The sequence below is a fragment of the Benincasa hispida genome, chromosome 9 (assembly GCF_009727055.1).
Source record: "Benincasa hispida cultivar B227 chromosome 9, ASM972705v1, whole genome shotgun sequence".
Taxonomy (NCBI): domain Eukaryota; kingdom Viridiplantae; phylum Streptophyta; class Magnoliopsida; order Cucurbitales; family Cucurbitaceae; genus Benincasa; species Benincasa hispida.
Window position 1 is genome coordinate 9,151,396 of NC_052357.1, and position 52,556 is coordinate 9,203,951.

A 52,556-nucleotide genomic window follows, 5' to 3' on the forward strand; every position below is an offset into this window, starting at 1 on the left:
AAAAAATAATTATAAAATATTTCATGCGTCTCTTGCAGAGATGCATTTGCAGAAACGCATTCGGATAAGGACAAAAAAAAACAACCCCATTTACCTAAATAAGTTGAAAAGTACCCCTTTTAACTAATAAAAATAAAAATTAACCTTACAAACCTAATTAACCTAAAATTTGGAATATGATCAAATTTTAGTTAAAGATAAATTTGAGATTTTATCATCAATTTGATTTGCTTGATTTAAATGGAGAAAAAAATTAGAAGGGTTTGAATTTGAGATAAAATTTGGAATAGGATCAAATTTTAATTTAAGGTTTTATCCACAATTTAATTTGAAGACAAAATTCTCAATGGGAATAATTTGAACTTGGGATAGGATTTTGGATAAATTTTGGAACATAGTTAACAATTTTTTTTTATAATTTGAGGTAAATTGGACGCATATCTTTAATTTATCTCGAGCTAAGGATAAAAACGTGAATTTGAATGATTTGAATTTAAAATTTTAATACATATATATCCAAACATATTTGAAATTTAAACTAACTTGGATAGATCTTACATTTGATTTCGAACTAATCCATGTGAGTTTTCTTTAAATCTTTTCATTTTTAAATCAGATAAACCAATCTAAATCTAATTAGATTCTTTTATTTGAACAAAAATATCCTACTTGATTTAATTTGATTTCAAATCTCATTAGGATTGGAGATGCCGTCCTTGTAAATTAGATAAAAACTTCAATTTTTTTGCGGTCACAAAAGAGGAGGTAACTCCGCCATCAAGAACTTCAATTTGGACTGAAACGCCGTTTTTTTTTTTCTTTTTCTTCTCTTTTCCTTTCACCTTTTTTTTTTTTTTCTTTTCTCTCTTTTCTCTCTTTTCTTTCTTTTCTTTTCTCTTTTTTTTTTCTTTCCTTTTTCTTTTTCGTTTTTTTTTCTTCTCTCTCTTTTTTTTTCTTCTTCTTTTTGTTTCTATTTTTGGTTTCCTTTTTTTCTTTTTCCTTTTTCACAGACTTTTTGACATCTCTTGAAGAAATGGGGTAACAAATTTTGTATTTCTCTGTAACAAAAGAGATGTAAAAAAAATGGGGTAACAAAAGAGTTTTTTTTTTAAGGTTTCGACACAGTAACAAAAGTTGTTTCGACATATCAGATGCATCTTCCTCAAAAGAGTTTGGGTTTAGTGGAAACTCAAGTCATCAGATCTTGGTGACAATATACAAGAAGTTGTAGAAATAAGATGCATTCTCTATATTGTTTTGAATAGAAGTCTGTTGTATACTAATATTCGAATAAAGTGTTTGAGGATCACCTAGTGAGACTAGGACTGTGGGTTGTATAACATACGGTAAGTGGGAGAAAAACCCATGGGTATGTGATATCAGTTTAAAACCCATGGGTATGTGATATCAGTTTATTGTATTTCTCTGTAAAACTAAAAAACTGAATGTATTCATATGTATGTTACCACCAGCGTTTTAGTCCAATTGTTGGATTTATTTTAGAAATAAATCCAATAAACTAAAAGACCCCTATGAAGAAAATCTAAACAGAGCTCTCTATGAGCAGCAGAAATGGATCGTTCCAAATCCCATTCAGAATGAACACAAACATTTTACAAACTTAAACGGAAACAAATAGATTATGCATAAATTGAAATTACAACATGCTACTAGAAGATATAAGGGATAGAGTATGTGTACCTTTGAAGAACTCTTCTTCAAGTATCCTTCGATCAACGTCCAATGCATCTAACGATGCACTCGAATGCAACAAATGGAACAATCAACAACACGAACAACTGGATGCTCTTCGAACCCAATCGAGTCCAACTCGATCCACAAACGAATTTAGCACACCACCACAATGGTAACCTTGGTATTCTCAGTGTGAGAATCTAGGAGTTGTGGGCTCTGTATGATCTTGGATTGAGAAAGATAGGAGGTATACGATCGAGTAAGTGGGAGATATGAAGACTGTCTATCGTGTAGACGATGTACTTGATCGTTTAGAACATGAAGCCTATTGTATAGACTTTACTACTTGACCGTGTAACAATGATCAACGAGTAACTATCGTATAGTCAACTCGTAGCTCGATCGTGTAGACTCTCAATGCGATCACTTGGTAAAAACTCTTTTTACTTGATAGCTTTTTCCATGAGTTTTTCCCGAATGAATTAACTACTAATTTTGGAAAACAATTTTTCTTTTTATCTCACAGTTACCATAAAACTTTCAATAAGCTCCCACTCAATTCGGTTATTAGAGAAAAAGAGTTAATTATCATATAATTAATATATTATAAATAAATATGATAACCAACTTATCATATTATATTTATAACCTATAGTTTTAATATTTCATCATATGAAACATATAAACCATAGTTCTTTTTCTATTTTATAGTACTTAATATAAATCAATATTTATATTAATTCCTCCAATTAATGTATCTAATACATCACATCAATTATATCACATATAATTGAATTTTCTCTTTTTAATTTGAACATTTCAAACTAATCAAAATCTGATTCTCAACTTGAACCCATTGAGCTACCAAGGGAACCTCATGGACATGTAGCTTAAGCTCCAACAGTATATGAATAACTGACTAAACTCTTTAGTCACGAGATCCACCATTCGTTAACTGTTGGTCACTCCACTAAAGACCGACAGTTGCATTCTTCTCACTATAGATATATTTTTGTGTCCATATAACCAATCAACAGTGCGATGGCTCTTCACAAAACGATCGTAAGTACAACTGGGCCAATTTACCGTTTTTCCCCTGTAGTTACATCTAACTCCTTAAGTACCACTGATTCCTCTAATGAACAATAAGTCATAGTCCTACTATGACTGAGTCCTCTCTTCTAAAGAGATGGTATGGCCACTATGTTCAAGACCCAAAATCAACTCTTAAAGGAGCAATTTATCTATTTACCCCTACTTCGAGGAATGAGTGAATTCTGTCTTGTGTAGCTGAGTTCCCAGCTCCCCAATCAAACGAATCCTTAAAAAGGTAGGCTTGTTGAGTTGGCAATCTCGCCACTCTCACCTATACTAATCAAAGAACCGCCCTTATAGGCAGGAGTTTCCAACTCACTCAGGATTAAGGTCATGTCACCTATGGTCATTTTATTGAAATGTAAGTCTCAATTATCAACGACATTATATAAAAAGACTAATCATCTCATGGTCTGGTCTTATACAAACTCTTTATATAGGACACCCCTGCTCGCATGTCTCCACATGAATGGTCAGGATCATACCATTTGTAGCACTTTACAACACTTGTAACATCTACAATTTAAGTTATTGTAGTGTCACCAAGATAAGGTATCCCTCCATTATCCTTATACTACAGACCATTTAAGTTATTACTTAAGGCATGATCCACTTGTACATCTCACATACATGCTTAAGTTACATGAAATAACCACGTATCTTAGTTTAATGGATTTGAGTAAATGCATATAAAATAACATTTATTTTATTAATAACAATGTGTGTACAAAATGTTTACAAAGTACGAGACCATCGGGAGAATTAGGATACCAATTCCAACAATCTCCCACTTGTCCTAATGCCTTGGGAGACTAATGTACAATAAATAAAAATAGTATGATATACAATAAACTAGGGCATACTCTATACCCCAGTATCATCTCCCACTTTCCCTAGACAAGTGTCGTATGTCCTGTGGACCCAGACTCTCCAGATGACCCTCGAACACTTTAGCCGTGAGAGCCTTTGTAAACGGATCAACAATATTATTCTCCGACGCGATCTTCGTGACTATCATATCACCGCTATGCAGAATCTCCCTGCTCAAATGATACTTCTGTTCGATATGCTTGCCTCCTAGGTGACTCCGAGGTTCCTTAAAATTTGCCACAGCCCCGCTGTTATCACAATAGAGAGTGAACGACAAAGACATATTTAGAACAACTTCCAAATCTGTAAGGAACTTCCTAAGCTAATTAGCCTCTTTAGCAGCTTCATAAGCGGCTACGTATTTGGCTTCCATAATGGAATCTGCGATGCATACTTGCTTGATGCTTTTCCAAACTACAGCCTCTCCATTCAGAGTGAACACTGACCCTGTCTATCAGTCTGAAAGTCAGAGTCTATGTGAAACCCGGATTTCTATTTTTCTTACTTAAGCAAGTGATAAAAGGAATTAACTAAGTGAAAGTTAAATCCTATGTTAAAAGGAAGGAAATTTCTAAGTGTTAAATAGATTTTCCTTGAATAATTTAAGTTGAGCTTTAATTGGTAAAATTGTAATGAAATTTGTATAATAAATAGGTTGACGAGGAAGTTACTGTGGAATGGTGAAGAAGGAATGGGGATTTGAAAAGAGAAAATATGGAAATTGAGTTTAGGAAATTCCGAAAAAATTTGGCTAAAATATAGAGAAGTTATGTGAAATGCGTTATGTCTGAAGAAAGGATTGAAGAATTGAGAAAAATATGGGAAATTATTTTGGGGAAAATCTGGAAAAAACGTGTAGAAGTTGCACGGAGACAAACAATGTTCATAGTAGCTAACAACAAGATTAGCGAGATTTGAGAGAAAATGGGAGAGAGCGAGATTGGAGAGAGCAAGACCAGCGAGAAAGTGGGAGAGAGCGAGATTATGAGCAAGAAAGTGGGAGAGAGCGACACCAACGAGATTATGAGCAAGAAAGTAGGAGAGAGCGACACCAGCAAGATTAGAGAGAGCGAGATTATAGCAAGAAGGTTGGAGAGAGCGACACTAGCAAGAGTGGAGAGAGCGAGAGCAGCCTGTGTGTGCAACAACACCTCGTCCGGTGCTGCATTTGAACGCCTCGCCCACGCGGTCGAAGGGCCTCGCCTATGCATCGAACGGCCGGGCAAGCATCTATGCATTGAATTTGGCTGCGTTATTATGGATTATGCGTTGAAAACCCTAAGTTGAACACATATGGAGGGTGAGGTCACAAGGGCAAATTTCAGCTAAACCATGTGTCTTCTTGGGAGAAATTCTTAAGGCCTAAGGAATTGTGGTGGACGCATATGGAGAAAACACCTTAGGCCAAGATGATGCAAGCCTGCATTGATGAGGGTAGAAGTAAACACTTGGCCATGCAGCCAAGTAGGTGGTGTAAACACCAGGGAAAATTTGGACGCCTATACATAGAGCCTTTGGGACTTCATTCTCAAATCACAAAATCGGAGAGTAGAGCGCATTGGACAGTGAGGGTTGAGGAGAACGCATCAATTTGAGATGAGAAGATCTCCCAATATACTTGTGCGTTTTGAGTGATTCTAAAGCCATCTGAAAGCTCTGAAAGTCTAGTTTTCAGATTAGGGCTGCTGGAGGAAACAACTCAAAGGAACCGGGCTGGAGATTGAAAAGAAGGCAGAAGGGTCATACTGTCGGATCAGTCTGGGCTAGTCTTGAAGATCATGTGATTCCGGACAAACCATGAGGGGTTATGAGCTGAAAGTTTAGGATAAGCTTCCTGAGACATTTTAGAATAAGTTTGTAGAAGAAAGTATTTCAAAATAAGGTTCAGAACTATGAGTAATCTAAGCTGTAAATTGAATCTGAATTCTAGGGGTGAAAAGGAGCTCGAGGAGCCACTAGAGTGAAAAGCTCCTAAGAAATCAAGGTGAGTGGCTAAAATGTTTTGACTAAAAAATTTTGCTTAAACTGTTTGATTATAACGTGTCATAGAAATCATGTTTTCAAGAATATTCTCATGCCTACTAGTTTTATAAAGTGATTTCCAAGCAAGTTGTGAATTATGTTTTGAACGCATGCATGTGTGAGAAATTGTTGAAAAACTATTTGTATGTGTTGATTTGATCCAGCATACATTAACATCTTTAAAGTCATATTTTATATGTGTTATACTTTACATGCTTTAAAGAGAAAAGTCCTTTATGACTAGTTTTACTAAAATGTGATACCGAAGGACATTCGAGAAGGTATCCACCCAACTAGATACTAAAGGACATTTGAGAAGGTATCTATTGGTACTGAAGGACATTTGAGAAGGTACCAAGCCAACGGGTTACTGAAGGACGTTTGAGAAGGTATCCTAGTAGCCCGATACTGAAGGACATTGAGAAGGTATCTGAGCAGAAGTACCTAATGTGTGAGGGTACTTAGTGTGGCCACAGGTGAATAGAGTCAGAGATTGAGCAAAAGGGTTCTCTCTGGACTAGTAATTGGTGTTGGGATTGCTTTACCCACAGTAGGGTACGTTGGATTGAGAAATGATTTTACTGTTTTATGATTAAAACAACTTTAGATGTTTTATGCTTGGAAAATGTTTATGTTGTAGTACAAGTACTGTAAAATTTTATGTTTCAGTTAAAAACTCATTACTGAAATCATGCATGAGAATTTACTATGTTTTCTCGGTCACTCACTGGGCATAAGTTCACCCCATTTTCAAATGTTTTGTTTTCCTCCCCACAGGTAGCGGTCAAATCCTCTAAAGATAGCTCTACGTCTGCTCTGCCACTAAAGGACCAAAAGACTTGTAATCGTTTGCTAGGTGGTTACTGTTAATATTGTACACATGTTACTATTGTTCATATAGGGACTAGGGTTTGTGGGTTTTGAGACTTATAAATCTAGTGTTGTAATGACTCTAAACATATTATGTTTCTAAGTTAATAAATTGTGGGCCTAAAGACGTCCCGTTGCATATGATTTATATTTGGTATCAGAGTTATTCCACAAGAGTTATTAGGTAGTAAGTGTCAGCCCAAGGGTTGGTAACTGCTGCAGTCACGCCTTTCTCAAGGCTAAGAGGGTGGTCTGGGGCAAGGTGTGACAGTCTGTATATCCTGTAAGGATCAAATCCTTATCTCCATACATGAGCATATAGTCTCTCATTCGCCAAAGATACTTAAGAATCATTTTGACCGTTGTCTAGTGATCTAATCCTGGATTGGACTGATATCAACTGACAATCCTTACTGTATAGCAAATGTCAAGTCTAGTACATAACATTGCATACATGAGGCTTCCAACAGCCGAAGCATAGGGAATCCGTCTCATTTCCTCAACCTCCCGAGGTGTCTTAGGACATTGATCCTTAGAAAAAATAATTTCATATCTGAAGGGTAACCCCTCTTGGAATTCTGCATCGAGTACCCGATCAACATCTTGCCAATGTACGATGCCTAAAAACTTGATGAAGAAAAATTAATTATCAATTACTTGACTACTAAAATTAAGTGAAAGCATTATGAGAAGCATGTTCTTAATGTACGCGTTTATTATTATGCGTCGGTGGTCATGCGTTGGACTTGCAATATGCATTAACGAATGTATGCGATGACCATGCGCTTCTATCACAAAGTTTTCTTGCGCTCACGCCAAGTATAACGCGAACGCAAGTTTCTCGGGTGATCCGAGGTCGAACTCAGGGACTTGTAGCTAGATGTATGCAGTGATGTATATGCGGTGGTTGAATAAAAGAATGATGAAGGGGTTTTTATGCTAACACTACTCCTACTCCTAACTAACAGACAACGCAATGAGAATATGAATGAGAGGTAGAAATACGACAACTCTTGACGGGAAGTAATTGGATGGAAAAATAGATAAAATGTGGAGATGTCTTCATCGTAAACCTTAAGAGTGACTGCAAGGGCAACCTCAGCCAACGTAAGCTATGTGATCATGCTACACACACTAAAAGCCTAAATCTAGGACGTATCTGATGTGTATGCAAAACGATCGAAATGACTGCATACCGCCACCATATCCTACTTCTTGGATGCAACCATTGTTCTCTCCGTAGGGTGCATATGTTGTGTAAAAGAAAATGGAGCTTATTCCTAAGTTCCACATTCTTACTTATGCAAACCCAATCTAGCTCTCTCGAGCATCGTTTCTAACCTAGCTCTCTCGAGTCTTAGGTTCTTTCTTTAGATTCTCTCCCAAGTAGCTCTAAAGGTGTGATGAGCGCATACACAAGACAAGGTAACCACATAAACTTGGCTGACGCAAGATTATTCCTATCTCTAGTGAACAATAGCTTACATTTTTTAATGCGACCAACCATTTACCCTCCCGGGTAGTTAGTTGTTGCTAACTTTACTCATAGACAAGTGTTGCGTCCATCTATAGACAGTCGTTGCTACAGCTTTACACTAAGCAAATAAGGTTTTCTCACACACTCACGCAATGCACACCTCTCGGTGGTTTACTACATGCTTCATATCTCTAGTCCACATGACTAAGTATGCGATACTCTAGCAATCTCACTAAGTGATGCAATGAAAGTTAAGGATGCCAAGTAGAGAAGATGGAGATGGAATCGAAGGAAACACAAAAATGCATTGAACACATAATGTATTAATTCCTTAATCCCAAAATGTAATACAATACAATATAAGAAAAGAAGAGAAAATGAAACGACCAGCTGGAAGCAATGTCTTGCTTTCAGCAGATGTGTGTCAAGGCTGTCGGTGGTGCCATGAATGGGCGGTGGAGCTGACTCTCTCGAGATCTAGCTCCGGTGAAGGCTTCTGTCGTCACTCGGAATGGATGAAGGGGGTGAAGAACTCTCAAGCTTCTTACTCACGCGTTTATTTAGATCACAAGGATCTGCCCTAGGCGAACCTCAGTCGAAAACCTTGGATGATTTCAACTTCTGCTCATTGGCTTCTATATATAGAGCTTGGATCGACAACATTAATGGACTGCTCTGATTCTGACATTCGTGGCGCATTAGTCCTTTCTGAATCTTTGCTGCTAACGGCGTGGTAGGTGAAATGTCAACATCATCTTTTGATTTTCTCGAGATATGCATTGATGCGTTCATTCCACCAACCTTGCGTTGATCCCTCTATTATGCGTTATCGTGTAACCTCAATCGTGTAGTGACCGCATTCACTTATACCACAAATTCTACACGATGACCGAAATCGCTTGACGATCACAACTGATAACTTGTAGAAATACAAGTTATTTATGTTGCTTTATTTAGATATTGCGGCTAAAAGAGAGAAAAGTTGCGTCGATTGTATGAAAATTGGTAAGAAATGCAAGAAATATAAATTGTCGCCAATACACCCACTAACAGCATTGTGATGGTAGAAAAGGGTGTTTCCATTCTGTTTTGCGGGAAATCAAGTCACCGCTTGCATTCATGGCTCAAGACGAAACTGAACAACACATCTCCATCGCATTGCGCCCATCAATCAATAATAAAGAGACGATCAATGCAATGACGACATATGCGACAGTCGATCCAGAGCTTAACTTCAACCGCATGCAGTAATAAAAAACAACACCGCATGCGAGCACATGATCAAAGATGCAAAAGAGCAACACAATTGTGGAGGATTCAGATACGTGTACAGCTGACCATTGTGCATTTCTGACGGGATTGGTTGCATAATAGAAGGAATATTCATTCCACTATTTCCGGAATTTCCTTAACAATAAAGTGGGGTCCACACTGCAAAGAGTCAAAGTCGAGCCTATAAATAGCCTCTGGAATTCCACTGCAAAGATATACTTGATACGAGCATATTTTGATACTTGTATATTGAGAGAGAGATTGGTTTGAGTGCTGATCAGAGAAGATCCAGGAAGAATTAAGAGACAAGACCGAGAGGTGAGTCTCAGGGCAAATCCTTTCAAATCCCCGCCGTAGAAGCTCTGTATCAAGGTCACTTCTACTGGATGAGCAAGCCTGAGAGGGAAGTTCTTCCTTCCATTCATTCCATACGCTGGTAAACAAATCCATCGTTCAGATTTGTGTCAAGACGTTGGCACTCTTCTGTATTTTTTTCTATCTCTTTTCATCAATTGTATTTATCTTCTTAATCTCTATTATTCACACCATGTATCAGATGCTAAATATTAGTATTGAATGTCATGATCATTTCCATCTCCATCTTTCAGTCTATTTTCGTTCCTCCATGAATCGCTTTCTTCATGAAGTTTTCTTAATCCCTTGGTAATTAGTAAGAATAAAGCAAGTAATTTGATCTGTGCTAAAGAAATAAATATGTTTAGCTAAAGCATGCTAGACGGCATCTTCACCTGTGAGAGCAGAAGTGAAGATGCCATTCCTTCTGTCGAGAGAAGGTTGGAAGAATGCGTTAACTAAAGCGAGAAGTACTTCTAAAGATGGAAGCAACCTTGCGTTCATTACATTCATCCCTGTTTCACCACAGAGATGTGGGAACGCGGCCAATCACCGAGAGGTGTACGCCAAGGGAAAGCGAAACTGTAGTTATATCTTTAACGTAATTAATAACTTGTGATGTTTGTACTAATTATCCCTTCTATTTCTGATTCATACATAAGACCTTCCACTGCATAACACGATCCTTTGTATAATCTTCATAGTCCGTCTCAAACTCGGTATCATATATCAGCATCCTGTATCTTGTATCATAATAGCTTAGGTTTACTTTTATCACACTTTTACTTTATTATCGCATCTTTATTTTACCGCACAATTTACTTTATCGCATTTTAATTTCATGTACAAACCACTCTCTTTTATTAATTGAAAAACCCCCGGTCACATATATCACGAACATAACGCATTAACTAAGCAATCCTTGTGTTCGACCTCAGATCACTCCAAGAAACTTGCGGTGGAATTATACTTGGTTTCAACGCAAGGAAACTTGTGACAATGCACAACATACTACAAGCATATAGTTAACAACGCATATCTAGAAGTAGTGTCGCATAAAGTCTGAATAAGCATAACACAACATCCACATTCCATTTCCATCCCAAGTCATTAAGTTTATGGCAACATGAGTTTGTATGATGCATCATTCATCACTATCCATATGCCTATTTAGAGAAACACATCAATTCTTGATTTTACAGCAACTCTTATGCGATGGACGCATGCGACTGATTACCGTAACACCCATTCGTTGATCGAATGCATTCGCCTTTGCGATGGAGAGTTTCTCCGCATGCGGTCGTCTATGTGGTAGTCCGACTTCCGTGTTTGCGTCCACTTCCTGCATTAGCTACAAAAAATAGACAATTGAATGCATAATAACACATAATAATGGGTTAGCCGAGATTCTCAATGTTGAACGCCACAAGCTCATTTTCTTATGAATTTATAACATAATTGCCGCACATCCTGCTTAACAGCCTTCATAATTCTAAATAAAAGGCCTAAGATGACGTGCATTTCTGCATGTCATCAGTATCTGATCAACATCTTGTCAATGTACGATGCCTGAGATAAGGCCAACCTTTTGTTCTTACGATCCCGAATGATCTGGATCCCTAAAACATACTATACCTCTCCCAAATCTTTCATTTAGAATTGGGCGGATAGCCACTTCTTAATGTCAGCCAGAAAACCTACATCATTCCGAATGAGTAGGATATCATCCACATACAGCACGAAGAAAGCTATTGAGCTGTTGATGATTTTCTTATAAACACAAGGCTCATCAATATTTTGATCAAAGCTAAATGATTTGATCGCACTATCAAATCTAATGTTCCAAGATCTAGAAACTTGTTTCAGCCCATGAATGGACCTATTAAGCTTACAAACCTTTTGCTCTTGATCTGGAATAATGAATCCCTTTGGTTGAGCCATGTAGATGGTCTCCTCAAGATTACCATTCAGAAAGGCAGTCTTGACATCCATTTGCCATATCTCATAATCAAAATGTGGCTATGGACAGGAGAATCCTGATAGACTTCAACATGACAACAGGTGAGAAAGTTTCCTCATAGTTCACTCTCTCGACCTGGGTATAACCCTTTTCCACGAGTCTAGTCTTAAAGGTTTGTACCTTTCCATCTACACCTCGTTTTCTCTTGTAAATCCACTTACACCTTATAGGTTTTACCCCATCAGGCTGATCCACAAGTTCCCAGACAGAATTGAATTACTTAGACTCCATTTCCTAATTCATTGTCAACATCCTCCATTGCTTACTTATAAGACAATGGATCCTCAACTTCATCATCAGATATGATGTTTTGGGCTTCAGTCAAACTCATGTAGCGTTGAAAATGAGTAGAAATGCACATTATTATAGCGGAAATAAATAAAACAATGAGGGAATGCGACGGTAAAAATATATAAAATCATGTCCAAAAGCGCTAAACTGAGAAAATTGCGATCACATGCGCTTATCGCATAAAAACAGCTAATTTACTTATTTTGTGCGGGAAAATGCGTTGGCACAAGTAAAATTGAGATCCAAGGAATTAGGCGTCCGCGCGCATTGAAAGATTGGGATCGTAAAATCATGCGATCGTATGCGATCGCGAGAAGTTGCTCAAGAAGGTGGCCGCATGAAGACGACGCATTAAGGTGACAACATAATAAATCATGATGGGACAGAAAGCTGATGACGGTCGAATCTGAATTTAGTTGACAAGCCATTAAAGGCACATTGTAGCAAGTACACTCAACTTTCGATGATCTTTAATCGGCGCATCAGAGTAGGAGATTTAATGACCACCCATCACTACAATCATTGGAGATAAAGGCTGTTTCACCTTGAGTTCTATAAATACCGGAGGCCTGAAGGAACTCTTATTCAAGAGTACCTACGATCAGAAGCGGATCTTTCCAATTCATTGTGACAGAATTACCATATATACATTCAAACATACTTTCATAACGCTAAAGGGATCAAGAAATCATACCAGTTGAAGATTTCTTCTTCATAGCGAGTCTGAAGCCCAACCGTCTACCTCGAACTGTCACCACTCAGACAGAAGGAATCTGAGAAGACAACACCACTTAGAGCCCTCAGTATTCTTGGAGTGAGAATCCAAAGTGTGGACTTTGTTCGGATTTGGTCGAAGGAAGGAGGAAGAGCGACCGTACACAATGATCAAGCAAGTGGGAGATGTGATCGTCTATCGCATAGACAATATGCTTGATCGTTTAGGTAAAGTATACGATCGTGTAGTAAAAGTAAGCAATCTTCTATACGATCGTATAGGAAAAGGTAAACGATCATGTAGGAAAAGGGTGAGTGATCGTCAAAAAACGATCGCGTAGGAAAAAACTAAGCGATCGTCTATACGGTCGTTTAGTAAATATTGGGAGCTAAATGATCGCTTAGGAAAAAGGTGTGATTGTTTAGATAATAACGCGCGACAGTGTAATAGGTATGCAATCACTTTGCAATAACATATATGTAAGCGATCGTGCAGTCCCTATCGTATAGGCACTAATTTTCTAAACAATGACACTATCTCCTTCACAGTACCCATGCACACCGAGATTAACACACCGTCTGCTATTTATAATGCACTCTTCCATTATTTAGAACGAAGAGGCACCTTCCCATTTCCTTTATAACCGTCCAATGAATGATCTTATCACATTCATAACTTATAAACTAATATCAAATATTAAATATAGTATTTTCCCTCTACTAGATATAAATCATATTTATATCCAATTTCCTCCAAATTAATGTATCTCATACATAAAGTTAATTATATCATATTTAATTAACTCGTTCAATTATATCATATATAATCGAACTCTCATTTGTCAATTTGAACATTTCAAATTGACCCAAAAACTGACTTTCAACTTGTATCCAAGCTATCAAGGGGACCTTATGGACCTATGGCTTAAAGCTCCAACGGTACGTGAATAACTTACTAAACTGTTTAGTCACGATATCCACCATTAGTTAACTGTCAGGCATTCCATTAAAGACCGATAGTTGAACTCTTCTTGCCATAGATATATTTCTATGTTCATTGGATATAACCAATCATCAGTATGATGACCCTTCACAGATCCTCGTAATTACAGCAAGCCAATTGACTGTTTTGCCCATGTAATTACATCTTCTTCCTTAAGTACCACTGATCCCTCTAATGAACAATACAACATAGTTCTACTATGTGTGAACACCTCTCGTGCCATGAAAAGGTGCGTGGCGCCACATCGTTCAAGTCCTGGAATCAGCCCTCAAAGGAGCCATCTATCTGCTTACCCCTGCCTTGGTGAAAGAGTGAATTCCATCTTGTGTAGTTGAGTTCCCAGCTCCCAAATCAGAAGAATTTCCAAAATGATAGGTTTGAGTTGGCGTTCTGGCCACTCGCACCCATACAAATCAAAGGACCACCCTCAATGGCAGGAGTTCCTAACTGACTCAAGATTGAGGTCATATTACCTATGGTCATCCTAGTGAAGTGAAGTCTTAGTTATGAACGATGTTATATAACGAGACGTTAAGACTTCATGGTCAGGTCCCCTACACGAATGATCAGGATCAGACTATCTGTGACAAGTCATAACACTTGTGATCATTCCACGAAACGAGCCGCATCTGTAGCGTTACCAGGATAAGGTTTCCCTCCTATATCCATATACTACAGCCCATTTTGGTTATCACTCAAGACATGATCCACTTGTATGTCACCACATACATGCTTGAGTTACATACAGATAACCAGGGATTTTATGTTTATTGGTTTGTGGTAAAATCTAAATGTGCAAAGTCAAGTAGTGAATTAAATTAAATATCATTTATATTATACATCACAAGTGTTCATACAAAGTTGTTTACAAAATACGAGATACAAGATGTTAGGGCACAAACCCCAACAAGGCCACCATTGTAAAAGGAGTTAACAAGTTAGATCTTATACAAGATAGAGAGTCGTTAGTCTGTTTATAGTCATATTTATACTTAGAAGATGGAGATGAGCCAAGAGAAGAAGACGCTGAGAGATCATTCTCGGATAGCTCGAAAGACTGCCGGGAAGCGCTACAAAAGAAGAGAAGGCCAACACTTGTGAAAGCAAGGATATTCATCTGGGCAGAGTTGGAGTGAAAAAACAGTGTAAAAGGCCACGAAAAGCAAGACATTGCTATCGGGCTTCTTATCTCTACATTTTATTGCTATTCTGTATTTTGCATTTAATTTATAGATAATGGAAATCTCATTTCAACTTATGTTCAATCTCTCTATACTTTGCATGAGTAGCTAAATTTCCGAATGGGTTGAGAAGTACTTAGCTAGCATGACCTAAGATTTACACTTTATACGATCATCTTATCTTATGTATGCACCATTCACCCTTTAGAGATACTTGAGAGAGTAGTCTAAAGAAAGAATCTAGACTTGAAAGAGTCATATTAGAATCTAGGCTTGAGAGAGTCAGATTAAAACCGCATAAACAAGAGATAGAAGCTTAGACATAAGTTCTATTTGCTATTACGCATCGCATGCACCCTAGAAATAGGATATGATAGTATGCGATTACCTTGTGTATGTGTGCATCATTCATCATCGCATAGACAAGAATAGAGGCTTAGACATAAGTTCTATCGACATCTTCGTATACATCGCATGCGTCCTAGAAATAGGAATTATGGCATTTGCATTGAGAGATGACATGTTATTGCTTGTGTGTAGCATGATTGCATAACTTGAACGCAATCTTAGGAAATGTTAGTTAAACCCCTTCTCAACCCGTTCATCGCATACTCATTGTAATTCTCGATTTCATCAACTCTTTACTCAAACTCCATCGCATAGGAAATATAATTAATCAAAACACCATCCAACTTATTTGTTTTCGCCACCGCAAGGGAATCAAAATTACTATCGTGCATATTAACTCAGTAGTCCTTGTGTTCGACCCTAGACTTACCAGGAAACCTAGTGAGATTTATACTTGGGTCTTATTAGGAAAACTTGCATGTGCAACACATAACCCATCATAATCCCATCACATTTACAACGCATCAAGTTTTTGGTGCCGTTGTCGAAAACTAAGACAGTACATATTGCGCTAACAGTAAACCTTTTAAATTTCTTTGCAGCTTTCGAACTCTGTGCACTGCCATTCTGTCGGTAAGGGAAGAAGCAGGTGTCGCATGAGCGAAGAACACGTTTCTAAGCCCAACTACGACCCAAAGATCGAAAGAACATTTTGAAAAAGACGAAGAAACAACCGCTGACAACAACAAGAGAGAAATCCCAGAATGGCAGAACAACCGGAAGAAAGAGCCACAAACACGAACAACATCATGGCAAAGCTCATTCTCCTGGCGAACGACCGCAATCGACCCATTCGGGACTATGCGTCACCTAACCTCTATGATTTCTCCCCAGGAATCAGGACGCCAACTTTGGATGGATCGAGGTTTAAGATGAAGTCGGTTATACTACAGGTGATTCAGACAGTCGGATAGTTTGGTGGAAGGCGTGGCGAGGATCGACACGCCCATCTCCAGAGTTTCATAAAAATCTGTAATACTTTTGTGTTTCCAAACATCTTAGTTGAAGAAGTTCGACTAACGTTGTTCCTATTTTTGTTATGCGATCAAGCAAGGAAATGGGCCTATTCTCTCGAACCAGGGGAGATAACCTTGTGAGAACAAGTTGTAGAAAAGATCATGAAGAAATAATTCCCTCCTACCGAGAACGCAAGAAGAAGGAAGTTGATTACAAATTTTGAACAGGAAATTGACGAATCGCTCAGCAACACCTGGGCGAGGTTTAAGATATTGGTGCGAGATTGTCCGCACAATGGATTACCTAACTGTCTCCAGATGGAGATATTTTATCATGTTTTGAACCCTACATCGCAGACAGCTGCCAATGCGGCAGCAGCTGGTGGTCTATTGAAAAAACTTATGATGAGCGAAAAATATCCTTTCATTTTAAAGAATCACGAAGATTGGCGCGAAAGCGATCAACGATTAAAAATTCGAGAAGGTGACGCAAACAATGGGGCCATCGCATCTCTACAAAATCAAATGAATGCGATGATTAATCTGTTACAGAGCATCGCAATCAATAGCCCTGGAACACAAAGAGGGCAGGTCAACGCAATTGATCAGACAAGCACGAGTTGTGCCACTTGTGGAGAATCACATCCGATGGAAGAATGTCCGAGGAACCCGCAATCAGTATACTTCGTAAAGAACAAACCTTTCTCCAACACATACAACCCCCAGTGGAGAAACCACCCCAATTTCGCTTGGAAAAATACCCAACAACAAAATTATTAACCTATGGCGCAAAAAGAATGGCCGCCAAGATTTTTCCAGCGAATGAATGGTCAACCGCAACATCAAGCAAGCAGCTCGCAAACACCGCCATCTTCCTCTCTGAAGAGCCTATTAAAGCAGTATATTGAGAAGAATGAAACGGTCCTCTAGAACCAGAAGACTTCTATCCGCAATCTGGAGATCCAAGTAGGACAGACTGCGGGAGAGCTGAAAAATAGACTGCAAAGGACGTTGCCGAGTTCAACGGAGCTCCTTAGCAACTCGGGGAACACAGGAAAGAAGCAATGTCAAGTAGTGACCTTGCATAGTGGAAAGACAATAGCGGACGAAAAGAAGGAGCCAAGTAGGACTAATCCAGTTGCGATGGAATCCAAGAACCCATTGACACAGAATGAACCAGAAGAACATGAGACGATGGAACCGGAAGTTGCGTCCACCTCTAAGCCTATAGAACACGGAACCATGAAGGTATAGTTGCCACCATTCCTGCAAAGACTTAAGAAGAAGCAAAATGATGAAGTGCAGTATCATCGCTTCATGGAAATGTTAAAATAGTTACACATCAACATCCCGTTCACAGAAGTGATAGAACAAATGCCAAAATATGCTAAGTCTTTGAAGGACATGGTGTCAAAGAAAAGAAGCACAGGAAAGTTCCAATGGTGGCGATAACACAAAAGTCAAACACCATAATTCCACCGAAGATGTGCGACATCGAAAGTTTCACAATACCCTGCTCAATTGGCGGGATATATATCGGTCAAGCGCTATGCAATCTTAGGGCCAGTAAAAATTTAATGACCCTTTCAATTTTCAAACAGTTGAATGTGAGGCAACTAACGCCCACGACGGTGACTCTTCAGCTGGCGAACAGGTCTCTAGTTCACCCAGAGGGAAAGTTGAAGGATTTCCTGGTCTTAATTGACAAATTCATTCTACCAGCAGACTTCATCATTCTCGACTACGAAGTGAACAAAGATGTGCCCATCATATTGGGACGAACATTTTTATTGATGATCCCATAGAAGAACAGATGGATGATGCACTAAGGGTATTAACGCAACTGGGCACAAAGTGGTCAGTCTCGCTCAAAGGCATCCACACTCTAGAGTCCAAGGCCTTGCTACTGGAGGGACGGCTCTGGGTTCATCCACACTCTAGAGTCCAAGGCCTTGCTACCAGAGAGACGGCTCTGGGTTTACTTGGTCAAGAAGCAGCTGATCCCAACAACGCACGACAGAACAGTATCAAGGCATTGGATCATGGCCGCATACTGCGTTGCTCGCAACATTCCTACCGACGTAGGGTGGTTGATCGCAAGGCAGATTAGAACATTGGTGGGGCATATTCGGGGGCAGTACTTCTTCCCGTGGATCGTTTCAAGTCTATGTCTGTCTATAGGCATAGGCATTAATGAGGAGCCCATGCTTGAAGTCCACGGCCTCATCAACGTCAACATTTTGAGGCTGCTCCTCAAAGACTCCCCACATTGCCCCGAGTTGCCAGCAAAAAGGCCTGCGGTCGATTTGAATGCGCCACAAGAACCAAGGCCCAAGAGACAACGAAGAGAAGACAAGGGAAAAGAGAAGGTCCTAGAGTCACCAACGCAAAATCCAGTACCTATGAACCCTCTTCCCTTTATTATTCGACCTCCAAGCCCTTCGAGTCCACCAGCGCAACCCTCTTCCCCTCTTCACGAACATTTTACCAATCTCCTCCTTATCCCAACCTTTTCACCTGTTTACCCAGTAGCCCCACATTCACCATCAGCATCCTCACCGCAACCCATCATTCCACTACCGTAAGTTGATGACCCACACGATTTTGGTGAAGGCACCTCTGCCCAACCTGGTGAGACATCGCAGGCACAACCCTCCATCACCTCCATGGATGCTGAGTTAGCAGAAATGAGATCTCTCTTCTCCCAACAACAACAACTTTTCTCTCAACAACAACACTTCTTCAACGAAATATTTGAAGTGGTAATGGAGCGGATTGATGATATTCAATACAGACATCATGAGAGGCGCTGATCAACATGCAGCGCAACATTTATAAAGTCCATATGCACCAGAGAATGATTGTGGAGCGTAATTAAGAGTACTTCAACTTTCTCACCGCATATCTTCATGGTCCGATGGTGATCTTACATCTCTGGCAGCACTTAAATTTTGAAGAAACGCCTTCTGCACCACCTCAAAATCTGCCTCCAGACCCGCCAGCCCCTCAGCAATAATCCTCCTATATTTTTTCTCTTCTATGCGACCATTATGTATTCTTTTAAATTCATTTATTCTTTTATGACATCTCAATTCTTTGATTCTTGTACAGGCACAAATTTTTGTATTGCGTTAATTTTAAATTATTTGTATACTTTGTTAATATTCAATACAATGAGTACATATTCACTCCATTTTTGCCTGTGCCTTTTTCTTAATCATCCTTTGTCAATATTTACGATATTCTCAATCTTTTACTTTTGTGTTCTTCATTGCGTTGCTATGATGTAATATATGTTTGTACTTAAAACCATTTCCCATACTTAGTAAATTCTAACTAACATTTAATTAATTCTTAGTTTAGCAGTATTTTACCTGTTATCTTTCAAAGTTCTGCTCAAACCTTCTTTTTGAAATTTTCTTCTAAGTGTTTGTCTAGTCTATCCAAACAACGCAATGAGAACTTTGCTCATCTTTAAATTTAGGGGTGGGGAAGGTCTGAGCAGATGAGATCAAGAATATGCAGTATTTAAGAAAATGCGTCCCCTTTCCAAAAAAAAAAAAATATATTATACAAATCTCCAATGTCAGCGTAAGGGAAACCCTTAAAATGTTCCCAACGTGATAAGAGTTTAGTTGTGAAAGGAGCTTGCTAGTAGTTGGATGTTCGTATGACGCCCGTAGGAGCAAGCCAAAGCGAAGGTGGGTTTCTAAGAACAACGCAATATGAAATAGAAAAAGAAAAGAAAAATAAATGCAAGAGACATCTCCTCTGAATATCATGAGTTAAAGTTGAAATTGGCACACAACCGTAGTTGGATGTTCACATGACACCCGTGGGGACAAGCCAAAACGAAGAGTGTAACCACGACCAACAGTCTTTAAATAAATGACGCAAACGTTTTGACCACCGCATATAGATACATTGAGTTGTTTTGACAAGAAGAGAAAAACATTCTATTTTGAAAAATTAGAAAAGCATTTTTAAGCAGAAATTTGTTATATAGAAGAATAAAGTAAGGCCTTGTTAAGAATTAGCAAGGATAGAAGGAAATTGCGATGTCAAGTAATGTGCCTAAGTGTAACATTCGGAGCAACCAATTGTCGCAAAAATATAGGATAGGAATTGAGCATGATTGCCTAAGTAGAAGATATGCTTGAGGACAAGCATATATCTAAATTTGGGGGTGTGATAACTTGTAGAAATACAAGTTATTTAGACTTCTTTATCTAGATATTGCGGCCAAAAGAGAATAAATATGCGTCAATTGTATGAAAATTAGCTTAGAAATACAATAATTATGAATTATCGCAATTACACCCACTAACATCTTTAAGATGGAAGAAAAGGAGATTTTACTCTGTTTTGCAGGAAACCAAGTCATTGCTTGCGCTCAAGGCTCAAGAAGAACTGATCAACGCATCTATGTCGCAATGCGCCCATCAATCAATAATGAAAAGACGATTAACGCAATGACGGCACAATGCGATAGTCGATCCAGGGCTGACTTTCAACCACATGCGGTAGTAAAAACAAACACCGCATGCGAACTCATGATCGAAAGATGTAGCTGAGCAATGCAAAAGCGGAGGATGGAGACACGTGTACAACTAATGGTTGTGCAGAATTGACGGTCTGATTGCATAACATAAGGAATAATATCCCTCCATCTTCGGAATTTCCATAAACAACAAGTAGGGACCACAAGGCTGGAGTCAAAGATCCTCACCTATAAATACCCCATAGATTTCAGAGAAAACTTATGCTACTGGATAAGGGGCTAATTGTTGCTAAAGTGTTGAGAGAAAAGGCTGAGTTGGGGGCTTAACTTAAGAAATCCGGAAAGAAGACAAGACAAAGCCAAGAGGTAAGTCTCAGTTCTATTCTGCCGAATACCCGCCGAGAAGTTCTATGCTGAGAACCCTACTACCGGTTGAGCAAGCCTGAGAGGGAAGCTCATCCATCCATTTGATCCATCCAATCTGGCAAGCAGATCTCCACCCGAACTGGTGTCAAGATGTTGGCACTTGTTTGTATCTGTTCTATCTCTTTTCATCATTGTATTTCACTTTATTTATCTTTTTCATTCACACACCATGTATCAAATTCTTAATAGACATATTAAATGTTTCGATTGCTTTCATATTCCAGTTTCTATCTACTTCTGTTCCTCTGTGAATCACTTTCTCCATGATGTCTTCTTAATCTCCTGGTAGTTAATATGAATTAAACGAGTACTTGATTTGTGTTAAAGAGATAACTACATTTAGCTAAAGCATGCTAGACGACATCCTCATCTGCGAGAGCAGAAGTGAAGATGCCATTCTAATCTATCGAGAGAAGGTTAGAAGAATGCGTTAACTAAAGCGAGTAGTACTTCCAGACATGGAAGCAACCTTGCATTCATTACGTTCATCTCTGATTCACCACAGACATATGAGAGCGCGGTAGATCATTGAAAGGTGTACACCAAGAGAAAAGCAGAACCGTACTTATAACTTCAATGCAATTAAGAAACTTGCACTGTTTATATTAGTTATCTTTCTCTTTCTGTTTGTACATAAGACTTACCACCGCATTCCATGCTCTTTGCATAACCTTCACAACCAGCCTGGACCCTAGCATTTTGTATCATGAAGCTTGTATCTTGTATCATCTAGCTTAGGTTTACTTTACTTATTTTATTATCGCATTTTACTATTTTCCTTTACTTTACCGCAATTTTATATACTAGTACAAAACACTCTTTAAAGATTGAAATACCTGGTCACATATACAATAAACATACCACAATAACCTCAAACAGTCCCTGTGTTCGATCTTGGATCATACCGAGAAACTTGTGGTGGAATTACACTTGGTTCCAACGTAAGGAAACTTGTGACAACGCAAGGCATACTACAAGAATATTCATAAATAACGTATATCTAGAAGTAGTATCGCATATTTGTCCACATGCTTAAAATATAAATTTTAAGTAATAGTGCATGATGGCTATCTTCTCTGAGTATCTCGAGGATTTAGTGGAAATTTTTATGGACGACTTCTCTATTTATGGGCAAACGTATGAAGTCTGTCTAAACAACTTGGAGAAAATATTGAGAAGATGTGAAGAGACAAATCTTGTGCTGAATTGGGAGAAGTGCCACTTCATGGTGAACGAAGGTGTTGTGCTCGGGCACAAGGTTTCCAAGGAAGGGCTAGAGGTGGATAAAGTGAAGATTGAGGCTATTGAAAAGTTTCCACCTTCAGCAAATGTGAAGGCTGTCAGGAGTTTCCTGGGACATGTAGGATTTTACCGTCGTTTTGTGAAGGACTTTTCGAAGATTGCTCGACCATTGAGTGTGTTTCTAGAGGCTGATAGAACGTTTGACTTTGATTCATAATGCCTCAACGCATTCAAAATACTGAAGAACACATTAATCACCGCGCTTGTGTTGATCACACCTGACTGGACAAATCCATTTGAGCTAATTTGCAATGCTACCGGTTATGCGATGGGGGCAGTGCTAGCACAGAAGAAAAAAAACAATGCTACACCCCATCACATATGCGAATAGAACATTGAACCCTGCCTAAGCGAATTACACTACCACTGAGAAGGAGCTTCTTGCGGTGATCTTTGTGCTGGAAAAATTTAGAGTTTACTTTATGGGATCCAAAGTGATAGTTCACACTAACCACTTGGAAATCAAATATTTAATGACCAAGAAAGATGCAAAGCCGAGGTTAATCCAATGGGATCTCCTCCCCCAAGAATTCAACATGGAAATAATTGACCGCAAAGGGATGGAGAACCAGGTTGCGGACCACGTATCAAGATTAGAGAATCTGAAAGAAGACCACAATCAGTCGGAGGTGAACGCAACCTTTCCAGATGAGCAGCTGTTCAAACTTGAAGAATTACCATGGTACGCAAATGTTGTCAATTACCTAGTCTGTGAGCAATTCCCGAAAAATTACATAGCCCACTGATGCGTTATTTTATGAAGTGAAATTGTGGATGATATGCGATAATGAAATTGCGTTGAGCACTCAAGTTTTCTCAATGGAATCCAGATGTAAACCCCACTGAGTTCCTGGTACGTCCAAGGTCGAACTCAGGGACTTGGGAAAATAATATGCGGTGGTAATTTTTATGAAAACTTTGTGGTAACCGGTAACTCAAATGATTGTTGGTTTGTTTGTTGATTGCGATAATGAAAAATAAAAAAATGTGGTGGATTTGAGAAAAATCAGTTATGTGATAGATGCACTGAGTATGCGGATGAACGGATTGAGAAGGTCTTTAGCTAGCATTACTTGGGAATGCGTCAGACTATGTGATCATGCTACAACCATGCACAGCAAGTCATTTTCCAATGCAAATGCGATGCTCCTACTCCTAAGTCTAGGACGCATGTGTTGAATGCAAAAGTGTCCATAGAGATTATTCCTAAGTCTCTACTCTTTTCCTATGCGATGATGCAAAATGCATAAAGGCAAGGTGACCACATATAATCATATCCTATCTCTAGGATGCATACGGTGCGTTAATAGCAAATAGTGCTTATTCCTAAGCTCCTATCTCTTGATTATGCGTTCTAATCTGACTCTCTCCAGCCTAGATTCTAATCTAACCTTCCCAAGCCTAGATCCTGTCCTTAGACTACCCTCTCGAGTATCTCTAGTGGACAAATGAGGCATACATAATATAAGATAATCAAATAGAATAAGGATCCCCAGTTAAGCTAGCTAAGTGCTTCTCAACCCATTCAAAAGATTTAGCTACTCATGCGTAAATAATAAAGAGTAAACAGATATAGAGAAGTAAATTCCATTTCTATAAATGAGTTGATTACAAAACAGTAGTGGAAGACAAAGGTAGAGAGCCTGGTAGCAATTCCTTGCTGACCAAAGCTTTTACATTGTCAATCTCTATTCCGTTCAGAAGATATTCCTGCTTCCACACGAGTTGCCCCTCTCTCTGATCTTGAAGCTTCTGGTGCTCTCCCAAGCTTACCGGAATGATTTGTCGGCACAACCTCTTTCTCTCGCGTCCACCTTAAAGCAAAAGAAAATCTAAGAACAAGGCTAAACTATGAACATAACTTATGAACTCCTGAGATGGTGAACTCATGCAGCCCTTTTCTGAAGGACGCCTTTGGAATTTATAGAACTTCCAAGGTGAAAGGCGGCTTCTCTCTTATGAATGCACAGATGGGACGGCTTTAATTCCTTGATTGATGTACCGAATATTTATCACCGAAAAGCTGAATGTACTTGTTATCGTTAGCAGTTGTCAACTTATTTCGGATTTGACCGTCATCAGTTTTCTATCCCATCACGATTAATTATGCCTTTCACCTAGATGCGCCCACCAAGTTATGTCGACCAAGTTGCGGCAATCCTTCTTGAGAAAATATTTATGAACACAATCATCACAAAGCCTTGCGGTAATGCTACGCTCGACCAATGATTTCCTATGATCGCAATTTCCGCCTTGCGTCAACGCATATTCTGCACAAAAATACAAAAATCAACTGTTCCTATGTGATGAACATATGCGACCGCAATGTAATAAACTTAATATTTTTTGGACATAATCTAACACATTTTATCAACGCAAGCTAGCATTGTTTAAGAATTTAGCACTATGATAACATGCATTTCTGCCCGTTATCACCCACTAAAAGAGGCGACTTATGCATGTAAATCCTACTACTGGGACGAGCCGAACCTTTACGAGAGGGGGTCAGACCAGATCTTGCGTTTATGTGTACTAGAGACTGCTTATCAGCGCATACTATCCCAATGCCATGACTCACCATATGGTGGACACTTTGGAGGTCAACGCACAGCAGCAAAAGTGTTACAAAGCGGGTATTTTTGGCCGACTTTATTCAAGGATGCGTGAGACTATTCTATGAAATGTCACAAGTGCCAACTGTAACGCAGACTTTATGAATGTTTCTAAATATAAGCATAGGTGGATAGTGATGAATGATGGATCATACAAATTCATGTTGCGATAAACTTGTTGACTTGGAAGATGGAAATGAAATATGGATGATGTGTTATGCTTATTCATACTTTATGCGATACTACTTCTAGATATGCGTTATTAATGAAAATATTGTAGTATGTTATGCATTGTCACAAGTTTCCTTGCACTGAAACCAAGTATAATTCCACCGCAAGTTTCTCAGAGTGATCCGAGGTCGAACACAGGGATTGTTTTAGTTAATTTGTTACGTTCGTGATATATGCGACCGGTTTTTACAATTAATGAAAGATTTGTTTGTACATGAAATTAAAGTGCGGTAAAGTAAAATTGTGCGGTAAAATAAAGTTCTGATAATAAAATAAAGGTGCAATAAAAGTAAATCTAAGCTATTATGATACAAGATATAGGATACATGACACATGATACTGAGTTTGAGACTGACTGTGAAGATTATACAAAGGATTGTGTTATGCAGTGGCAAGTATTTATGTATGAATCAGAAATAGAAAGGATAATTAGTACAAACATCGCAAGTTATTAATTGCATTAAAGATATTACTAAGGTTCCGTTTTCCCTTGGCGTACACCTCTCGGTGATCAGCTGCGTTTCCACATCTCTGTGGTGAAACAGGGATTAACATATGAACGCAAGGTTGCTTCCATCTCTAGAAGTACTTCTCACTTTAGTTAACGCATTCTTCCAACCTTCTCTCGACAGGAGGAATGGCATCTTCACTTCTGCTCTCACAGGTGATGATGTCGTCTAGCATGCTTTAGCTAAACATATTCATTTCCTTAGCACAGATTAATTTACTTGCTTAATTCTTACTAATTACCAAGGGATTAAGAAAACATCATGGAGAAAGCGATTCGTGGATGAACAAAAATAGACAGAAAGATGGAGATGAAAATGATCATGACATTCAATACTAAGATTTAGCGTCTGATACATGGTGTGAATATAGAAATTAAGAAGATGAATACAATTGATGATAAAGAGGTAGAAACAATACAGAAGAGTAACAACGTCTTGACACAGATCTGGACGGTGGATTTGCTTACCAGCATATGGAATGAATGGAAAGAAGAGCTTCCCTCTCAGGCTTGCTCCTCCGGTTGAAGTGACCTTAGTACAGAGCTCCAACGGTGGGGATAGAAAGGATTTGTCCTGAGACTCACCTCTCGGCCTTGTCTCTTAATTCTTCCCAAATCTTCTCCGATCAGCAGTCATACCAGTCTCTCTCTCAATATACAAGTCTCAAAATATGCTCGTATCAAGTATATCTTGCAATGGAATTGTAGAGGCTTTTTATAGGCTCAGCTTTGACTCTTTGCAGTTTAGACCCCATATTATTGTTAAGGCAGCTCCAGAAATGGTAGAGTGAATATTCCTTCTGTTATGCAATCAATTCCGTTAGAAATGCACAACGGTCAGCTGTACACGCTTCAAAATCTTCCGCAATTGCGTTGCTCTTTTGCATCTTCGATCACGTGCCTGCATGTGGTGTTTTTATTTATTACCGCATGCGGTTGAAGTTAAGCTCTGGATCGACTGTCGCATGCACCGTCATTGCATTGATCGTCTCTTCATTATTGATTGACGGGTGCAATGCAACGGAGATGTGTTGTTCAGTTTCTCTTGAGCCATGGACGCAAGCGGTGACTTGATTTCCTGAAAAACTGAATGGAAACATCCTTTTCTACCATCGCATTGGTGTTAGTGGGCGTATTGACGACAATTTATAATTCCTGCATTTCTTAGCCAATTTTCATACATTCGACACAACTTTTCTCTCTTTTAGCCGCAATATCTAAATAAAGCAGCATAAATAACTTGTATTTCTACAAGTTATCACCAACGCACGGGAAACATTTCATGGAAGAATGCGATGCCAATGAATATTATATTAGAATTAGAACTCTTCGACGTGTGGGGCATAGACTTCATGGGACCATTTCACCATCAAATGGTCACAAGTACATTCTGTTGGCCGTCGATTATGTCTCCAAGTGGGTTGAAGTGGTATTATGCGTCGCAAGTGATGCGAAGATAGTCTCCAGATTCTTGCGAAGAAACATCTTTACTCGTTTTGGCACCCCACGTGCCATAATAAGTGATGAAGACTCCCTCTTTGTCAATGGCGTCATCAACAAACTGCTACTCAAATACAATATCCACCATAAGGTCGCCACCGCATACCATCCACATACAAACGGCCAAGCCGAGGTGTCTAATAGGGAAATCAAATTGATCCTAGAGAAGGTGGTGAATCCTTCACGCAAAGATTGGGCCATGAAGCTGGACGATGCCTTGTGGGCATATAGGACTGCCTATAAAACACCTATAAGAATGTCCCCGTATGTGCTGGTTTTGGGAAGGCCTGTCACTTACCACTGGAATTGGAGCACAAAGCACTGTGGGTAGTGAAGAAGCTCATTTTGATTTGGAGACTGCAGGGGAGGCGAGAAAACTTCAGTTGCTTAAGCTAGACGATTGGAGAATTCAAGCATATGAAAATGCCAAGATCTACAAGGAACGCACAAAACGTTGGCATGACAAACTACTATGTGAAAAGAATCTCTAGGTTAGACAGAAGGTCTTGTTATACAATTCTAGGCTACGACTTTTTCCCAGAAAATTAAAGTCACGCTGATCCAGACCATTTATAATCAAAGAAGTATTCCCGCACGGTGCGGTCAAATTAACCAATGAAAAAGGGACCTATGTATTCAAGGTCAACGGGCAAAGAGTCAAGATGTATCACGGAGGAGACTTGCATTGCGAGAAAACCTTCGTGGACCTGAGGAATTCTTGATTGAAGAAGAAATGAGTAGTGCCTATGCTAATATGCGATATAAACTCATCAAGGACGCATTTTTTGAAGTATCCTTTTGATATCTTTATTTCAAGTTTACTTTACCTTTTTGTACAAACACTACTCTTTAAAATTATCAACTTGGTCTTTCATACTTTTTTACCCTCTTAATATTCAGCAACGATCGTAGTAAGCAATTGCGGTGAAGCTACGCGATAAACTAAAAACACGCGCCCAGTTCGTTTAGCCCATCGCAATCTAGGAATCAACCCGCCACAAAGAAGGATGCAATCACAGATGATGCGAGCAACATAGCAAATTTAGGGGTTGTATCTTTCTTTGACTTTTTTTATCCAAATTTTGCACTTTTGCATCTCATTTTAACATTGATTTTATCATCGCATCCTCTTTAGTTTGGTGCAATCATTGAATGTTGATTACTTTTTTAGTCACTGCATTTTTTTCCGTACCAATTATGATTTCAATGATGAAACTCATGCCTTTATTTCTCATCGCATGTACTAGAATCAACTTAATTTCAGGACGGTCAATTCATGAAACATTTATAGAAGTTAGTGGTCCACCAACTTTCTTTCAAAACGATTTTTACGAAACTTCCTAAGAGCATCGCATGAGTCATTTCAATCTGTCAGCAATGAGGACATTGCTGCGTATAAGTTTGGGGGTGCCAGTATTTATTATCAACCTTGCTACTTTTAGACATTTGAAAAAAAAAAATCATGATAACGTTGAGATCGGATCCTACTCGTAGTTGGATGTTTGCATGACACCCATGGGGGCAAGCCAAAACGAAGGTGGGAATCGTGATCAATGCATAAATCAAGTGATCACAACTCCACTGTCAAATAAAATGGGCATGAATTTAGAATGAGAAAAAGCGCCTTGCTCGTAGTTGGATGCTCGCATGACAGTTGTGAGGGCAACCCAAAACGAAGGCTAGGCACTTGGATCAGCACAAGGTCACAAAAAGAATATCTAAACCACGCAAGGATAGAAATCATTTGGAAACACCCTGGTTGGAAAAAGTTTTGAAATAAATCATGCGATGTCTTGGAAACAAGTAAAGTCTTTTTTAAGGTTAAACTTGCAGTCCCTAAGTATTAGAAATATTTTAAGAAGAGACTGGGATGGAAATTAAGAAAATTTGGGTTCATAAGATTTGAATAAGGCACCTCGAGAAATCTATGTAGGGAAAAGGTGGTTGACTCTTTAAAGAAAATCTTTAGTTTATGCTTGAGGACAAGCATTGTTTTAAATTTGGGGGTGTGATAACGGGTAGAAATGCACGTTATTACAGCTCAAATAAGTAAAACAATGAGGGAATGCGACGGTAAAAATATACAAAATCATGTCCAAAAGCACTAAACTGAGAAAATTGTGATCGCATGCGCCCATCGCATAAAAACAGCTAATTTACTTATTTTATGCAGGAAAAATGCATTGGCGCAAGTAAAATTGCGATCCAAGAAATTAGGCATCCACACGCATTGAAAGATTGCGATCGCAAAGTCATGCGATTGTATGCGATCGCGAGAAGTTGCTCAAGAAGGTGGCCACATGAAGATGGCGTATCAAGGTTACAACATAATAAATCATGATGGGACGGAAAGCTGATGACGATCGAATCTGAATTTAGTTGGCAAGTCGTTAAAGCCACACTATAGCAAGTATACTCAACTTTTGGTGACCTTTAATCGGCGCATCAGAGCAGAAGATTTAATGACATCCCATCATTGCAATCATTAGAGATAAAGGCTACTTTACCTTGAGTTCTATAAATACCAGAGGTCACCATTGTAAAAGGAGTTAACAAGTTAGATCTTATACAAGATAGAGAGTCGTTAGTCTGATCATAGTCATATTTATACTTAGAAGACGGAGACGAGCCAAGAGAAAAAGTTGTCGAGAGATCATTCCTGGACAGTTCGAAAGACTACCAAGAAGCGCTACAAAAGGAGAGAGGGCCAACAGTTGCAAAAGCAAGGATATTCATCTAGGCAGAGTTGGAGTGAAAAGACAGTGTAAAAGGCCACGAAAAGCAAGACATTGCTACCGGGCTTCTTATCTCAACATTTTATTGCTATTCTGTATTTTGCATTTAATTTATAGACAATGGAAATCTCATTTCAACTTATGTTCAATCTCTCCATACTTTGCATGAGTAGCTAAATTTCTGAATGGATTGAAAAGTACTTAGCTAGCATGACCTAAGATTTACACTTTATGCGATCATCTTATCTTATGTATGCGTCATTCACCCTTTAGAGATACTTGAGAGAGTAGTCTAAAGAAATAATCTAGAATTGAGAGAGTCATATTAGAATCTAGGCTTAAGAGAGTCAGATTAGAACCGCATAAATAAGAGATAGAAGCTTAAACATAAGTTCTGTTTGCTATTACGCATCGCATGCACCCTAGAAATATGATATGATAGTATGCGGTCATCTTGTGTATGTGTGCATCATTCATCATCGCATAGACAAGAATAGAGGCTTAGACATAAGTCCTATCGACATCTTTGTATACATCGCACGTGTCCTAGAAATAGGATTTATGGTATTTGCATTGAGAGATGACATGCTATTGTTTGTGTGTAGCATGATCGTATAACTTGAACACAATCTTAGGAAATGTTAGCTAAACCCCTTCTCAACCCGTTCATCGCATACTCATTGTAATTCTTGATTTCATCAACTCTTCACTCGAACTCCGTCGCATAGGAAATATACTTAATCAAAACACCATCCAACTTATTTGTTTTCGCCACCACAAGGGAATCAAAATTACTGTCGCGCATATTAACTCAGTAGTCCCTGTGTTTGACCCTGGACTTACCAGGAAACCTAGTGAGATTTATACTTGGGTCTTATTAGGAAACTTGCATGTGCAACGCATAACCCATCATAATCGCATCACATTTACAACGCATCAAGTGTTTCGGTGGGTTCTCAACCCTCCCACTACGTCGAAGCAGTCTCAACTCTTGAGATGGTTGATTAGATGAATCGACATCAATAACTCTTGTCGATCTATCAGTCTGTTCAACAACTCTTGTTGAACTCTTAGTAATCTCACTAGAAATCTCATGTAAAACAAGCTTGCTTTGTGGTTTATGATCCTTAATGTGGTCTTCTTCCAAGAAGATAGCATTTATCGACATAAACACCTTATTCTCACTTGAATCATAGAAGTATCCACCCCTCGTTTCCTTAGGGTATCCTACAAAGAGGCAAACTTTCGAACGCGGTTCCAACTTTCTAGGGTTAGCCACAAGTATGTGGGTCGGACATCCCCAAAACCCAAAGTGGCATAAACTACCTTTACGGCCTCTCAATAGCTCAAAAAGTGTTTCAGAAATTTTTTTGAGGGAATGTTGTTCAAAATATAACATGCAGTCTCCACTAAAAATCCCAAAATGAGTCTTGAAGACAAGTATAACTCATCATAGATCGAATCATGTCCAACAGGGTTTTGTTTCTCCTTTCTGATACATCGGGGTCGAGAGTTGGGACGTGATTCCATGTTCTATCACATAGTTCTGGAATACTAAGTCCATATACTCTCCAGCACGATCAGATCATAGTGTTTTTATCTTCTTACATAACAAGTTTTCAACTTCAGCCTTATACTCCTTGAACTTTTCAAGAGCATCAGACTTATGTTGCATTAGGTATAGATACCCATATCTTGAATAATCATCTATGAAAGAGATGAAATATTCATACCCACCTCGAGCTCTTACACTCATCGCACTACAGAGGTCTAAATGTATAAGCTCCAAGGTTTCCTTGGCTCTATAAACTTTTTCAGTAAAGGTAAAGATCGTTTGGTCATTTTGCCTTCAAGGCATAATTCACATACCGACAATGAGTTTTCTTCTAAACATTTTAGAAGTCCATATTTCACCAACTTCTCAATTCCAATGAGGTTAATGTGACCTAACCTTAGATGCCAAAGATGGGCATTTTTTTTAGGAGAAACCTTTGTTCTTTTTGTAGTTATCCCTGTTTTGAACATTTCAGTATTAAGCAAGACTTTTATGACTAATGACCTTAGTCCATATAAGTTATTTTCCATTGAACTAAAACCAATCTCTATACCATTCTTGAAAAAAGCACTTTATTCTCAGAAAAGGAGACAGTATAACCTTGTTCAATTAGACAAGAAACTAAAATTAAGTTCCTCTTGATATGAGAAACTACGTAAATATTATCTAGTAACAGATAACATTTCTTGTCCAAAAATAACTTCAGCCTGCCTACAGCAACAGCTGAAATAACCTAACCAGTACTGACTCGAAGAGTCAAATCTCTATCTTCCAATGTTTTCCAGGAACTAAATCCTTGGTAGGAAGAACTTACGTGATTAGTAGCACATGAATCAAGTATCCAGACAGAATCAACATTCTCTACCAAACACGTCTCCAAGATAAATAAATCACATTTACTGTCTTTAGACTTCTTCCTCTTCTGGAGAGTAGTGGGATCAATATCAAAACCTAAATAAGCTCCACGTTCCATTTCAGAGAAAAATTCTTGTCGATGAACTTTTCCAGAGTCAGCAACAATTGCTTTCTCTTTTAGTCCCTTGACATTCAAGAAAGACTGGAGATTATCTTTGGAACTGACACTACTGGTTTCTTTTTCATCCATTCCTTTTTGCTCAAAAAGTGAGAACTGACGTTCAAACAATTCTTGCAACGAGTCCATGATCTGACGTGCAATGACCATGTTCTCCACCCTTTTGGCTAATGTATCAGGTATGCTAGCCAAAATATGAAGTCGAGCCATTGAATTAGCCTTCATCCACACCTTCATATGCATTACGAACATTTCACGATGCATTAAGGGTCGGGACTTGAGGACACTTCTCAACCATGACAAACTCGAGGTCGTTTACTACGAAATATGTGTTAAGAGACTCTTTCCAATGTATGTAATCGGTCAAAATAAAATAGGCAACTAACGAAATATCATATATGTTGCTGAAAAAACAAACACATTGATCTACATTAGATTTTAGCAAATACTCTTGAAAAACAAAATCCAATTTGGTTTAGCAAAATCTAAATGAACCCCATGTGACATCTAGTTTTGCAATGACGCTTCAGTGGTTTAGAACAAAAGCCAACGAAGGGTAGTCAATTTATCCCTTCTCTGAATTGAGACACTCTCAACCAGTCATTAATACCATAACAACTTTTATTCTTTTAACGACTAGCCATCATTGATTTGGTCAAGAAATCATTAACTTGCTTAACAATTTTCCGTAAGTGTGACCCTTCATTTTATATCCTAGAGTTCCACCCTAGGCATCCAATCCTAAGGGGAAAAAATCCGATTGGGGCAAAAACTAAAGCGACCCTATCCATTTCTGGAGTTCACCTTGATATTGACCAACCACACAAACCATCCGAAGGAGGACGCTCCCAGGGCGCCAGAGTCCATGCAAGAAGATCTCACGGTTCAAACCAATGAAGGAGACCGCAGGACATGTTGACACACATTCTTCACCCACTTACTATAAGTACTCTCTCCGTCCACTTTGATATTGACTCATGCAAACACCATCCAAATGGGGATGCTCCCAAGGCACCACGAGGCCAAGCATGAATCTCACGGTGTGAACATTTAGGGAGAAACGTGAGTGGAATTGACATATCATATATATCTTTTCCTCCCACTGAGTATTTTATAACCTAGGGTTTAATTTACTTACAAAAAACACGACTAATGATTTTAACTAAGTGACTTTTTAGGTTTGCCCAAAAGTAACGCTTACTTGGGAAAGTTGAATAACTTTTGATCATCATTCATTAAACTCTTTAACGAACTTTTTGATCAACTGTTGCATGCTTGTAGCAAATTTATCTAATTCACCTTTCCAGATAGGTTCCTAGGAAAGGGTGTTCTGTTTCCGTCAGCTTAAATACCCCAGCCTAGACAGAACCAGCCTTAGACAAAAGGTCCCTTATAGATAGATTTAATACAAATTTAATCTTTTATTCAAATCAATTTAATCTTATTAAACCAATTAAAAAGATTAAACTTAGGTATCTAATATCATTAGAACCAGGAACTTAGGTCTATCTCAATCAAATTTTAAAACCCTTTTAAAACATGAATTCACCTAAGTTTGCATGCAACTCTTTCTTATTGATTTTAGTTCTAATTTCCATTATAACGCTTATGAAAGGAAACAACTAAAACCATCCATAATGTGAAGCAACACATATAAGGCATTCATAACTCTTATAAATAAGCCTAAGTGTCATGCTCCATGCATTGTTCATTCATTACTACTTTTATATAACTTATATAAAAAAGTAATGAAACAAGCATACATGCTCTCATACACCCTTATACTGAAACACTTATAATGTAAAGATAATGCATGGATATGCTTAATGCATGCATAAACATAACTCTTATATTTTATGATGCATGAGCATGCTTTCTTGTAATTTCATCATGTCATTTACTATATTATAACACTTATGATATATGATGCATGAATAAAATGCATAACCTAAGGTAGGTTTTAAATCTATATATCATACTTTATGGCATATAAAAAAACATACATCTCATGAATATTAAGTAAAGGTTGATGGACTGGGATAATTAGCCTCAAATCCTCAAGAAAAAGCTAACTATTACAAAGAACAATGAGTCCACCGGTTCAAACAGACGAACTGGGTCTTAAACCGTCCGAGCGAAGATCGCGTCTCCTTGATCGTGTAACAACTCCTTGTGATCGTCTAGCAACGCTGTAAGAGCATAAACGTTCGTTTAACAACAATCGGGTACCTTTGACTATACAATGAAGCATGAAGGTCTCACGATCATGCAATGCACATTGTGTAATGCATGCCTTAAATGATCAAGTAGATGACAATGATGCGGTGAAGCATGATCGTTTAAATGATCGCTGAGCAAGCGTAAGGTATCTTATACCGAGTGATCGTGTAGTCAGCGACTATGCGATGAAGCATGCTGAACTACACGATCGTTTAGTGCACATGCCTTCTAAACAATGAGTGTCAAAAAATCTATGTGATCGTTTACCTCAAGCGACCACGCGATTGAGCAACCAACACTACACGATAGAGTAAACTCTTTACTTTATCGTTTAGCATCAGCTGTACGATCGTTTAGTAAATACTACACGATTGTTTAGGCAAATCTTAACGATCGTTTAACTTGGGCTACACGATGCGACCAATCTTTGGTCTTCTTCCTCGATGAGAACTGTATCTCCATGCTTTGAAACTTCATCACGAACGACTCAAAAAACTTCAAACACTTTGAATACAGACTCGATTGTAGTTAATTATACCAAAAAACGTAAGGACCCTTACAAATTAACACTTTGTAAACTTAAAGAAAGCTTTAAATAGAGGCAACCATCCCGTAAACATCCATCAACACATCCACAAACACATTTAACTCTTAAATGCATTGTAGAATAAACTTAAAACCCACCACGACTGTAAAAAAAGTTCAATACAGCAATGAAATTTGGAATATTAGAATAACCGGGCTCTGATACCAATTGAAGGAAATCTAAACAGAGATCTCCATGAACACAAAAATGGATCGTTCCAAATCCCATTCAGAATGAACAAAAACATTTTACAGACTTAAACCGAAACAAACAGATTATGCATAAACCGAAATTACAGCATGCTACAAGAAGATACAAGGGATAAAGTATGCATACCTTTGAAGAACTCTTCTTCAAGTATCCCTCGATCAATGTCCAATGCGTCCAACGATGCACTCGAACGCAACGAATGGGACAGCCAACAACACGAACAATTGGATGCTTCTCGAACCCAATCGAGTCCAACTCGATCCACGAACGAATTTAGAATACCACCACAATGGTAACCTTGGTATTATCAGTGTGAGAATCCAGGAGTTGTGGGCTCTGTATGATCTTGGATTGAGGAAGATAGGAGGTATACGATCGAGTAAGTGGGAGATATGAAGACTGTCTATCGTGTAGACGATGTACTCAATCGTCTAGAAGATGAAGCCTATCGTAGACTTTGCTACTTGATCATGTAGCAATGATCAACGAGTAACTATCATATAGTCAACTTGTAGCTCGATCATGTAGACTCTCAATGCTATCGCTTAGTAAAAACTCTTTTTACTTGATAGCTTTTCCTGTGAGTTTTTCCCAAATGAATTAACTACTAATTTTAGAAAATAATTTTCTTTTTCATCTCACGATCACCATAAAACTTCCAATAGCCTCTCATCAATTCGGTTATTAGAGAAAAAGAATTAATTATCATATAATTAATATATTATAAATAAATATAATAACTAATTTATCATATTATATTTATAACCTATAATTTTAATATTTCATCATATGAAACATGTAAACCATAGTTCTTATTCTATTTTATGGTACTTAATATAAATCATATTTATACTAATTCCTCTAATTAATGTATCTAATACATCACATCAATTATATCACATATAATTGAATTTCCTCTTGTTAATTTGAACACTTCAAATTAACCCAAAATCTAATTCTCAACTTGAGCCCATTAAGCTACCAAGGGGACCTCATGAACCTATAGCTTGAAGCTTCAACGATATGTGAATAACTAACTAAACTCTTTAGTCACGAGATTCACCATCCGTTAATTGTTGTCACTCCACTAAAGATCGACAGCTTCAACGATATATTTTTGTGTCCATATAACTAATCAACAGTGCAATGACCCTTTATAAATCGCTCATAAGTACAGTTAAGCCAATTTACCGTTTTGCCCCTATAGTTACATTTTACTCCTTAAGTACCACTGATTCCTCTAATGAACAATAAGTCATAGTCCTATTATGACTGAGTCCTCTCTTTCAAAGAGAGGGTGTGGCCACTATGTTCAAGACTCGAAATCAGCTCTTAAGGGAGCAATTTATCTGTTTACCCCTTCTTCAGGTAAGGAGTGAATTTTGTCTTGTGTAGCTAAGTTCCCAGCTCCCTAATCAGACGAATCCCTAAAAAGGTAGGCTTATTGAGTTGGCAATTTGGCCATTCTCATCCATACTAATCAAAGGACTGTCCTTATAGGCAGGAGTTTCCAACTCACTTAGGATTAAGGTCATGTCACCTATGGTCATTTTAGTGAAATGTAAGTCTCAATTATTAACGGCATTATATAAAGAGACTAATCATCTCGTGGTCCGGTCTTATAAAAACTCTTTGTATAGGATACCCTCGCTCGCATGTCTCCACATGAATGGTTAGGATCAGACCATTTGTAGTACTTTACAACACTTGTAACATCTACAAAGCGGGTCGTATTCATAGTGTCACCAGGATAAGGTATCCCTCCTTTATCCTTATACTACAGACCATTTAGGTTATTACTTAAGGCATGATCCACTTGTATGTCTCATATACATGCTTAAGTTACATGAAATAACCACGGATCTTAGTTTATTGGATTTGAGTAAATGTATATAAAATAACATTTATTTTATTAATAGCAATGTGTGTACAAAATGTTTACAAAACTATGAGACCACCGGGAGAATTAGGACACCAATCCTAACACCATGACTATTATATCTATGAGTACTTGGAATTTATGTGGAGACATAAGAGTGAATCAGGTTCAAATAAATAGTCAAAATGATTTATAGAAAACGAATAAGGTTGGGTGGCTTATTGTGGTAACATTATAGGATGCAGCCCACTCTGTAGTTGTTACAATTTGTTGTAAAGTGTTACAAACGAGGTGATCCCAAGTCATTTATGTATTGACATGAGGAGTAGGGGCGTCGTATGCAATGAGTTTGTATAAGATTGGATCAAGAATTAAGTCACTCTTACTTTATAACGATGTTTACTGTTTAAGACCAACTATTTCAAAGTAATGACCTAAGTAACTTGACCTTAATCCTAAGCTAACTATGAACTCCTGTTTATTCGGGATTATCCTTAGATTTTCATGGGTGAGAGTTGGCTCAACAGTGCCGGCTCATTAAGCCTCCCATTTCAGAGGTAAGACTGGGTAGATAGCTGGGGACATAGGGTGCAAGATGGAATTTGACCAAGTAAGTGGAAAGATCCAACATTTGTGAGTGGAAATTTCCAATTATTAAATTGCTAAGTGTTGTCTTCATTTGAAGACACTTACCCCACAAAATCCCATTTTGAGTTAGTAGATTTTTAGTGTCAAATTCTTATCAAACTCAAAGTTGCATGTTTTGCATGTAATGGTATTTAAAAGGAAGTGTTTATTGAATTTCAAAAACTCTTGGCTATAGTGGAATTGGATGAGATTATGTGGTAATCTCATTGCAATTTTCTCTTAAAGTCTTAACCTTTTCCTCTCCAAATTAGTCACTCACCGGATCCTACCATCCCGTTCTAAGGTCGAAGAATAGTCGGGATCAAGACTCTTGTGGTGGTCTACGAACCGTTCTAAGGAGATTGGAGTTAATTTGGAGGAGATTCAAAGTCTATAAAAGATGTATTCTTTTCCCCTTTTACTTGTTATATTAATGCATGTTTATCTTTGTAATTAACCTAATTAGAGTACTTTAGATCCGTTATTCTTCCACTGCGCACGTGTTCGTTCTATCATTAACAAACTCAAGTTGATTCCTACTTTACCATCTTGAATTTGAGGGAGGGTATAATGTATATTTAGTCTAGGTGGTTAGAGAGTCTTTAGGTTGTGGTTGAGCCCTTTTCTGGACTATTTTTAGTTCCTTTATATTGTATATATATACCCTCTACTTCTCTGTAAAATATATCTTAGTAGAATATACTAATATTTCCAACTATATATATATAATTTTAATTATTAAATATTTATTATATATATGCAGGCACAACTTCTTATGATTCTTCATCTTTGTAACTTGGTTTCTCTTCTTGGATACTATGATAAGGTGATCACAAAGCACTTATTTATGAATAATACATGGCTAATGGCAATTTACAACAATATTTATCAAGTAACTTCACATACTCTTCATTATACTAATGTGACCCGATACACACACATATATCAGTAACTTAGGCTTAATTAATAATATATAATATGTTTTCCATACAGACAAAAATACAAACTTAAATACAAATACTCTTATCTGGGTTGGAAGACTTCAAATTGCAGTGGATGCAGCTCAGGGTTAGTACTAAACAAAATAAACAACTACCATTTATTTATATCTTCTAATCTCTCCTCAATTTGTTGAAGCATGAAATTAAAGAGTAATTTACTTGTTTGTTAACTGGGTAGTGAAACCATTATTATTGTTCTTTAATTTTTAAAAATATTTTTACAGTTTTTTTTTTATATTTTTCGTACGGATGAAGGTCCTAATATATGAATCCAACACAGTTTTTTTTTTTTTTTTTTTTTTTTTTTTTTTTTTGTGTTTGATCTTTTGCTTACCTCATGTTAGCATGAAATTACCAAAATAGAACATTATGCATGTGGGTCGGGGACCTTGCTCTCTCACCCCTTACTCCCTCTATTTTCTCTCACTTTTTGTATCAAAAGTAAGGAATTAGGGGTGTTCAAAAAACCCGATGATCAGAAAAAACTGATCAACCCAACCCAACCCGTTCGGTTTGGGTTGGGTTATGAATTCTTTTTGGTTGGGTTGGATTCAAATAAATGAAAATTTTATGGGTTGGGTTGGGTTGGTTCATGGGTCACCTAAAATAACCCGAACTTATTATTAACTTTAAAATGTATTTTTTTTTTTTTGCTTATGTACAATTAGATATACATATATTTATTTTAGTTTTTTTTATTGTATTAGTTTTTTAGATAATTTATTTTTCAACAACTCTTAAAAATAGTTTTTTTTTTTGCCATTTGAAAAAAGATTATAAATTGTATAATTGAAATTGAGTTTTAATTTAATTTATATATGAAAATAGTTGAATCGAATTTTTACATATTAACATTTTACTTACTTTTATAAAAAAAAAAAAAAAAAAAAAAAAAAAATTAATAAATGACCCGAGTAACCCGAATCAACCCAACCCAAATATTTCAGGGTTGGGTTGGGTTGGGTTCATTTTTTAATGAGGGTTATTTGGGTTGAAAAAATTTACAACCCGAACAATTGGGTTGGATCTAAAAAGTCATTCAACCCAATTCAACCCAACCCACGAACACCCCTATAAGGAATATAAAAAATGAGAATGTATAGTAACAAGAGCAAAGCGTTGAACACACATGCACAATGAGGTGGTTTTGATAATTTTACTCATCTGTTGATGCAAGCAAACGTCCAAAAAAAAAAAGTTTTAAAAGATAGGACAGGTTTCATATTGGACTGGACCCAAAATTTGAGTCGACCTGTATAATCAATATTTTTTTTTCTTTATCTTTGATGTTGTAGTTTGGGCTGCAACAAATAGTTGTGCAGTACCCCAAACTAGCAGACAATTAGTATTGGTCTTGAAAAACAAAAATGTAATATATGATGATAAAGCATATTACACGATTGGAGTATTTACACAATGGTTGCAAGCCCCCAACTATTTATAGAGATTTGAAACCTGCCAACTTATTATTAAACGAGACATTAGATGCGAAAATAGCTGATTTTGGATTATCCAGAATTTTTTCAACTGAAAATCAATTTCAACTTCTAACTTGTCTTGCTGGAACACCTGGATATCTTGATCTAGGTAAATAAGTAAAATTTATTAATTAATTGAAGTTTTAAATAAATTAATATTTACACTTTGCTAATCAATTAATGATGAATGTTTGCATGACATAATAACTTAAACTAGGGGTGTTCAAAAAACCCGATGATCCGAAAAAACCCATCAACCCAACCTAATCCGTAAATTTTGGATTGGATTGGATTCAAATAAATGAAAATCTTATGGGTTGGGTTGGTTCATGGATTCACCTAATATAACCCAACCAACTGAAACTCATTATTAACTTTTTTTTTTTTTTTTTGCTACTTATAACATAATTATTTATACATATATTGATTTTGATTTTATTTAATTTTAATATTTTTTTGAATAATTTATTCTTCAACAACTCTTAAAAATAGTTTCTTTGTGTTTTAGAAAGAAAATTTTCATTATATAAATTGAAATTGAGTTGTTAACCTAAATTTAATATATGAAAATAATTAAATTAGCTTTTTACGTATTTATATTTTACTTCTTTTTAGAATTTTAAACAAATGACCTGACTAACTCGAACCAACCGAACCCAAATGTTTCATGGTTAGGTTGGGTTGGATTCATTTTTTAATAAGGGTTATTTGGGTTGAAGAGATTTATAACCGAACAATTGGATTAGGTCTAAAAAGTTATTCAACCCAATTCAGCCCAACCCATGAATACTCCTAACTCAAACACATGGAAATGTGAATAACTCAAATGCACTCCATAGGCCACACATGAGTCTTGTTTTGGAAGACCTCAAGGATTGTTCGACTATCGGCCTTCATAATAGTTCAAGAAAAACTCGGATCACATCTACAAGAATTCTCTCCATCAGAATTAGCCTCTTCTCCAAGGTAGTTGTTCCCCATAGGGTGAGCATTAGTTAGTCTAAATTGAATTTACATAAGGTTAAACTGACGTCAACAGGAGAGAAACGAGGAATTGACTGACTAACTTCAATTGGGTCGATCGGTTAAGTTTTTCGGTCTGCAATGGTCAGCCCCTTACAAACACCTTACAAAGTAGCCTAGGTGCATGCATTCATCAGTTATATATGTAAGAACCAAAATGTTGAATTTCGTTGTTGTGTCTTGTAATCCACTGCTTTAAAAGAAAATTTTGGCGCGATCTCAGTGCTAAATCGCATATGCCATTGCTCCCCAAATTTACACAACTCCCTTATTTAAGTGTGTACGCGGGAAGAACACAAAACGAAAATAAATAACTTCAATGTGTTTTGAATTGGCAATGGCACAAACATGTTGGGAAAGACTCTAATTTCCACCCCTTCCACAATTTGGAAGTTCCTTATTTATATTGTCGAAATTTCCAATGTGGGACAAGAGCTTCCAAATCCTTTTACATTTACTATGGGCCGGGCCACTAGTCATTCCCAAACAATATAATGTCACTGTGGTCTGCAGTGGAATAATGTGTGTATTGTTACTGTTTTAGAAGTTATTAATCTGTTGAGTTTGTTGTAAAGCTATTTGAATACCCATTATGAGTTATGTTATCAGATTCAAATGTTACCACAACCAAAATATAATGCTACATTTTTCTGTACCTTGGTCATAGTACATGTTATTAATGGTTAGAATCACTTAAATTATAATATTAAAGGAAAATATTCTCTTATAACTCAATTAACATAAATATAAATTTTTATCAAAAGATCAGAAGTTCGAATTTATGCCTTGCATACCATAGAATTTTTGTCTTGCATATTAATTTTTATCATTGAACTTTTACAAAATAACAATTTAATCTTTGAATTTTAGTTGGTTACAATTTAGTCCTTGAATATATACATAAGAATTTAGTCCTATACTTTATCAATTTTAACAATTTAATCCTTATTATGAAAAATAATATTAAAAATTTAATATAATTTCTTACACATGGATTGATAAACTGATCAAGAATCAATTTTAACGAAATAAAAATTAAATTTTAAATTATAATATTAAATACTAAATTAAATTTTAAGTAATTAAAGGTATATTTCTAAGTGACTTGGCTATGAAGGTGATTAAATAAGTTAAATTAGCCACCCTGCTATAAATCCGTTGTCGTCCAGCGGTTAGGATATCTGGCTTTCACCCAGGAGACCCGGGTTCGATTCCCGGCAACGGAATTTTTGTTTATTTTAATCTTTGGTTTATTTAATATGCTTCATCAAGTTATTTTTTCCCTCTCCGGTTAGAAAAGATGAAAGTACGAAAGTGTCCACTAATCGCATCAATATTTTTTAGGGAAATTGCCAAAAATCCAATTTTAGTTTCACGAGTGTAAAGAATTTTGGGATGAGTTTTTTTTTAAGTTTGAGTCCATTTTTCAAATCAGGAAACTTTTCTAACTCATTTTTAGAAAAGCTCAAAAATTGATTATTTGACATTATCTAATCTATGAAAAATTTGTCCGAAACAACCTCTAAATTTTTTTATCTTTTACAACTAGTATCTTTTTTTTGATAATTCATTAAAATAAATTTTCTCGATCTTTCTTGATTGAGATGATGTTGAGATTCGAATAAAAATTTGATTTTCTTTCACAATCTTTTGAAAATCGCAGGCCAATTTTGGATGGTAAAAGATTAAGAAAAACTATTTCAATTAATTACCAAAAATAGTAGTAATTATGAAAGATGAAAAATATTTTATGGTTATTTTGACAATGTCCCAATGTCTTAAATATCATTATGATTATTATGGCTCCATTTGATTTTTTGGTTTTTTTATTTTTTAAAATTAAGCTTATTTTTTCTCAATTTCTTACCATGTAACTATTTTATGTAAAAGAGTTGAATTCTAAGCCGTTTTCTAAAAATAAGTTTTTAAAAACTATTTCTTTTTTCTTTTTTCTTTTTTAATTTTTTAAAACTATTTAAAGGTGAAATTAGTATCTATAGGATTACTTCTCAAACACAAAAAACTAAAAACCAAATACTTATCAAAGGGACCTAAACTTTTAAGTTTGTTATATTTTAGTCTTTACATTTTTTAAACCTATTCAATCCTTAAATATTTAAAGGATCATTGTTTTAAATGGTAAAACTACTGAAAATATTTTCAAGTATAGCAAAATATTACTGTCTAACCATGATAAACCGCGATAAACCTCTATCACTAAGCGATAAAAGTCTATCGTGGTCTATTACGGATTGACAATGACATTTTGCTATATTAATAAATTGTCACATTCTTATTTATTTAAAAACAACCCACATTCAAATTTATTATATTTTAGTCCCTATTCAAAACTTTTATTAACTATCATCATTCTTTGTCTATAATATAATCAAAATTATTATTTAAACCATGAACTTAAAAAACTTAATCATTTATCAATATGCAACTAGATAACTTTTAATCTCCGTGCCCTTGACCATTAACTTCCGAGTTGATTCTAAAATTGCTTAAATTACTTTTTGTCATTTTCAAATTTTTTTTTTTTTTTTTGAAAAGAATGTTAAAAAGAACTATGAACTATGTTTCTTTTAATCATTTCAAACTATATTTGTTAATATAAAAATTGTATTGAAAAATATAAAATTAACTTAATTAAAAGTATGATTTTAACTTAAATCATCAGAATTAAATTTTGATGAAGTGAAATTGAAATTAAACACAACTAATTATGAGTAATAAATGTTAACCTCTCCGGTCTCTACTAACTCTTCTTCAAGCTCTCTCGACATTGATGTCTAAATATTCGATCAAAACAGCTGTCGCCACGAAGAAATGAAAGGGAAACACAAAGTAGAAGGGAAATCAATGGTAGGCCTATCAGAAATGTTGAATTTTCCAAACCCTAAAAGCAAATTGATGTGGACCTTTACGGCCAATTTTCTCAAGCTGCTAAAATTATTTAGTTAATCGACGAACTCCTAAGACTTTTTGACGCCAAAACTGACCTTTCGATCTTTAATTGAAGTTTTCAACAATGTCGAACAGGTGTGTGTGACCGTGAGTGAGTCTTCTTCTTCGCTGGACCCCATCGTTGCCTTCAATTTATTACGCCATTGCTGCCGGTGACATTTCTTGACCTATTTACTATTATTTATTTATTTTTTTAATAAATAATAATTATAATTTTCATGCATCAAAATACACTAAATGAATGCATTATCAAAATTTTAAAGCAAAAGGATCAAAATAATATTTTAACCTTAGACTTATTTCCGTAAATTTTTTATGCAAGGTTAAATTATCGGTTTATTTCTTAAAAATCGAAGTTTGTGTCTATTTTGTTTTTAACTTTTAAAAGCGTTAATTTAATATCTAAATCTTGTGTTTAATAGGTCTCTAAAATTTCAGTTTTGTGTGTTATAAGTTCATGACAAATTCATAAGAAATTATAAGGTTAAATTACAAGTTTAGTCCCTAAACTTTGAATTTTGTGTCTATTTTTGGTCCTTAACTTTAAAACATTTTTATTAGGTCCCAAAGTTATTAATTTTGTGTCTAATAGGTCTTTAAAATTTGAAATATGTATCTTATAGGTCCTTAAGAATTAAAAAAAAAAATAGAAATGACAACTTTCATTGAGACAATAAATGAAAGAATGCAAAGACATACGGAAAAATAAGCCTACAAAAGAGAGAAGAATCCCTCTTATAAAATAAAACCTATAGAATAGTTACAAAAATTCTTCAAACAAAAACCGAAAAAGAAGCATGATAGGTAACAAATGACCAAACCTTAAAAGAGTCCTTCTCCAATCCCCAAAATCCTATTATTTCATTTTCCCACAAAACCCAAAGAAGAACACACACTCCAACCATTAAAAGTCCCCTTCCTCCCAAATTCTGTATGAACTTCAAATGTTCAATAAGTAAATTTATGATTTTGAAAGTCAACTAACACAAATCAATTGTTTGGACAATAAATTTATAATGAACTTTCTTTTTTTCTTTTTGTGCATGTGTGCACGTGTCAGTTTTTAAGTCGTATCCATCTTTTTGAAAAAATAATGTATGAATTATTCTGCTAGAAGACTATTCTTTTTACTCTAATTGAAAGTAATCATATATCCTTTCATATTTGAGGCGGTCTTCCTCTCTTTTATTATTATTATTATTACTATTATTTGTTTCTGTTTTCTTCTTCTTGACCCTAACGTTGATGGCCACACAGAATTTTTGTAAGCGGAGCAGCTGCTTGGGGACCCAAAAAGAACACAGAAGTATCCTTCTGTTTCCTTTCATTAGGCTAAGTTCATAGTCTTTAGGATTTTTTGGTTGCCCAATGTCCTGCTTTAGTTAGTAAGTATGGATTACGTTGGAAATGGCCCGCAAGTTTCAAGCATCAAATTCTGTCTTTTATTCAAATCTTGGTTCATCTTCTTCTTATTGTTGACTATTCTCTGCAACTCTAAACTAGCTGCTGGATTCAACAGATATGGTGGTCGGAATCTTGCTTCAGATGGCCCCTCAGGTAATTTGGTCGACTGGCTAGCATACCAAGTTCTTTTCACGGATTCTAAAGTTTACTTTCATTGTTTATAAGGATTTGGGTTTTGTTTCTAGAGATTTTTGCACAGATGACCAAATTTCACGATTGAAATGTCATTTGACCCATATTTTGAAAATAATGAAAGAATAACTTTTATTGATGTCACAAACCACTTGCCAACGTTTTATTCTCAGAGCGGCAAGCGCGAGTGAGAGATTGAGAAAGAGCCCTAGCGTGGGAGACATCCATCCAAAACCTTGTGAATGCAAGGAATGGAGGAGGATCTAGAGCGTGAGGAAGTGACACAAGTAAAAAGCTATACATCCGTACTTTCAAATTTTGGGTCAAGTGACATATCGGCCGTGAAGTTTTTGTCATCCATATTCCATACGAAAATCTCTTGTTCTTGCTGTAAAGATTTGACCGGTTCATGCCATATACACGCATTCCACTCGTTTGGAGAGGGGGAAAAAAGTTACATGGAACACTGCACAAGGTGTCATGAGCCCAGGCAGAGTTGTTTATAGATTTTGGATTGCACAAACTGAGCGATGGAATTATTAATATGAAAATTTCCATCTTAACATTATTTATAAGAAAATTTGTACCTTAGACCTAATTAATAATTTAGTTAACTTTGGATCTGATTTTGCCTTTTTGACCTTTGTTTGTGAATTGGAAAATGTATATCTTATTGGTTTCCTTCTCCCAAACACTTGTACTAGGTTTCATTAGCATCGACTGTGGAGCAGATAAAGATTATATGGATAATGGCATCTTGTATCAATCAGATAAAGACTTTGTAGATACAGGGGTCAGCCAGCCAGTTTCCCCTAACATCTCTAGAAATCTTCGGCCGCAGCTAAAAAATGTGAGAAGTTTTCCTGAAGGGAGAAGGAATTGTTATGTCCTAAAACCTGAAAATGGAAAGGAAAACACTTACTTGATTCGAGCTTCGTTTCTGTATGGGAATTATGATAGAAAGAACACTACCCCTACTTTTGATTTATACCTTGGGGCTAATCTGTGGTGGACAGTGGACTGGGATAATGGATATGTAGAGACCCTCTATACCCCTTCCACAGATTACATTAGTGTCTGTCTTTTCAACACTAGCAAAGGGGTGCCTTACATTTCAACGTTGGAGTTGCGACATCTAGATAATACCATTTATCGAACCCCGGCCAAGGCACTCGTAACGATGCAACGTTATGACATTGGCGGCAGATCGAATTTAAGGTAACTTGAATTGTTGATTTAGTTCAGCTATCCTTGTTCTATGTAATACACTGAGTACTAGTCGATTAATGTTACAGGACCAATGTAATTGATATTGAAGTTGTTGACATTTTGCAATTTTGTAAACTAGATACCCGGCTGATGTTTATGATCGAATTTGGAACCCCTTGAACATTGACACACTGAATTCCAGTGCTACAAACTCTAGCATAAGCCAGGGAAACAATGATGCATACAAAATACCGGATATATTGCTGAGAACTGCTGCAAAGGAACAAAATGCCACTTGCTCCTTGAGCTATTTCTGGGAAACCCAATCTTGGAATACACAGTTTTATGTTTACTTCCACTTTGCTGAGATTGAGAAGCTTGTAGGGAAACAGAGGAGATTGAAGGTTGATTTGACTGGCCAACAAAATGCAACAAAAAATGCTACGCTTGATTACTTGAAGCCTCTATCTCTCAATCTAAGTGGCATGCCAGATAGCGCAGGCCAGCTGCAGTTTTCAATTTCTGCTGCCGAGGGATCAGACCTCCCTCCGCTACTGAATGGTTTTGAGATATATGCTGCTAAAGATATGCAAAATGCATCAACTGTTCCTGTACAGGGTACATATCTTCTTTTCTTGTCTGTGTTTCCTAAATTCCTAATATTATTTTGTGTGGAGTATTTGTTGTTATTTAGAATGCTGGAATCACATTGACTGCTTGTTTCTAATAAAGGATAGTACCAGATTAGCTGTTAGATTAGAATCACCTTTCTTGACCTGTGATAATTTCACAGGACTAAACTTAGGAAGAGTCATCTCAAAATTATGAATATGGCATCATCTTGTTTTTCTTCTTGCTCTCGACTTATTGTCATTTGATCTTCTGTTTGCCACCGTAAACAATAGCTGATGCTATGATGGGTGTCAAGCAAGCATTCAAATTGATCAGAAACTGGGAAGGTGATCCATGTTTTCCAATTGAATTATCATGGTCTGGTTTAACCTGCACCAACAGCAGCGCATCACAAATCCTCTCAATGTGAGTGCACTCTTAGACCATCAAAACCTGCTACAGAGCGTGAATTTGAACTGTACATGACTTGTTGCATTGTAATTAAAAAATGCTCAAACTTAGAGCTCATTTCACAGTCCTGGACTCTTGGGGCACATTTCATTTTTTTTTTTTTTTGGTAGTTTACGAGAATGTTCAAGTTGGTCAACTCTTGCTCATGTGATTGCATCTAAATAAATGCTTCGTTTCCCTCTTTTTTCTTGCAAGCAGAAGCCTGAGCTCAAGCAACTTGACAGGAGAAATTCCTGCTTCAATTGCGAATCTCCAAGAAATAACATCACTGTAAGCATCCATCTAGAGTTATTCTTTTATGTAATAGTATTATCAAATGGAATTTAGGACCAAGAAGGGCTTTAAATAACTAGAGAAGTTAATGGATTCCCAATTTATGCCAACTTAATATTCTGTTCTCTATCAGGGATTTGTCCAACAATGAGTTGACAGGAGACGTGCCAGAATTTTTAGTAAATTTGCCAAATTTAAGAAACCTGTAAGTTTCTTAGCTTTAATCCGGACATCCAGAAAATGAAATTCTGAGAGGAAATTAAAGATTGTCTATGTTTGCAGTAATTTAACCAGGAACAAATTCACAGGCACAGTTCCCAAAGTTCTAATGCAAAGGGCTGAAGCTGGATCGCTTACATTAAGGTTGGCTACCAAATTAAGTTTATTTCCCCTTGCTTTATTCTAGGATATCTCTCACTTTCTCGGTTTTCTTTAGTCCAATTTGGGCTTGTTTGATAACGATTTCATTTTTCATGTTCTGTTTCTCATTTCCGTGGCTCCCCCAAATTTATTTACTATCATTTTCACATTTCTTATGGTAGTCAAAAAGAAAAGGGAAGAAAGTAGTTAAAGTTGGCGAAACAAAGAAACTTATAGTTTATAAGTTTAGTTTTCAAAGAAAAAAACATTAAAAGAAAGAAGGTTATCAAACAAGCTTAATGTTTTGACACTAAATGATTAATAGAAAAGACAAATGAAAATTAATTTGCTTAAGCCTGACATTTTCTTCTGCTTATACTAGTGTGGGTGAAAATCCACATCTTTGTGCATCACTTAAATGCTACAACAAGTGGAAGAAGTACTTGGCCCTTATAGTAACCGCCTGTGTGATTGCTGTGCTCCTACCTATCGTAGTGGTTGCTTTGGTAATATACAAAAGGAGACAACAAAGAGGTAATTCTCTCATTTCTTCAGCTTGTATAATTTATATATGCTTTTAACACAAATCTTTAGATTACTAATTGCGTCATATTTTAAGTAAATACAATGTAATGAGGCAAACAGGGAAAAGAGTTCCTAAGTGATGATTGACATCGAAGATGTAAATGTACCAAAATCTGTTTATTTTCCTTGGTGCAGAGAATCTCAAGAGAGAAATCGAAGAGAGGTTACTTAAATCAAAGAACCGCCAAGTTAGGTACTCAGAGATACTTGTTATCTCAGATAACTTGAAGACAACTATTGGGGAAGGAGGATTTGGAAAAGTGTACTACGGTGCTCTGAGTGATAAAACCCAAGTTGCAATCAAGCTTCTGTCTGCATCTTCACGACAAGGCTCCAATGAATTCAAAGCAGAGGTTCGGTTTTTTAATACTTCAAATTTTTGCTTGTAACGTTTTACTAAGTGAACTAGTGTCTCTGATATATTATACAAATGCAGGCTCAAATATTAACCATTGTTCATCATAGAAATTTAGTTTCACTCATTGGTTACTGTGATGATGCCGAGAATAAAGCACTAATTTACGAATTCATGCCTAATGGAAATCTACGCAAGCATCTATCCGGTAATTGTCTTACAAAGGATATTGCTCTAAGATATATGTATGTATGTATCCTGATGGTTGGTTTACTATATAAGACGATTTCTCCCCCTTTTCCTGAGACAGATCCAAACACAAAGGCCTTGAGTTGGATGGAAAGGCTCCAAATTGCAGTTGATGCAGCACAAGGTATATGTTTTAGTTAACACAGGAGCTTATTAGTCCATACTTTTTCTTTACCCTTCTAGTTTGTGACATCTAGTAAACAAATTGCAGGGTTAGAATATTTACACAATGGTTGCAAGCCACCTATAATTCATAGAGATATGAAAACTTCAAATATCTTGTTGAATGAAAGAATGCAAGCAAAAATATCAGATTTTGGACTGTCCAGGGTATTTGCAAATGAAAGTGATACTCATTTGTCCACATGTCCTGCTGGCACTTTTGGATATGTCGACCCTACGTAAGTATCAACAATCATTGCATTGCTTCATGTTCCTTCACTAACATGCATTATTAAATAGACACTACCAGGACCTTACTTGAATAGCATATGTTCTATAAGGTATACAAATATGTCCTTGAGTTCAAAATCGACCCAACCATGAAATGTTAATGTTACATTTACACGTTAACCTGCTATTTCTTACTATTCAAACAAATTTCAATGTCGAAGCTGTCAGGTTCTCTATTGCCTGTTTGAGAATAAGAAAAACGTCTTGTTTACGCAAACTAAAGAATTTGAAACATATAAATCTACTGCAGGATTCATTTATCTGGGAACTTCACCAAGAAAAGTGACGTTTATAGCTTTGGTATTGTGTTGTTTGAGCTTGTAACTGGGCAACCTGCCATAATCAAGGGGTCTGAGTACAACATACACATTGTGGAGTGGGCTAAGCCTTTCATTGAAGAAGGCAATATCCAAGACATTGTTGATCCAAGGTTAGAAGGTATTACAGAAAGTTGTTCTGTTGGTAAATTTGTGGAGTTGGCTGTGTCTTGTACATTGCATAGTACAGCTGAAAGGCCTGACATGAGTGATGTGGTGTCACAACTCATTGAATGTTTGAAGATGGTTCAGGACAAAATGCCACAGATGCCATCAGACAAAACTGAGGACTTTTCTTATAATTCAATTGGTTCCGAATCACTGTTCAGTCCTAGATAAAAATTATAAACAATTCATTTTTTTTAGATTTATCTATTTGCTCCTTAAACTTTCACCTCTTTCTAATAGGTTCTTGAGCTTTCAATTTTATGTCTAGTAGGTTTTTGACAAATTTGAAATTTGTAAAAATTAATTGATCTATTTGATGTAATTTGTAACTTCAATTTCATGTGTGAATTTTAAAAGAGATCAAGTTCATTGACCAAATTTGTAATTTTTAAAATTTGAAGATGAAATAGACAAAAAAATTCAAAATTCATGGATTAAATTTATAATTTAACCATTCATTAATCATTCTCTAATAGTAGTATATAGTAACGAAGATGAGGGTATTTTTAAAGAGTTTGAACTTAAATTATATTTAGATTTGAAAGCTTAGACCCCATTTAATAATAATTTTATTTTTAAAAAAATTATGTTTGTTTCCTTCCATTTTTTCTATTATGATTTTTACCTTTCTTAAATAAACACTTATAAATTTTTAAAACAAAAATAAGTTTTTGAAGATTCTATTTTTAAGTATTTATAACTTGACTTAATTTTTGAAAGCATTAACTAAAATATAGAAGTTCTCGACTATAAAAAAAGTTGTAGAAATAGTATTTAAAGTTTAGTTTTTTTAAAAAAAGAAAAAATAAATGGTTATCAAACTTCCTTTTATTTTCCCATCTATCTGTTTACCTTTTTGTTTTTCATTTTCTAAAAATTGGTAAAATAAACACTATTTTTTTTCAAACAAGTTTTCAACAAGAGGATAGTAAAACTCCAACATGGAGAAGAAATGTTATTCCCGACGTGTTAGTTCAAAACATTGATGATATTTTGACAACTGAAAATCTAATATAAAATCAACATAAACTAGCTGATAAATTTACAATTTATATTAAATGAATCAATAAATAAAACATATCAAAGTATCATTATTTTACAACTAATATGAGAATCATACGTAATCATAACATAATCTCATATATGTACTCTTCTTTCTCTCTCTTTTCCCCAAAAAAAAAAAAAAAATTCATAGATGTAATCTAAATGGGAAAGAAAAAGAAAAACTCTCGATTAGAGTAAAATTTTAAAATTATAAATTTAGTTCATGGACTTTTAAATTT

At 36.5% G+C, this 52,556-nt stretch overlaps 1 protein-coding gene and 1 non-coding gene across 2 annotated transcripts; both read left to right on the plus strand.

The window, feature by feature from the left end:
- The first annotated feature begins 42,809 nt into the window (after window positions 1–42,809).
- Window positions 42,810–42,881, plus strand: TRNAE-UUC. Its single transcript has one exon. It is a non-coding gene; the product is annotated as a tRNA-Glu (tRNA).
- A 2,900-nt stretch (window positions 42,882–45,781) lies between these two features.
- Window positions 45,782–51,646, plus strand: LOC120084466 (probable LRR receptor-like serine/threonine-protein kinase At1g05700). Its single transcript, XM_039040251.1, has 13 exons — window positions 45,782–46,182; window positions 46,926–47,439; window positions 47,570–48,048; window positions 48,336–48,468; window positions 48,712–48,783; window positions 48,920–48,991; window positions 49,069–49,149; window positions 49,529–49,680; window positions 49,867–50,084; window positions 50,168–50,294; window positions 50,397–50,459; window positions 50,547–50,736; window positions 51,039–51,646. The coding sequence occupies exons 1-13, from the start codon at window positions 46,017–46,019 to the stop codon at window positions 51,442–51,444; spliced, it is 2,673 nt and encodes an 890-aa protein (XP_038896179.1). The 5' UTR covers window positions 45,782–46,016; the 3' UTR covers window positions 51,445–51,646.
- Window positions 51,647–52,556: the final 910 nt, after the last annotated feature.

Bases quoted from the DNA above. Each gene is read 5' to 3' on its own strand.
- LOC120084466 (XM_039040251.1), top strand. From the start codon at position 46,017: ATGGATTACGTTGGAAATGGCCCGCAAGTTTCAAGCATCAAATTCTGT. The intron at 50,295-50,396 runs GTAATTGTCTTA...TTCCTGAGACAG, and splicing joins TCTACGCAAGCATCTATCCG to ATCCAAACACAAAGGCCTTG. The intron at 50,460-50,546 runs GTATATGTTTTA...AACAAATTGCAG, and splicing joins TGCAGTTGATGCAGCACAAG to GGTTAGAATATTTACACAAT.